At 37.7% G+C, this 72,089-nt stretch overlaps 1 protein-coding gene across 1 annotated transcript; it reads right to left on the minus strand.

Annotated features, from left to right (window-relative positions):
- Positions 1 to 482: 482 nt before the first annotated feature.
- On the minus strand, positions 483 to 21,205 carry SLC10A2 (solute carrier family 10 member 2). The gene is given in 8 exon segments (XM_033105031.1): positions 483 to 607; positions 5,040 to 5,197; positions 7,196 to 7,371; positions 8,482 to 8,570; positions 12,283 to 12,401; positions 19,002 to 19,170; positions 19,173 to 19,525; positions 21,152 to 21,205. Coding segments are annotated over 7 exon segments (1,041 nt in total). The 5' UTR covers positions 19,378 to 19,525; positions 21,152 to 21,205.
- Between the last annotated feature and the right edge of the window lie 50,884 nt (positions 21,206 to 72,089).

A 72,089-nucleotide genomic window follows, 5' to 3' on the forward strand; every position in this document is an offset into this window, starting at 1 on the left:
GCAAAGTTATATAAATAAGTTGCAACATTTTCAAAATAATAATATGTCAGCAAAAGACATTCATTTCAATCTTTTTACAATCATAAATACTGGAAAAAATCTTGATCACTTTATATAATAATTCATTGGATCTATTTTAACATACAAAAAGTCAGGTGCTCTTCTCTGGGTTATGAGATTCTGGGTAAGAATTCACTTCAGGAGTTACGAGGTTCTCGGTGTTACGTATGTCAGGTTTAGTTTGAGGATATTTTGGGGGGATATTTCAAAGACATAAAAATATTTATATACATATAAATATTTGTCACATTAAAGATTTGGACCATCAGTCACTTGGTACTAAAACCAATATATGGATTCAATTGGAATTTAAGTTTTCACTTTAACTTTTTCCTGCCAAATATCCCATCGAAACAAACAATTAAATATTGTTACAGCTGAAGCTTGTTCTTTAGAATTCTTCCTTTTTGTCCACTTGGTGTCTACTTTTCCTGTGGTTGAAATCCTTCATTCATCTTATAGAGTGATTACTCGGAGACTGTTCATTGTCTTTGATCTGGAAATTCTTCTTTGTTTTTTCCATAACATTTCTTATATGCCACATAAACTAGAAAACAATACATGGGAGGTTAAGCAAATTTTGTAACTATTAGCTGCAAACATACTTTGGACAGTGATTATAAGCTATGGCTCAAAAAGCAGCCTGCACATTCTGTAGGCAGGAGACTACTTAGAACAATCACCATTCCTAATTGCATGAGTACTCCTGATAAGAGGAATGACTGCACTTCAGGAAGACCTACCATACAGCTGTACAGAATACTTGCTCCCATGATTTCTGCAGGTGGTACTCGCCAACAGCCACAGCAGCAAGCATTTATTCTGTACCTGTCTCCCAGTGAATGTGCTAGTCCTCAATGAATATGGTGCCTGTGAAGGGGCAATGTTTAGGACCTTGGTCTAATGGCCTATGTGGGAGGACTTGAGCTGGAATAACACTCCATTTCTCCCAGCCTTCATTCATTCCTTCCCACCAGGAGGGGGCCTGGTTGGTGATCAGCCTTCCTCTCTTCCAAGGAGCTGCTAGTCTCTAGTAGCAGCCATTTCTCAGTATATTTTCTGAGGTTAGCTCACCTGGACAGACGGCCCTGCAAGGGGAGACCTGCAGGTCATGTAAATATATGTGAATTATGTGCACAAGTGTGAGCAGTATTAACAAGCCCGTTTGGTTGCAGTTTCGAGCTATATTTTCTTTTTATCTGTAATAAAAGTGCTTTTTTGTTATCTATATATTTGATTTTTTTTCTTCTACCTCTTAATTCCAAAGTCCACAGGGAAAGAGAAGGTATTATTTACCCTCAAATTGCAATAACTCACACTTCAAATTGGTATAATAATATTGACTACCTCATAGGGCAATTATAATCATTAAATGGCATAAAATAGTAAAGTGCCCACCGTGGGAAAATAGTAAGTGCTCAGTAAATGTTAACTATCATTATGATACGCAGCTGAGAGAACTAATCTCCTGCTTCCAAGATCTTACTAAGTCAACATCAATATCTCCTTGGATTGGTCTCGGCACTTTTTGAAGCCACTGCGCTATTGGATTGCACTTATGATTAATTAAAATATCCCAACACTTTTATTATAAACTCTTTTCAGCTGGGATTACCTCAATTTATACTTAGACCACTGATTTTGTTTAATCAAACTGTTTATTCCTTTTCTTTCTCCCCTTCCTCCCTCTTTTCCTTCCTTCCTCCCTTCCTTTTTTCCTTCTTTCTTCCCTCTCCACTTTCTCTTGTTCCAAAAAATAGATTTCTAATCCTTTTACCAAAACATATTTCCAAGCATTGCATATACTTAGTAAAAATCCTTTCCTTGTTTTCAAAGCCAATATATGGATTCAATTGGCATTTAAATTTTACTGCTAAAACTGCGGGAAAGTATAAGATCAATACTACTGCCCACTTTTCCATCATTCCTTTAGCTTATCTATTAATTCCTTTTGAGTTATTCAACTAGTAAAGGTATTTAATTGCTCTATCAACCAGTCTACTTTCTCAGGCTTGTCTACTGGACATCACTAGCTAATTGTTTGGAAAAATCTCAAGGTGCACCAAATTGGGTATATCTGTATCATACAGGAAAACAAGGTAATTAGGCCATGAGTGCCTGTCACCTGCATTAGTGATATATCAGTGGAAGGTTTCCAATGGTTTCAGAGAGTCCTATAATAGAAAGCAAAACTCTGCTTCGAGAATGACATTCAAGACAGTAATACAGAAAATGATTCGCACCCACAGGCAAGTTGAATACCTAATGGAACTAAGTAAAAAAGGGGGATAGCCAAAATGAGGAGACAAAGAAGCATGTTCCAAATAAAAGAACAGAAACAAATTCCAGAGAAAGAACTAACTAAAGTGGAGACAAGCAATCTACCTGATGCAGAGTTCAAAACACTGGTTATAAAGGATGCTCAATGATCTCAGAGAGAACTTCAAAAAAGAGATAGGAAAATAAAAATGTAGATAGAAACATAAAAAAGAATCAGTCAGAAATAAAGAATACAATAACTGAAATGAAGAATACATTAGAGAGAATCAACAGTAGATTAGACAAAGCAGAGAATTGAATTAGCCATTTAGAAGATAAGGTTGCAGAACATTCAATCAGAACAGCAAAAAGAGAAAAGAATCAAAAAAAAAAATGAGGATAATTTAAGGGGCCTCTGGGACAACATCAAGTGTACCAATATTCACACCATAAGGGACCCAGAAGAAGGGAGAGAACAGGAATTGAAAACCTACTTGAAGAAAAAATGACAGAAAACTTCCCTAACTTGGTGAAGGAAATAAAAATACAAGCCGAGGAAGTGCAGAGTCCCAAACAAAATGAACCCAAAGAGGCCCACACCAAGTCACATCTTAATTAAACTGCCAAAGGTTAAAGACAAAGAGAAAGTCTTAAAAGCAGCAAGAGGCAAGTTACCTACAAGGGAGCTCCCATAACACTGTCATCTGATTTCTCAATAGAAACTTTTCGGATCAGAAGGGATTGGCATGGAATATTCAAAGTGATGAAAAGCAAGCATCTATAACCAAGAATACTTTACCCAACAAAGCTAGCATTTAGAATGGAAGGACATTCTAGATAAAAAGCTTCCCAGACAAGAAAAAGCTAAAGGAGTTGATCACCGCTAAACCAGAATTACAAGAAATGTTAGAAGAACAAGAAGAGGAAGGAGAAGAAAGAGAAGAAGGAGGAGAAGGAGGAGGAGGAGGAGGAGGAGGAGAAGGAGGAGGAGGAGGAGGAGGCGGAGGAGGAGAAGAAGAAGAAGAAAAGACAAAAAATATGAATAATAAGATGACAATAGCTACATATCTATCAACAATCACTTTAAATGTAAATGGATTAAATGCTCCAATCAAAATACATAGGGTGACTGAATGGATAAGAAAACAAAACCTTTACATATACTGCATACAAGAGACTCACTTCAGATGGAAAGACATACACAGGCTAAAAGTAAAGAGATGGAAAAATATATTCATGAAAATGGAAATGAAAAATAAAAAACTTGGGTAACAATACTTATACCAGACAAAATAGACTTTAAAACAAAGTCTGTAACAAGAGACAAAGAAGGACTCATTAATTCTGCTTCTGGGTATTTATCCACAGAAACTCAGAAACACTAATTCAAAAAGACATATGCATCCAGAAGCTGATTGCAGCGTTATTTGCAATAGTCAAGATAATGGAAGCAACTTTAGTGTCCATCAATAGATCAATGAATAAAGAAGTGGTACATATATACAATAGAATGTTATTCAGCCATAAAAAAGAGTGAAATGTTGCCATCTCCAACAACAAAAATGGACCTAGAGGGTATTGTGGTGAGTGGAGTAAGTCAGATAGAGAAAGCCAAACACCCTATGATTTCACTTATATGTAGAATCTAAAAAACAAAATAAATTAACAAACAAAACAGAACAAACTCACAGATATAGAAACCACTTTGATAGCTGCCAGATGGGAGGGGTGTTGGGGGACAGGGTGAAAAGGGGAAGGAATTAAGAAGTGCAAATTTGTAGTTACAAAATAGTCATGGGAATGTAAAGTACAGCATAGGGAATGTGGTCAATAATATTGTAATAACTATGTATGGTGTCAGGAGGGTACTAGATTTATCAGGGTGATCACTTTGTAAGTTATATAAATGTGTAATCACTGTTGTACACCTGAAATTAATATAATATTGTATTTCAACTGTAATTGAAAAATAAAAAATATATATATTAAAAAAAATAGCGGTCAAATATCATCAGTCCTTGGAAAACAAAATTTACAGAAAAGTTTCAACTAAGTGAAGGCCAGCAGATGGCAGGGGTTAAAGGATCAAAGAGACATGATACATCAGAGTAAAATTAAAAATCAGCTTAACTATCCCTAGTACTTATAATATAAAGAACCCGTTTGCATCAACTGTTTCAATTATATGAGTATTGAAAAAAAAATGTATGTATATATGCATACAAACACACACACACGTATATCTGTCTTCCAATATAACTTAGCTTGATAAATAGTCTTAGTATACATTTTTTTTCCTGATAAATATCCTATATTTACAAAGCATATCAAAACGATGTTTTGGAAAAAAAATGACCAGTTCCTGGAAGCAGGTAGGAAAGCATACAATAAAATGGTTCTAGCAGGTTAATGTGCCTCCCTAATTACTGAGGAAAAGAAAGTCAGTGGAATGAATCGATCTCCATTACTTTTCACTTAAAAGTAATCTTTACTAGAATGTTTTGGTAAAATTGCAATCTTTTCATCAGTAGTTGGGAAGTCATGATAATATTATGGATGACTTTTTCCACCCATTTATTTCACTTTTAGAAAAACGGCACTTAACCTAATTTATATAATTCATTGCCAGAAAAATGTATTTTAAAAAGCACCATATTAGCAACTCCAGGATTTCTCAAAGAAGAACATTATAATGAAATGTGATTAGCATTATTGCTTACTTCCTAAGAATATTGCTGCGAAGGCGAGCTGGAAAATGCTGTAGATGAGTGGGAAGGTAAACACCTGATTAAGTTGCTCTTGGGTGAAGGAGAGCTGGACTACGGTGGAACACAGTTGTGTGTTCTGCATCCCTGTTTCCAAAGCAACTGTTCGGCACCTAAAAGAAATGTTAAGAGAATATATGTTTTTATTGTTTGTTTTGCTTTGTGATTGTATAAAATTCAAAGCTGATATGAGAACAAGTACATAAAAAGTGAATATATAAGTATATATGTTATATATATACTATATAGTTTGCTTTATATATATATATATTCAATGTATAATTTTATTTATATTGAATAAGTATATAACTTATTTATATGTTATAATATAGTATAAATAAATATTATCTCTTTATATATACACGTAAATAAAATCTTACCCTTGTCATCTTTTATGATTGTTATGATAATGAGAAAATGAATATAAAACTCTATAAGAGTTGAAAAGACATATGCAAACAAAAGACACTGTTATTGTTTTTTTTTTCTTTTCACATCAAAAAAATAGATTAGAACATCTTTTTGTCCAGAGAAACAAAGAACACCAATTAGTTCATTTTGCCCCCTGAACAGTGGAATATATCTACATCTACATGTGTAAATATATATATACATAAAATATTTATATTTAATATATTATGTAATGTTTACTAATAAGTTATACATTTATTAAATATAAATAAAAGTTTTAGGTTGGTGCAAAAGTAATTGTGGTTTAAAAGTTAAAAACAATTGAAAAAACTGCAATTACTTTTGCATCAACCTAATACATATTGAATAAATATATATACATAAAAACAGATATAGATACATATAAATAAAAATATGTATCTATATAAAAGGAGTAAGCTCATTTATGTTATTGGTCCATACATGGCAAAGGGGTTCATTTCAGAAACTCTTTTCAATTATGTCCATGGGAACTGTACAGAGCACAGAGGAAAGGCTGAGAAAACACTCAAGATGGAGTATTTGTTATAGTTGTTTTATTATTAAATTGGTTTTGTTTTTCTGATTAAATCTCAATCAAAAATCTGCAAGGTAGGTGTTACCGCCTCCAATCTATCGATAAGAAATGTCAGAGCAAAAGTACCTGGTGACAGGTCCCACAGCCAGTAAGTGGCAGGTCAGAGTGCAAGTCCAGGCCAGCCTGACTCACACGTCCAACGCTTTCCACTGTCTAGGGCTGTTTATCTCTTTCCCAACTTCATTCATGCGGCAGCTTCTACACCTGCTTTTCCCACTGTCTATTGATTCAGTTGGGCTAGTAGGAGAGGAAATGTTTTTACTCAGTACCAAACCCATAAATGCTAACCCTGGTTCTAATATTTAGCAACCTTGAATGATGAGTTCATCCTGTTGCTGGCTGGAGGAATCCTTGTATATTACAAGGCCAGCGTAAGTGTTTTTTTTTTTTTTTCCTCAACCTAAGTGCTTTTGTAAGTTACTCTATTTGGAGACTAAGGATGCAAAACAATGGAAGAGCTCACTCTGCATTGTATAGAGAATGGTCCGGAAGAATTTGAGTAAAAGAGGGGCTGTCAGTATTTTCTTTCTGGAGAACTTGCATAATTTAGGAATGAATAAGTCTATTTAGAGTGACATATTCAGAAATAGTTATCACAGCTGAAATATTTTGAATTTATTACCGGTATCTACAGCTGTTATGGGATTGATTGTATCCTCCCAATAACATATGCTGATGTCCTAATTCCCAGGACCTCAGAAGGTGACCTTATTTGGAAATAGGGTCATTGCAGGTGTAATTAGTGAAGGTGCTTAGGGTGTGTCCTAAACTACTATAACTGGTGTCCTTACAACAAAGGGAAATTTGGACAGAGAGACACAGAAGAGGAAGACAACGTGTAGAAAAATAGGGAGAAGACGGCCATCTACAAGCCAAGAGGAGGGGCCTGGGACAGATTCCCCTTCACATCCCTCAGAAGGAACCAATCCAGCCACACACTGATTTTGGACTTCCAGCCTCTAGAACTGTAAGACAATACATGTCCGTTGTTTAAGCCATCCCGTTTGTGAAAGCAGCCCTAGTAAACGAATACAGTAGCTATTACAGGAGAAAATTCCCAGTCTAATTTACCAAAACACCATACCTGTGCCAGGGTTGACCAGCTATTCTAGCCAGAAAAAACCCTAGAGAGTAACCGGCCACAGGAAATATTGTTCCTACAATCCACAGTTTAGGAGCGATGATCCAGGCACTTTGGTACAGAATTCCTCCAACCACAGCTATGAGCACGATAAGGATTGCACCTGTGATGGACCCAATCTGGAAAAAGACACAAGCAGACCCAATCGTTGTCATAATGATGTTACATCTCTGTATTCCTTGTCTGATGGCTGTGGTCAGACTACCAGAAATACTGTTGCTTGTCCCATGTTTTAATTTTTAAGAAAATAACAGAACATACAGTATGCACACTCAATTAGCCTGAAGAATGTTCTAGCTTGCAAAGTATCCTTGACAGAAAGAAAATCCACTCAAGAAAAACTAGAAGACCTGGCCTCCAGATTCCACTCCTGCTGCTCTCCTTCCTTTTGTAAATCACTTCTCTGTCTTAGTTTCTTCATCTGTAATTAGAAATAAAATCTGCCCTAGTCACCTTTTATGATTGTTATGATAAGGCGAAAATGGATAAAACTCTACAAAAGTCAAAAAAGACATATATAAACAAATGCCACTGTTCTTGTTTTCTCCCTTTCACATAAAAAAAAAAAAGTTTGGATTTTATAACTTCTTTTTTTCATTCAGAGAAACAAAGAATACCAACTTGCTTATTTTGCTCCCTGATCAGTGGTTTGTCTCTATCTCTATCTCATCATCTATCTCTATGTCTGTGTCTATATATCTGTATGATCCATATCTAATATCTATATCATTTTTATCCATATCATCTAGCTGGAATATAGTTGGTGAAAGGAAATGAATGGTTTCTAATTTTAAATAAATATATCATATATCATACATATTATATATCTAAATATATCTTTTACCAATTGCCAGGCACTGAACTGGCCATATGGATACAGAGATAAGAAAGATCTGATCTATTTTCTAAGGCAGCTGTGTAGATACATTTTATAATACAAACCCATATAACAGAGGTAAGAGCAAAGTGCTGTGGGAGTAAAGAGTAGAGCAAAACCAAGAGGTGATGTTTGAATTGGATATCCCAAAGGGTGAATAGAAATTTGCCCAGTGGATGGACAACGAAAGGCATTCTAGAAGAGTGAACTGCATGCATGTCTAATAACTATAGACCTCCTAGAATGAGGTTTATACTATAATGAGAAAAATCAGTATAGCAGCTAGAAAGATCTATCATTTTAACTCTCACTGTGGAGCATTTGTCTGTAGCCTATAGCCTGGGACACTTACCTTAAGTATGATCTTGGCTTTCTGGGGCCATTTGTGATTAACAAACATTCCAATGGAAACAGGAACAACAAGAGCAACCAAAGATGTACCTAAAGATGACAGAAAAGTAATTTGATCAACAGAACACATAGTACAAGGAAAGGGGAAAACAAAAGAGTAAGCAACCTGAAAAAGACTTAGGTAATACATCAGTTTCCCTTCTTGAATACACAAAACAATAACAAAAAACAAACAAACAAAAAAACTGTCCTTCTTTACCCACTTCAGTAAGTAATTTAATATTACTGGTGATAATTCATAATATTGATGATATAAATCCTTTCCCTAAATTCTGGGTAAATTTTTTAGAGCTCCTTATACTGCTAACCCATATCTTTTAGTTTTAATTTGTCAGAATCTTGCCTTATTTGGTGTTTGGACTTCTATATCCTAGGAAAAATTCTTTTTCAAAGTGTGTGTGTATGTGTGTGTGTGTTCTTAGGGAGTACATAGATGATATTTTATATCTGTCTGTTACTTCCTGGTAGTAGAAATAAAAGAAAAAGTTCAAACTTCTGCAGACTTTCTGTGGGCTAATGACTTCTGGTTAAGACTGATTTTGGTTATTCAAATCTACAGCAGAGAGGTGAGAGAATAGGTTGAAAAGCATGCTTTACATTTTCTATGAGATGATATATTTGGCGTCTTCTCAAGTAATTATAATTCGTTGCAGGAACGTGCTCACACAGTCAGATAAAAAAGTCATACTTCAATTTCACCGTGTTAAATTCACTGCTGTTCTTGTGACATGTGGTTTGTTTCTCCAAATTGTTTAACACTAATTTTTCCAATAGCTGCTTTTATGTAATACAGCACCCACAACTTCTTGATATGAATTGATTGTACTCTGGTAGCTTAAATCTAGGAGCAAATACTGCGCTTGGAATGTATGTGGTTAGGTTTTGGTAATATATTTTTAATGTGTTGGATTTGTGAGAAGGCAACTCACTCCCATGTTTGACCCCTCTTGCCTTATAAGAGGCTTTATGTTTGGGGGAGCAGCCCAAGGCTACTGAATATACAAGCAAGAAAGACCTCCTGCCAAAATCCATGGCAGATTTACATTTCCTCTCCTGACAAGATGTGGCCAGATAAAGATTTTCCAGGACTTGAAGTTGACTGGAAAAGACACACCTTTGACCTTCTTCACACTCAGAGTATGTGGTTCCCACCTGGGGAGGTGGGTTACGCTATCTCTTTACTCTGCAGTGGGCTAGAGATCCCGCTCTTCCCTTCTCCCAGGCTCTGCTTGTTTTCCTTATTTCCCATATTGCTGTGCCTTCTGTCCAACGCTTGACTATTTAGATGAGGCAGCATCTGCTTATAGTTACACTATTGGAACCATATCTTGGTCTTTAATCAAGTTTACACAGCAGGTGTAGGAGGAAAGAAAGGGAGAAAGGAAAAAAAGAGAATGGAAGAGAATGGTGAATAGAGTCATGTGTTGGAACTAGGAGCCAGATAGTCTCGGAGCTGAACCTTATTTGCAAACTGGGAACTGTGCAAGTCATTTAACCCCTCTCAGTCTTGATTTCTGTTTGTGAAATGAGAAAAATTGTGTATAAATTTTATATCTCACAGTGTTGTTGTGAGAATTCAGTGGTGAAGTAGGTGTACAGTTCGTGGTACTGGATGCTTCCAAGTGTAGGGTAGAGAGGAGTAGGAATAACAACTTGCTGCACTGTGTTTCTAGTGGTAGCAGCTGTATGAGCTGCCTCCTCCTCCATCCAGATGCCATCATCTGAAGGGGCTCAGCGGGTGTTTATTGAGTAAGCACTATGTGGAACCTGTGCCTAACAGCCCTGTGCACAGAACAGAGTGGGAGCAGACCAGGTCATGCCGACAGATGCAACAGTGACCCTGGCCCTTAATCTCCTCATCTAAATAGCAGCAATAACACTTTCTGAAGTAATTAGGTTGAAATAGCAATAACATTTTCTAAAGCATTAGGAAAACCAGTAGCAAGAAGGTTAAGTTGGAAATAAGCCTGGGCTGAATGGTGAGTAAGCATAATTAATATCTTTGTTTTTCAAACTCTTATTTAAAAATTTGAAAATCTTTCCCTCTTCTTTTTCTTCTATTTTCTTTTCTTCTTCTTCTTCTTCTTTTTTTTTTTGGCCTATTACTTTTTCTTTGATGACCGTTACCTCCATTCTTAATTACTCTTTCTCACTTTCTCTTCCTTTCTAAATTCACTCACGTTGAAGGATGTGATATAAGTCATTCACACCATAGTTAGAATTATTCATATAGCTATAGAGCATTTTCCAGAAGGGAATGTGAATCAAGAGACTATTTTAAGGCTTAAATTCTTTTCTTAAATAATGAGCAATACATAATTAAATCTCCTTATTCCACAGACATTCCTTGAGAGGCCTACAATGTATACTACTCAAGCAAACTGCATTCTATAACTCTAAGTAGGGTGCTCTCCGAGAGAACAGACTGAGAGCTCAGCAGCATGAGCATGGGCAGGGGGTTGTGGAGGGTATCCTAAAACCTGTTTGCAGCAGGAGACTATGTCTGATATGGAGGAGTTCCCCAGGGGTCAGTAGAAGAGCAGGTGTGTCAAGGGAGACCACGTTGTTTATTATTATTTGTCTAACGGTCATGGTAGGAGTGGTGAGAGAGAAAGGCTATCTGAAAATATTGCACTACAGATCATCCCTAATTAGGGTTCCCAAATTTTGTTCTGAACAAGTTGTGTAGACCGTAAATCATGTTTTATCACAGAAAACAATCTTTCTTAGAAATGGAGGGACTTTAGGTGCTGTCCAGTCCAGCTTCCCATGCCAGCAGGAATCCCTTCGACAGACATCCTGCTGAGTGACCATTTAGCCTTTGCTTGCATGCTCACTTCAATGGAACACCCACACCTCTTTGAGGGAGCCCATTGGAGAGACGTTTGTCTCCAAGATCAGCTGAAAATAGACTATTTAGCACGTAATGTACCTGGTGACTGGTAAGATGTGCTATCTCTCCTACATCTTGTCGCTCATGGCGATAGTTCTGTGGAAAATGCGCGACTTGGGTAGACCAGCAGCCATCTTATCCTTCCCTTGAGCCCATGTTACACCAACGGCTTAGCCTTCTACCATCGTTTACTTTTCCAGAAACAGGAAAAAAGCTCCGTTGTGATGGTGGTGACTATCTGGGAGTTGAAATGAGTGAAGATAGACCATAACTAGCAAATTTGACCTCTGGGCCATGACACACAGACCATGTCTGTAAAGCAGCTTCTGAAACAAAATGTGGCTGCCCGTCGAGTGTTACAAGAATACGTTTTATCGCGTAGTTTCCTATTGCCACACTCTGCATTGCCTCCTGGGTGCCCTATTTTTAAATCGTTAGAGGAATGTTTTTGTATTTCTTCAAGTTGAGTGTTTGGGAGCAAAGTCGTGTTGCCATGAACTAGTTGCCCTGTGGGTTAAGGAAAGGATGGAACCTCTGGTGCCCCAGAAACCTCAGGCTCTGCAGGTCCAGACGGCTTTGCAGGGGAACCCCTTAAGTTGGGTCCACTCCCTGGTAATTTCAGTGGAGGAAAGAACAGGTTCTCCCATGGTGTCAAGGTTTGGAATTTAAATTCTGCCAACTCTAATTCAGACGCAGGGGTGACTTGTAATGAAAACCTAATTAGGCACAAACTGCTGCTGGTGCAAGAGGCAAATACTAGCTAGGTCTGAGCCTGGCCGGAGAACCTAGCTGGGGATAAGCAGAGAGTAGGAGAATAATATTCAGAAATCTTGCAGAGGAATGACTTACCTATGTTATCATAGGGAATTATGATCGTCCCAGAGTCGACCCACGTTTTGGTATAGATTAAGAGGCACAGCGGCATCATCCCCAGGGCCATCAGCGTGGAGCATGTGGTCATGCTGACGCTGAAAGGAAACAGGCAGGTGATACGTCCACCTGGGTTTTCTAGGGGAGAGGTTGTTTCATTTTTCAATTCATTAGACAGTCCTACAAAAGACTGTTTCAACCAGCAGTACCCATCCGGTCTGATGGACAGAAATATATGTGAACCTCAGTTTGTGCGGGGTCCAGCCTCGGGTAAAATGGTGAGATGTGTATTTGGTGTCTTCCTACTTTGTTTTGTGCCACCCCTCCCTCCCCATTGGTTCTCAAGAATCAAAGAAGATATTTGCTGACCATTTACACTCATTACTAAACAAGGTTCGAGGTGCTTGGACATGCTAGCCTTTGAACCTCCAATCAAAGAACGAGAAACACATTTATATCAGGAAAGATATCGAGGGCTTCACTATGTCTGTCTGTGCTGGGACGAGATGGGCTTCCCTGGGCCCTTGAAGGAGAATGCATGACCAAGAGAGGAAACTTCAGTGTTTTTCCTTAAAGCATTTGCCCCAAATGCTCACAGCTTGAGAAAAGAAGAAGAAGCTGACTTAAAAAACAAACAAACAAATAAAGAAAAGATGCAAGCAGGCAGGGTAGGCCCGGGATCTATTTCTGCTGAAATTTACCAAATGTGTATTCAGAAGAACAAGGTCTGGTACATTCCTCCTGAGAGTATTTGAGTTTTAGCAGTGGATGTGGCTAAGGAAGTGGACTTTGGCTTTCAACATGGAGACATTGATATGGAATGATACTATTTTCAGCACTGTGACAGTAGATGGAAGGAGGTTTTGGGTAGTGGGTCTTCCTGTTCCTGTTAAGTGTCCTGTATACAGGAGCACATTCTCTGCCCAGGGAGCAGAGCCTTAAATGCCTGGGCCAGACAATAAAGCCAGACACTGGCTGGATGGAAATCAAGCATGTCCACTTACTATGTGACTTTGGGTCATTTACTTGTCTTTTCTTTGCCCGTTTCCTTATCTGTAAGATGAAATCATAACCATTACTACCTCACAGGCTGTGAGGACAGACTGAGCCAGTGAGTCCAGGACTTAGAATAATGCAAGGTGCTTATTAAAAGGTAGTTACTGTTATTAAATATTCAGCCATAGTGTGTGCTGTATTCTAGCATAATTCCAAATCAGGAAACTAGAGAAATTTTTCTGAAAGACTTTTTCTCCAATAGCTGTAGCACTGAGATTATCAGAGTAGTAATTTCTTAAAGGTATTGTACGGCGAGGAAGGTGCTAAATTATTTATACCACCTGTCTCCTCCCTCCCTCTCCGCCCTCCCCCCAAGAACAACAGATGCAACCAGTCTATATAATGCTAAGGAAAACAGCTGTACGGGAGGAATTTCATTTCAATGCATCTAACTTAGCATAGTTTTGGCAAAGTGAAGGGTGGGGACAATGTTTATCAGGGGACTTAACTTCCCTAAAAATCATTTTAAAACAAAACAAAACAAAACAGGAATGACCTCACTTTAAAAGTATTTAAAGGATTTAGAAAAAAATACTTGTCTTTGTAGAGCTAAAATACTGGAACAATAATCAATGCTAGAGTTGTATGTAAACCATTTTTAAGAAGTTCAATCGATTATGGTGACAGGCTAACTTAATTTAGGTACAAAATAGGATGCTAAGGCAGAGTCCTACAGCACAGTAAGTTAATTTGTTATAAATTGTGCTTTGTCCTACCTAAAATTGAAGTACTCGGGAGTGTCCATGATATCCCCCCTCCCTACCGACCTCCTGTTCTATGCCATTCTTTTTTATATTTTTAAAAATAAATTAGAATGGATTTAAAGTTATCCCATCATTAAATTACTTTTATTCCAGTGCATCCTGTATGCTTCCTAGAGTGGAGAGGGTGAAAAGGTGGTGGTGGAGGGGGCCAATATTCATTACCTGGATCATAGTGAAGAGAAGCCTGAGATTTTTGTGTTTAAAACGATGAGAACAACTTTTAGAAGGAAGTCTGTTTCTCTCCTTGTTTTTCTTTCAAATTTCCTTGTGAAAGGAAATTCTGAGCTATTGCTAAGACAATTTCTGAAGTTGTATCATGGTAGTGAGATTCTCAAGAGCAATTTCTTAAGGGCCGCAGGAGGGACAAGATAGAGGTTGGAGAAAGAAAAGGTTTAGCTTTAGTGGGACATCGTGAGAGTGAAGTGCTGCCAAAAGACAAGAGGAGAGGTGGTTGGAAGTCAGTGCCATTTGAACTAACACGAGAACAACATCAAACCACTCAAAATGAGGTGAAAAACAGCTCACAGATAAATAATTTTAAGAAGCAATGTAGAGCAATAAATTAGTAAAAGAAACAGTCATTTTGCATGAAAGAAATTTGAAGACCTATAACAAGCACAGTTGTCAACAGTAGGAACACTACCATAAATGAATATTGGAGTGAGAGAAAATGTAGAAAGAAAGAAATCTCTTGTCTTTAATTCTTGGCTTTGGCTCTCTTCGCCACCTGGGAGAATTATTTTTCTTTCTGGAAATAAAAGCAATAACTGAGAATTCAGTGAATGTTGATGAATTTGGTAAAGTCAGTGATAAGACATGCAAAAGATTGTAATCATATTAGAAGTGAAATACCAAGTTTGAAAGATCAAAGAGAATGTATATAGGGTGGTGCTAGAAAGTGGAGATGTGACCAATGATAGAAATAATGTTAAGCAAAGGATAAGTCTGGACAGGGATAAGGGGATAGGTCTGGATTCAAATGCCTGCTCTGTGACCTTGCTTAAGGTTGTGAGCCTGAATTTTATCATCTGTCACATGTAGAAGATATTAGTACTGACCTCAGAGGACTATTGGAGATCCAATACACCAGTGTATGTAGAGTACTTATATTGTGCATGGCTCATAATAGTGCCTAACAAATATGAGCTAGTAAAGTAAAAATAAATGCTACATGAGACAAACAAAGCTTGGTTACTCTGAGGAAAAATAAAGGAAAAGTCAAATAGTGTTGGGTTAGTTCTTAGGAGCTTGACATTTATGTGGTTGAAATGGGAGGGATTGCTTTGGATTTATGATACACCTGAGGGCCAGGGATCTCAAACAACTTAAACAGTGAACACTGAGCTGGAAGATGAACAATGTAATAATATTTGGCTACAGAACAAAGAATGTGATAGGAAAATCTAGAAAACGATTAATCTAGAAAATAATAAAAGGGAGTATAGAAAGTGCACGGCAATGAATAAATTGGAGAAACTGAGGAAAGGATGTGAAAGGAAAGTGGGAAAATCCTGAGTAGTATGGCTGTGGCTATTGCTATGAGGAGAGATTTGAAAATGAGGAATCTCTGGGGATAGAGCAGACACAAGAAGGTGGGATGTCTCTGTCCCTGAACTACAAGCCTGGGCCCCAGCAGATATACCTGAAAATGTCACTTTTATTTCTCCCTGAAACATTTTGTGCATATTGTGTCCACAGTACAACTAGAACACGTGAACATACCTGTGCACTGATCAGATTCCCACGACAGCTTTATAGGCTAGAGTGGTCAGAGCAGAAAGTGAAATATCATTGTATTTCAGTGAGCAAGGATTCAATGAGCAAGATCTGTTGTTTTGTGTGTGTGAATTATTTTGTTGTGCTTTTTTTGGTTTTGTTTTGTCACTAGGGATTTCAAAATGCAATGGTTTCCCAGGTTGGGAAGAGATAATAGAGTGAAAAGAAGATGTTTTGGTTTCTTCTCTCAGGAACCATACCCAATGAAGTTAAGGCCAGGTGGGGTTGTTTTTCTGGCATTGTGTGGTATCCATTCAACCAGTACGGATACCTATTGGTGTAAACAATCACATCTTCACTGCCATTGCTAGAGTTCAAGTAGAAATGGAGAAAGTAAAGTTCCAAGAGGACAGAATTGGAAATATAAATGGTAGATAGGATCGTATCTAAACAAATTATCAGGAGACTTTAGCGCTTCAGTGCTCACTTCAGAAGAATGGAAAGTGTTGGAAAACTGTTTCCCAAAGCTGAGGTATTACTCTCTTAATTTGCTTTCAAGAAATATTTGAACAATTTTTCCCCTAACATATGCAATGCATGTCATCATCTTACATAGTGACGTAGTTTAACCTCCTTGCAATGATTTTGGATCTCTGTGACAAACATTATTATTTGCTCTGCTAAAATACAGCAGGGGTTTCTGGGTGATTGTATTGTTCCTCAGATAAGCAATACAGAGGCTGCTGTGCTTCGTGAGCATTCTCTTTGCTCTGGAGGCATTTTGGTCTTCTCTTCTGAGGTCAGGCTTTTGGGGCCACTTGCTGCTGTGGGACGCAGGCATGCCTCTCTAGCATCCCTGCCCACTTCTTATTTCTCATCCTCTGGGCTGGGAAATAGCACAACAGAGCTTTAGAATTAGGAGAGTAAGTAGGTCCTGTGAAATTAAGTGGGATTTATTTTGGGTGTGCAAAGTCTTTTATTGGGTCTTGTTTGAGTTCTGAATAGGTGACATTGACAGAGAGGTGACTATTACACTGGAGAGGTGTTGGTGCTATTTTCAAGACAAGGGGGATCTGTGGAATGCACACTTGCTAGAATGAAAATTAAACTTTTCAGTGCCACTCCTCCCATTATAAGACTTATTCTGACTCGCTAAAGGATTCTTATAGACTGATTCAGCTGGATTTTTCCACCAAGGTTTCAAATTTTGACTTTGGTTCTTAATAGTATTATTTCCTACAGGAATTGTTAAAAATGTAGACAAGATTACATAATCATCTCCTGTTTCAAGAGAAATAAGATTTCTCTTTCTAAAACCACAGAAAAGTGTAACTTGGAGCTTTAAAATTAGGGTTTTTACAGTTTTAGTCCATAGAAAGGAATCTCTTTCAACAGCCAAACAAATCAACATCACACATACTTTTCTCTCTTACAAAATGATTACACGTGTGTGGCATTGCGTTGACGTACAAGACCTTTCCATTTTGTTAAAAAGTTACAAATACAGTTTACGCTTGAAAAACTCTTAGGGTTAGGGGCACTGACCCTCCGGCACCGCAGAAAATCCACAAATAACTTTTGACTCCTGCAAAACTTTACTGACAGACTATTATGGACCAGAAACCTTACTGATAACATAAACAGTCGATTAACACATATGTTTATGTTATATATGTAATATACTGTTTTCTTACAATAAATTAAGTTAATGAAAAGAAAGTATTATTAAGAAAATCATAAAGAAGAGAAATATATTTGCAGTATTTATTGAAAAAAATCCACATATAAGTGAACCTGCATAGTTCAAACCGGTGTTGTTCAAGGATCAACTGCATTATGTAAAAACTGTTTAGCCAAAGCCCCATACTCCATTTAGTTCACTCTCGTCAACTAGCTTTTAGAATTCTCACCTTTGTGTGCCTATGTCCAGATCAAACTAAGTTGAAATCTAAAAAGACCTTATTGCTATGTGGTGGTTCACAGATTAACTAAACCTGAACAATGCTTGTCATCCTTTCTTCTTTACAAGACTTTCCTTAGGGGGGAAATCTATTGCAAGTAAGATATAGTATTTCCTTCTGTGAAAAATATGTACTTGGAAGGTATATAGTTTGTATGGTTTTTCTAAAGCTCCTGGAGAAATCAGCACCAGCTGAGACATGGTGGCTGCCTCCCAGTTGCTCACTAAGCACTGGGTCAGCCTGGGATAGTTTTACATTTTACAGTGGTTACATTTCTATACTTGAGCTTCTCTCTTCTGAGTATAGTAGCTGGTGATTAACAGAGCTGATTGCCTAGTGTACAGTGTTTAATAAGCACACATTACATTAACACCTGGCTGGTTTGCAGAAATGCATACCTTTCACAGGAAATGAGGAATTGTGAGGTAAGGAAAAAGACATTTGTCTATTTGACTTGTAGCATTAAAATTCTCGGTCTCGTCATGTAATGCTTTGTCTTATTTCTATTGGTTTTTCTTTTCGTTTTCTGGTGCTAGTTCAGACTGGTACAGGATGAACTGGGAAAACATTGCAATTTAGATTATTCTGTGGGAAGCAGAAAAACTATTTTCTGTTTATTTTACAGTAAGGTAAGCTTAATTTTAAAAAAGAAACTGCTGTAGTGTTTATTTTCTTTTACCTGGAAACAAATGTACAAATTCTTTCTTAGACATTATACCAAGAAAAAGCTTGTCCAAAGAACTAGCTGTGTTTGGTGGAGTTGACTATTGTTTCATTGAAAGTTCTAATGTTTAATGAGCAATTTGATGTCATGATTGCAGACAGAGCTCCATATCACCACAAAGAGAGGTTTTTGTTTTTGTTTTCTGATACCAACAAGGAAAAACTTTCTCAACTGCAGCCTGTGGGACTTGGAAAAGATTTCTTTTTTTGAAAACCTTTGAATCTCTTCCAAAGATAAACTGCAATTATCCAATGCCCTGTTAACTGTGTTATATTAAAAAATACTAACACAAAATATACCCCCAAATTCCAGTAGCTAAGCAGCTGTGCAGGAAGGCCAGTGCATGCATTTATTCTCTTCTGTTTACTTCCTCCGCCGTACCCTCCTTTAGGGGCAGAACGGGTTGGTACTCACACGCCACAGGCTTCGGAGACTAATTTAATGTGACAGCAGTATGTGCAGGTTGAGATAACTTACCTCAGGTCCATGTCGCCATCGACCCAGTAGGCCAGGATATTGGAGGCAGTTCCTCCAGGACAGCAGCCCATGATCAGCACCACTACGGCCTGGATGGGGAGGATTTCAAAGGCCACAGACAGGATGTATCCCACGAGAGGCATGATTCCAAACTGACAGAGGAAGCCATGCATATGCCCCATGGCCGCTTTATGTGTCCCAGGAATTTCTCGATTTCCACATTGCATCCCATGGAGAACATCACCATAGCCAACAGGATGGTCAAGACGGTACTCAGGACCACGCTTAAAATGTCATTGAAATTGCTGGCAGTTACCACACAGGATGCACCCTCGCAAATGGTCGCATTGGCCAAACAGCCCGTTGAATTATTCATTGCTGGGGTTCAGGCTCGAATGGTCACAGAAATCCACAGAAGCACCAATCCTCTACTCCTCGCTGGGTAGATGATACCTGCTCCAACCGCGTCAAACTTTTAAACCCTTCTTAAACATGTGTCACTTGGTGTCTCTTTCAAAAGCCACCTCAGAGGCAATAAAAAACAATAAATGCTAGTATGTCAGTTTCAAGAGGTAACATTCCAACACAGCACAAATTATGAATCATAAAAATCCTGCCAAATTATTGGCCCAGACGGAGGAATTATAATTAATCATTTATCGGCATGGTAATGAACCGTGCCATATAAAAAGAGCTGTGTTAATGTTTAATGCTGGGAAAGTTTGTTAATTTCAGTTAAGTGACACTCAGAATATTACAGAACACTGGAGGGGTTAAGTTGTAGGAAAGCATGTTGTGCACTTATCTCCTTTAAATAAGGAGGGTTGGCTCCTGAAAAGTCGAGAACCCTGTCCCAAATTAAGTGGCAAAATGGTGTCAGACTCTGCATTGAAACCAAGACCTCCAATTTCCTCCCCCAGTAGTTTTTCTACTGTATCAATCTGTCTGCTCCTATCAGTCTACCGTGTTCATAAAGTATATGTAACTTTGAGAAACTTGTAGGGTCTCGATGCAAACCCACGGGAAGGTAAAATGCAGCCGCCTAGAATGCTTTCTGTATTGTCTGGGGGACGGGCGGTTGTCCATGAGAGCCACCTCAATTACTCACACACCCAATTATGTATGCGTCGTCATAGTAACAAAGTGCTTTATAGATAGTGACAATACAATTATTTAGAGGGATGAATCTCAGAGGAGTAGGTCAAAGTGACAGGGGCAATTTGTGCTCGGAGTCAGAAATTGAAATTAGAATTTTTTGGCGTGGGGGAGGCAGTCAGATGTTCCAAAGGAGCTTCATTTTTGTAAATGTCAAATGTTCGACCTCATTACGGGCAGAACACTGCACTCAGTGTATAGGGAAGATAAACAAGAGGGAGAGAAGAAATTGTTCCTGTTTTCAGGAGTTTATGATATAATCATTTAGTCAGGAGGCAACATAAGGATAAAATTGAATATTTTGATCATAATTCACAATTTATAAAAAAATTGTAATTATTCAATTTTATCATCTTAAATTAAGTAGGATTAGCATCCCCATTTTACAGATGAGGGCCAAGGACATGAAGTGCTTTATTCAAGGTTTCCAGCTGATAACTAGAGATACTGAAACTCAGTTGGCTTGGCAGCGATTTAGAGAAATGCTTTAGAAAAGAGTTTCTCAAAACTCAGTATGCCCACAAATCCCCTGGGGCTCTTGTTAAAATGCAGATTCTGATTCTGGAAGTCTGGAGTGGGCCCCAGATGTTTGCATTTCTGACAGACTCAGAGTTGAGGTTGATAATGCTAACCCAGGGGCTACACTTTGAGTACCAAGGCCTTAGAGTCCATGTCAGGGTGATGACAACTACCCAAGCTGCTAAATATTGAATTTACTGGTCACAAGTGAACGCATTTACAGAACAATTCAATATGGAAAATTAACCTTTGGCATAACTTAAGCAAACACGAGCTGTGGGTAGGGGAGTGGGCCACCAAACAGAGGTGTGAATGGAGTCAAAATCCCAGCTGCTGGGGGCCTAGGGATGATGTCCCTTTAATGAGGGATTGAGCCGCTGAGATAGTAGATGTGACAGTGAGTTCCACTCACTGTTGGTGCAACTCCTGTCCCAGGAGCACGCCTCCCCAGCTGTCAGGCACCACTGCCACCTTACCTTGTGAGGGTGGGCGCCCATTAGCTCTGCCTGGTTGCCGGCAGTTCCTGAAACATCCTCCTGTCTTTCCCATCATGCTTTCCACTCCCACAGCTATATGATTAGCTAGGTAATAATTCCCAGAAGGGCTCCCCTCCCACTCCTGGGGGTGGAATGACTTGGCCCTGCCCTGCTGGCCCCCTCTGAGCATCTCCGGGATTGACCTCTGGCCTACTTCTTGGCACTGGTGCCAGCCTGCCTTGGGTTGATGAGCTGAATGCGCCCCCTGCTGCTGCACCTTGGCACCTGTCAGTGCTGGCTCTTCTCCCAGAAGCCCAGGTGAGGCCCGGTGCAGATGTGTAGAATTCTGAGCCTGATACATCTGCAGTGTTGATCAGCTTTCAAAGCAGCTGCCCTACTTTAATCTCAGACATGACTGAGAGTCTGAAAGTTAGTCCAAGACCTACTCACAAACAGACCAGGTCCTGTCTGCAAAGGGAAATAGGAGTGCTGTTGGTAGGAGGGAGTGATTTGGAATTTTCCCAGGGTGGGCGTCAGGTTCTGGCCAGGCTTGGGATTGCCAGGTGAAATCTGTACTTAGCCTTTTGTCCACACTGCTGGAAGCAGAGAGGAGAAAGTGAAGAGAGTGGAAAACACGTTGAGAACAAAGCTCTTCTCAAATTTCAGACGACTTGCTAAGGAGATTTGAGGCTCCCAAGGGCAGAATGCTTTGCATATAGACAACTTGCAAATGAGCAGTCTGTTTGACTAGACAGAGTGCTACAGTTCTGTTAAAAAAATGTGCCAATGCATTTCTAATTTTCACATTGTTTTTACATAAATTTGCACATTAGGCTCGAGAGGCCTTATATTCAAGTATTTGAGTGATTCACAATTAATTAGTACTTTTAACTTGAACTGCATTTAAATTCAGGCATCAGACCAGGATAAATGGAAAATATCTCAATATGTAAAAAAAAATCCTCTTTAATTACAACACAGAATTGGGGAACAGATGCACACCTGAGTGGGCCATCAGGAGATTAGGGCTTGATTTCCACTGTAATCTTTCTCAATCTTTTCTGCTCAGTTTCTTCATGCACTGGGCTCAGGTACACGCTGTCTTCAAGCAAATTCCCGCTCTTGATATCCTGGGTGGAGAATATGGCTGGTTGTGGGTCCATTTAACCTCTCTGCTCGACCTCTCAGGCTTCACTTTCTCTCCTATTTTATCACTTTGGCGAATAAGGATTTAATAGCTTTCCAAAGTGTTTGCCCTGAAGTTACATGATAAAAATGGAGCTTTCTATTTCCTATTGTGTTTCCTTGGGGATGGCTCTATTCAGATCAATAGTCATTTGGGATTTGAGTGATTCTGTTGAACAGTTCTCTGAAAATCTCCCTCTCTCTTCTTCCCCATTCCCTCCTATGTACTGAACTTTTATGGAACCTGAAAGCCTCATAATTAGGGTTATTATCTGAAGTCTCAACTGGTCCTCTTTGAGGCAAAAATACTCTGGGGAGAAGAGCCAAGGAACGGCTAGCTGTCCATTCATTTGAGTGGCATTAAAGGAAGAAGGAAGCTAAGTACTGGGGAGAGGAAAGTAGTGTGGAAAGGTTTAAAATTTATTGAATGTAAGAAGCACTGGACTAGGAATCACAAGACATGAGTTCTAGGTCTGCCCATTTTGGAAATACTGTGCTATTTTTCTTGGAAATACTTAAGGCTCTTATGCATGAATGTGAAGCCTGGAAATCTGGAGGATGGTACAACCACTTTCATAAACTATTAAAGCTAAGTATACACATACCCTCTGAACCAGTCATTCTAGTCATGAATCTGGAGGGCAACTGAGACTGGGGCTCAGGCTGCCTGCGCCACTCAGCCAATACACCGACACAGGAGTTGAGTTATAGGATAAGCATTATTGTCAGAGCACCAGTGATCTGGTACGGCAGCAGATTAACACCTTCACAAACAGACTTAACATTTTCAGACCTGCTTAGGGTGTTTAAGGGAAAATCTGGACATTCCTCCAGATGCTACGTGATGGTTACCGGGGTCTGCATGGAGCCTTCCCTCTGGCAACATAGTTCTCTGGTGGCATCAGCAACCCAGGAACAATGATGGGAATAGCCCGGAAACAATGCTAGACCACAGAGATTGTGATCAATAAGCCTAAGGGTATTAATCATAAGTTTCAGGGAAATTTTCTAAAACAGGGAACTGGGATAGGGGACATTTCAAGCTCAAGTCGCAAGGGGATGATCTATTGTTAAGCTATGGGTAGGTCAAGGACAGGTGAGGCCTGAGGACGATGCGCGGCCCCAACCCTGAGGTCCCAACCGGGCCCTGCTTCAGTCATAGGTAAAGGTCTACACAAATCCTTAGATGGAGTTTCCTGCAAGTCATGAACTAGAATGTGCATAGTAGCCCTACTCATAGTAGCGCTAAACTGGAAACTATCCAAATGTCCTTCAAGAGTAGAATGGGTAAATATATTGTGATCTATTCACACAATATAATTCTATACATCAGTTAGGATAATGATCTGCCATGACAAAGCTAATGCTGAGTGAAAGAAGCCAGACACACAACAGTACATACAAAAGGCCAAGCTAATCAATCTGTGGTATTGGAAGTCAGGATGGTCTTTATCCTTGGAGTGAGGGAGAGCAGAGACTGAAAGGGTCACAAGTATGCCATACTTCAACATAAAGCTGAAACAAACAAACAAACAAACAAAAACATCCCCACCACTTCTGCTCTAGTAAGAACAGGCTGGGGGAAGATATATGTCCTGGCCTAGAGAAGGCAAGAGACAGAAAGATAACACTAGACCTGAGAAGACATCGTGGGAGAATAAAGCAGCGGGTAGAACTGGGGGTGTGGAGGAGAAGCTCTAGAAAGGAGGGTGGGAGATGGATATTTCACCTTTATCGTTTTAACAGGGGTTGGCTCCGTTAATCATTCTGTGGTTTAGTAATTGACATTCTGTGGTTTAGTGATACTTTTAAAATGTCTAAAGATGTTAATCTCTGTGAACCTTTGTGGGAACAGAGTCCCAGGGAGCAGTTTCCAGACTCTCGGCCTCACATGGAAAGGTGCTGGCTTGGTTATTAGATGGCCATCAGCTGTAATCAGATGGCCATCCACTGTGGCTGGGTGGCCATCACCTGTTACTGGTTAGCCATTAGCCACTAATATAACTTCTGTGGCTATGCTGGCAGGTTGGTTGATTGGCAAAGAAGCAGACGGCAGATTGCAGATTGTGTAGCTCCGGCTTCCTGTGTCTCCAACCCAGCCGCCAGCAAGAGTATAGTGGTATGAACTCCCTATCCATGGCTCCATTGGTGTTCCTATTTGGCCTCACCGTATCCTGCATTCTGGTGTGGGGAGCGGGACCAGAGACCCTGCATTACAACCTTTAATAAGGTACTTTTTGGTTAATTGATTCTAGATAAACCTTCAAGAAAATCCTCCTAATAGAAGGCGATGTTTGTGTCCGTTTGGTTCCATAGTTACCCATAAACTTAAAGTGGAAAATTGATTCATGTATTTTGCGAGCATCTCTGCCTGTCTGCTGTGAACTTGATAAAGTTTTTGTTATTTTTGAGTTTACACTTAGAATCTTGATGAATAGTAAATTTCTAGGAATCCTTGACATACCTTGTGGTAGATGGCATTATCGTTCTCAATTTAATTGCTTCCTAATCCCCTGTGAAAGGATTATATAGCCACAGCTGCTGAAATTGACTTGGAGTATTTCCCTGTTGAAGGAGCATGCCTTCAGCTTGGGTGTCAAAGCCATGTGGATTGCTTTGGCCAAGTCAGTGTTGATGATGGTGATGATATGACACTTCTAAGCAGAAAGTCTTAGGAGTCATTGTGTGTTTGCAGCACATTTTCCCCCGGTTTTCCCTTTGCTATGGGAATGGCTAGTCCTGGGAAAGAGCTCATCAGTCATCTTTCCTTGGAATGAGAAGACACATTGAGCCGAGTGACAGCTGACCACAGCCAGTATGAGCAAGAAGTAAACCTTTGTGTCATAAGCCACTGATACTGGGGTGGTGGTGGGGGAGGGGCTTTTGTTACATAATACAACCTTGTAAAACCTGTAACTTATCTGCTATAGTTTTCAAGCCCATCAGATAAGTGTTTCCTATGAATTTATAAGAATTATCCCTGTTACGGGCTGAATCATGTCCCCCTCCAATTAATATGTTGGAATCTTAACTCCCATTACCTCAGAATGTAACCATATCTGAAGAGGTCTTTAAAGAGGTGATTAAATTAACATGAAGTCATTTGGGTGGGTGTAAATCCAATTTCACTGATGCCCTTACAAGAAGGGGAAATTTAGACACAATGAGAGATACCAGGGGTTCCTACACATAAAGAAAAGCCATCTAAGAACACAGAAAGAGGACAACCGTCTACAGAACAAGGAGAGAAGCCTCAGAAGAAACCAAACCTACCAACACCTTGGACTTACTACCTCTAGAACTGTGAGAAAATAAGTTTCTGCTTTTTAAGCCACTCAGTCTGTGACACTTTGTTATGGCAGTTCTAGCAAACTAATACAACCCTTATTGAATCAAATGTTCTCAATATGGTACTAAATTTGAAAAATGGCATTTCCTTTAAAAAAATTGGAGAGCTTGGGTTCCCACCTGAGTCTTTCCACTGTTCCTCAAATTCTCACTTTGAATCTTTAACCATGTGGTCACATCATCAAGAACTGGCTAAAACACAGATAAATCATTTCAAAGAATGGAATCAAGACTTCAGCTCTTTATTTATTTACATAGATCATTATTCCATTGATAGAATAAGAAAAATTTGGCTGAAAGAGAGTGTCACTGGGATCTTAAATTATTAAATTATCATCTGCCAAGCTTTAGTAAGTAAAATTAGTAGAATAGTAAGATTATGACTTTGTAAGATAGAATAATAGTCTGTGACATTGTGAGAAAGGAATATCACCCCCATTTTACAGGTGAAGTAACTGAGGCTTGGAGGAATTGAAGCATATGCCCCAGATCACACAAGCAGTATGTGGAAGACCTGGGGATATCATCTCCATTTGGGGGGTGGTTTTTCTTTAGAGCCTTGGATCAATTTGGACACAATGTCGGTATTAAATAAACACTAAGCGACTCATATCACACTGCCTTGTCATTTCCTATTGTCAGTGAGAAGAAGGGTGTTGTGGACATTTATTCTCATTCAGTGTGTGAACTGTCCCCACCCTGGTGCCCATACATACACAGACCATGTCCCCTCACAAAATTCTCATGACTTGGCAGCCAGAAAAACCCTGAGACTTTGATAGCTATATCACAGAAAACCTAGTATTGCCCTATGGCTTCAGGCTGATTGTGTGTTAGCTCAGTAGCACCTCTACCATTCACCCTGACCGGCCCGTTTAGCAGGAACTTTCTAAGAAACTCAACTCCCCTTCCTCACATCTGAAGTTTCGGCCAACATCTCAGCCAGATTGAGCACATGTTACTGCTAACTCTTCCCTCTTGCTGATTACTTCTCAAGACACACTACTACATGCCTTCACCTATTCCATCACCATGTATCCCCAATGTGTCCTATCACTGCCTCACGACTGCCCCATTGCAGCCACCATTAGCACATATCACCTGAAACCCATCCTCCTGACTTCCAGCCTTCCTCCCCATTGTCTGTCTTTAAAATAAAACAAAAGAAAGAAAACAACCCAAACTAAAATCATTAGATTATACCAATCCCAACTCAAATTCTCCAATATGTTTCCATTGAATTTAGGGGTGTGAATTTTCTTACTTCATTTAAGTCTTCCTCAAATATAATTCTTCAGAGAAGCTTTTCCTGATGACTTTGTTTAAGAAAGTACCCCATGTCCCTGTATTGAATCCTATTAGTCTGCTCTTTTTTAAAGCCCTTACTATTACTGGGAATCCATTGTATATTTATTTGTTTACTTATTTATTATAAGTTTCCACCTATATTATTTTGCACCTGCTACTATAGCAGAGTACCACAAACTGTTCCACACAGTTCTGGAGGTTGGAAGTCCAAGATCAAGGTGTCAGCAGGGCTGCTTCCTTCCAAAGGCTGTGAAGAAGAATCTGTTCCAGGCCTTTCCCGTAGCTTTTGGTGGTTTTCTGGGAATCTTTGGCATTTGTTGGCTTGTAGAAGCATCACTCTAATTTCTTCCTTTAAGCTTACAAAACATTCTCCCTGTGTGCATGTCTGTCTCTGGGTCCATTTCCTCCTTTTATGAGGACACAGCCTTGTTGGATTAGAGCTCACCCTAAAGACCTCACTTTAATTTGATCATCTGCAAAGATCCGTAAGGCCACATTCTGAGGTGCTAGGGGTTATAACTTAAACATATAAATTGGAGGAGGGGGGATACAATTCAGTTTATAGCACCACCCCTGTGAGTTTCTTCTGGGCAGGGTTCTCCCTTACTCATTACTAGGAAAGTGTCAGGTAAGGAGAACATTCTTTTCCTACACACATTCAATTAGACTTTTGCTTAGTCCTCTGTATCAAGGTGTGAAAACACGTCATGGAGGTTTCCATGGCTGACACCCATAGGCAGTTTTCCTCCATCCTGATTGTAAATCATCCTCGTCCGCCCTTCCTGCCAGCCTATCAGTGTTACTTTGTGATTGGGATTTACTGTCCTTGATTAGCACCTCTCCCTACTGCTCTTTGGCCTCAACTTTATGGCCAACCCAACCTCATAAGTGCTTGAGTATGGTTTTGCTTTGACTTCTGACTCCTCTCTACAACTGCCTGGATTCTTCTTGTCTCTCGTGGCCCTCAAGGAACTGGTTATGCCCACTATAGCCTGACATCTCACACATGGAGAGATGCCCCAAAAGGTGGTTTTATGGCTGACTGGCCTTTGGGGAGATCAAGGGCGTGGCCATTGCACCAATTTTATGTCAATCATGTCACAAGACACATGTTCACGGTACTATGGAAAACAAAGTTCATTGTAATAACCTCTTTAATAAAACACATACCCTCCAACACTGAAACAGTTGGATTCTGGTAATAGACCTTTTCAAGTGGCAGGGACAGCTGATTAAGTGGATGAAGGCTACACTGGAATGTGCCCTTTGGTTGTGTCTTCTTTTTCATATTTTCTTCCTTTGGTTCCCTTCCAAATACCATCATCTCTTTACCATCTCCAGGTACTCTAGCCCCTTTCAAACTTCCAGTTTGGGAAAAAACTAAGACAAAAAAAGTGGACAATCTTTCCTTGTTTTCTTCTGCACTTCTGAGACAGGTTTGGCTTTTCAAAAGAAACTTTATTAAATACAAGGAGAGAAAAAAAAACAAATGAAATACAGGAAACCCTAAAAATAGGCAAGTTGTCCAGGCTTTTAAGGATGTAAGATGGGTGCCAAGGATGGGAAGAGATAGTGCCTGAGATAGGAAGGGAGGATGAGGACAGATTCTCAGATATTTGACTGATGTGTGAAAGAATTTGGACTTCTTCCTACAGAGGGTTTTGATCACGGCAATGGAATTGAGGAGCATCAATGGATTTGAGACACTACTTAAGATTAGAAACAAAGAACAATTGATAACTAGTTGCCTTGTTAAGGCAGAAGGAGTTTGATAAGCATCAAGTTGCAGTTTGATAAGCATGACTCATCTTTGATGGAGCACAAGAAAACAAAAGTTATTGGAATAAAAAGTAATTTTTTTTCTTTTTTGGAGGGTGCATGTTGAATATGATTTTTGGGACATTGAAGCAAAGATAACTTATTAAGCAGTAATTTATATTTTAAATTTAACTTCATAATTTTTACAACTGATAAATATTTATTATAAAGGGTTCAATTAATGTAAGCAGGTTAAAAGGAAGGAAGTAAAAAAAAAAAATCCAAATACCAGACCCCAGAAATAACCTTTGTTAATATTGAGTGTCGCTCTGCGTGTGTTTCTATGCAGATAAACAGAGTGAAGGGTAAGGTCTTTCTGTCTGCGTAGAAAGAGATAAGCTTACAAAAATGGGATCTTGTATGCATGCTCTTGTAAAAATTAGATGTATTAAAATTATTTCATATGAGTTTAATAGAAAAATATCAAATAAAGGAATTATAGAACTTCATATAAATATTGAGGGAGTATTTTGAAAGCATGAGATGTTGAATGCATTTAAAAACACATTGAATTTTATGCAATGTTGACTCCCTAGTATAAAAGATAGGAAAATCAGCATTCTCAGGGAAGCATTTCTTCCCTGCCTGACTTCCAGCTTCCTAATTATATTAATTCATATATATAGAGTACCAACTATGAGCCAGGAACGATTGTAGATGTTTGGGATACCTCAGTGAATAAAATGACCACTAAACTGGATTTTTGCCCCTGTGGAACTTATAGTATATTCAGGGGGAGGTAGAAAATAAATAATGAAAGTAAACATGATAATAATTTAGTAAATAAAAAATAAAATAGAGAAACAAAGGATAAGAAACAGCAGGAGTGCCATGTGTGGGATGAGAAAAGAAGGTTGTATTCTTAAATGATTCGTTGAGAAGGCAAGATTGCAGAAAAGAGGTGAGTGGAGTGAGATAACTATTTTAGGCCCTGGAAAACTAGATTAACTCCCTAAGGACATGCCTGGCAGTTTTAGGACCAGTGAGGAAGGCAGCACTGCTAGAAGGGAGTGAGTGAAGAGGAGAGTAATAGAAGAGGTCAGAAGTTTACAGGATGGAAGAGTTGAGCAAGGAGAGCTCTATAAGCCATTTTAAGGACTTTGCCTTATACTGGAAGTGAAATATTAGTTATAATATTCTTCTTCTCATTTCAGTCATTGTAATATTTACATTCTGTTTCATAATTATAATTTTCACAGATGTTTATCTTCTAAAATGGATTTAGTGCCTATTATCAATCATTCTAGATTAGTGTTTTAGTTTTCTAATGCTGTGTAACAAAATACCTCAAAGCTTAGTGATTTAAAATCATAACCATGACATTATCTCTCATGATTCCATGGATTGACCAGAACATCTAAGATGACGCATTCACGTGCTGGCCATTGATGCTGGCTGTTGGCTGGAAGCTCAGCTGGGGCTACCAACTGGAGCAGCTACACATTTCCTCTCTATGTGGCTAGCACCCCTTACAGAATGGCATTTAGAGCATCCCAAAACTTGCCAGCCCCCTTAAAGTCTATGTCTAGAACTGGCACAGTGCCATTTCTACTGTATATACTGGGAGGAGGGAAAGGATTGGTGAAAATGACAAAAAAATTGTAGCCAATTTTAATTCACCACAGGTAACTTCTCTATATTGTAGCCAATTTTAATTCACCACAGGTAACTTCTCTATTTTTGAGTTTTCCTTTCATTTTTTAATTTTTTGATTTTCTTTTTAATTGTATGTATTCCATTGACTAGTTTTATCTAGAAGAGCTCATGATGCTTACATTATCTCCTCTTTCCTGTTTGAGAATGTATATCTTTATTGCCTTTCTATTGGAATAACAGCTTGTCTATGTAAAATATTCTTGTTTTGCATTATTTCCTCAGACTTTTCTGGACATTACTGTATTCTCTTCTGGCACGGACTATTGCTGTGGAGAAGTCAGACTGGCTTATTTTTTTCCTACTTATAAATAATATATTTTTTTCCTGCCTGAATACTTTAAGAATTTCTTCTTTGCCTTTGAAGTTCAGAAATCTAATCAGAACATCTGGGTTGATCATATTGTATCAACATATCTTAGAACACTATATAATGTTCATGTGTAGATTCAAATATTCCTTTTTCATCACTTTCTCTGTTTCATATTTTAGCTTTTATATTTAAGGAAAACCAAATTATTTAATTTGGATTAACTATGTTAGTACTCCATTTCTGGCATCTATTCTCTAATTAAACAAATATTTCCCCCTTCCTTTTAATTTATAGTGATTATTGCAACACCTGTTTGATTCCTTGTCCTTTCCAAATTATTTTTTACTGTGAAAATGATATATTTTTGTCCTCAAATTATTTACTTAATTCTCCAATATCCATTTTCATCCAATTCTTTATTTTTAACATTTAATCTGTTAAATTTTGTTTTATTGAATTTATTTTTAGTTATTCTAAAGTAGGAAGTACTTACAAGCAATTTCTTTCTGTTCCTTGAGTTAGGTTTTCTTCCAGATTTGGTTCTTTATTATGTCTTGCTTGCATGGTTCTTTTCCTTTCCTTCCCTTTCTTTTTCCCCTATACTTGCCTTTCTGTTCTTTCTTCCTTCCTTCAGCCCTCTCACATTTGTATATTTAATATGCAATTTCTTATTATTTTACTCATGTTTGAGTAGTCTATATCTTGTATTTCCTCTTACATAATTTTGATGATTTTTCTTTTATCTTGTGATACTTTATGTGGCATATTTTTCTTTAATTCTATGAGAGATAGTTTTACAGTCAATATTGCATTCTGTTAAATTTTTTTGTGTGTGTTTGTGAACTTAATGTGCACGAGAGCTTGGCTAAAGTTGAGTCTCAAAATATTTGGGTTCTATTTGCTTTTTAGATATTGCTAATTATCCTTGGAAGACTTCATTCTACCTAAAGGAGAAGGTGTATTCTATCCTAGAACTTTGGATTATTTTCCAGTTCAGTATATACTGTAAAATATACACAGTGACACAGCCCCAATTAGTTCACATCCTCATTTACCTTTTTCCTTAATTAAAAAAAAAAAAGAAGATAAAAAATATGAGGATATCATTTCAGCTTGCTCGGTTCCATATTTTGGAATATTAGTGACTAATTTTAGGGTATTGCTTCCTTGTTATGGGAGAATGGATGGTGTTTGCAGAATAGTTCTAGAAGCTCTGCTACAATAGAGTCTAGAATCTTCTTTTCCTTACCTTAGATACTACCTATTGAAATTCTTAGCTTTATGCTGTGTATCTCAACTTGTTTGTTTCTAGATGATTTTTTTTTTTTTTTTTTTTTTTTTGGGAGTAAGCGTGCTGGACTTGACTATTTTTTTTGAGGCAAAATATTACATCTTGAAATCTGTTTCCAGACCTCATTACTTTTGGGTCACATTTTTGTGTTTCTTCACATGTCTAGATTTTGTTTTCTTAAGAGTGTACTGGGCATTGTGCACTATGTGTTCCAGAGACACTAGTTATGGAATCTTCCTCTGAAGAGTGTTGTTTACTGACCCAGTGGGCAGTTAAAGTACAGGTTTATTGCATTGAATTTGTATGGGCTTTTCACTTTGCAAGGATGAGTATCTTGGCTTTACACTGAGTCTAGTCTTAAGGCTAGATCCTTAGTCCTGAGACATAGACTTCATTCCTGAGACATGGCCCTTCTTTGATTTTAATGGAAAGCTTGAGGTATTTACAAAACCCGTTTAATTTTGAGTAACTAAAATCCAAAAAGTTGTTTCATCTGTGATGGGCAGGCGCTGACATTTATCATCAGCTCTTTCAGATTTCTAACTTTCTTTCTGCTTTGCTCCTTAGAAGCCAAAGATTTGAGGGGGAATTATAAACAGAGTTGGGGGAATCTTCCTGGGATTTCTCCCTTAATTTTCAGTTTCTTTGGCAATCTGAAACCCTTTTCTCTGAGGTCACAAATTTGTGTGGCTTTCTGCTTTAATTCCATCATACCATGCAGAATGGACTGATGGCTGCCTTCAGGGGAAAAGCTTTGTAATCGTAGATCTTACCCAGGGTGGCTCTCTTTTATCAAGGGTCAAATCTCTTTAGATTTTTCCTGCCTTTGGTGACTATTCATTACCTTCTAATAGTTTTTTTGTTAATGCATTCCCTAGAATTTATAATTGATATTTTCAGGAGGATGAGTTTACCATGAGCCACTCTATTATGGGAACCAGAGACTTTTAACAATATCCAGGGACATCTGGGGACATTCTTCCTCTGGATCCTCCTATACAGTTTAGTGCCACTGCTGCAAACAAAACAAGCCTTTCTGCACTATTTTACACAGTCCTCCAAAGATCAAACTCAGTCCAGTTATCTTCACTTACTACCTATGGATAGGGCATGTGCTGGTCCCCTCCAATAATTGTTTCTTGTTTTTATTTCAAGACTTCATTCAAGGAAGCCTGCCAATGATACAAACACAATTTATATTTCAAAAGAATGATCTTTTTTCTTGTCTTCTTTGGAGAAAGGAATATAGATACTTTAAGAAAAAGAGTACTCTTTGGGGATATTTGATATGAAATGTGCATAAATATGTTTATGTGTATGTTAACTTTTTAATGTGATTTATAGAATTAGAAAAATGCCCACCCCAAATCTAAAATTAAGGTATCCCCTGTGAATTAAATTAGTGAATAAACATGTCAAAGAAAGGGCAGGTTTTGATGTTTTCTAGGTAAAACTGAAAAACCAAGGCCTAGAGGCCCACTAAAAACCTGACTGATGTATAAGTTAGGATTCTCCAAAGAAACAGAACCAGGAGAGAGATATAGAGACAGAGACAGAGACAGAGATAGAGATAGAGATGATAAATTATGAGAATTTGGCTGCTGTGATTATGGGAGCTGAGAAGTCCCAAGATCTGTCATCTGTAAACTGGAGACTCAGGAAGGCAAGAAGTGTAATTTAGTCTGAGTGCAAAGGCCTGAAAACCAGGGGATTCTATGGTATAAATACCAGTTTGATGGCAGAAGAAGATGAGATGACTCAGCTCAATTACTGAGACAGAAAAAAGGATGAACTCCTTCCTCTGCCTTTTGTTCTATTCAGGCCCTCAACCAATTGAATGATGCCCACACATTTTGGGGAGGACTGTCTATTGAATCCACTGATTCAAATGCTAATTTCATCCAGAAACACCCAAAAGCAATGTTTAATCTGGATACCTGTGGCCCAGTTGTCCTCTGGGTTTTTGTTAATTGGCAGTTTTTTGTTTGTTCAGCATCTTGGTTGTCAAGGGTAGGGAGTGGGGTGGGGAAGGGAAGGGTGCGTGGGCCCACTTATGTGGATTTCTTTTCAATAAACATACAGTTGGCCCTCCATATCCCTGAGTTTGTTGGGATTCCTCAGATATGGAGGACTGAGTATGTATACACATTGTTCTATACCATTTTATAAAAGGAACTTGAGCATTTGTGGATTTTCGTATCCAAAAGGGTCCTGGAACCAAATTGCTCATGGATACTATAACCACACATGAACTTCATTTCTTTAGTATACAATTTGCTTTATCCAAGTTAGCTTTCATTTAGCCTGATAGAAATATAACTCACTTCCGTTCTTTCCCTACCTGTGCATATACTGTATGGCACTCCTTTTAATCATTAAGCCCTTAGGACATTAGGTTCTGGTCAGCGTCAAACTCACTTAAGAATAAAGCTTCAGATCTGTCAACCATGGCCAGGATACAATAACCAAACCTCGAAATAGAATAAGGTTTTAGTAAAACAAAGAGAACACCTTGACCTCAGTTATGTTTCAGCTCCGGACTCCCGAAAGTGGAACAGCCCCACAGATCGCATCCGCTGGAAGCTGGACAGAACAATGCCATGACTGACACCAGGACCTGATGCCATGATCAACTGCTCCCTGACTAGCCCCGACCAATCAATAGAGGCAATGTGCCCAGCTCCCATAATAACCACGATTAATGATTGTTCCCGTATATAATCCATCCACTAGAGGCCATCTGGGAACAAGGTTTTGAGAGCACTGGCTCACCACCTTGGCCCCAATTGTGTCTCCCACCTTGGCCCCAATTTCTTTAAATAAAACTTTGCTTTCTTTGCCACAATCTCCTGTTTGTGTCTGTTTTTGGCTTGCATGTGTTCAGGCAAGTGGACCCTTTAAGTCTGTGGTAACAATACCAAGGGACAACTGTAGTTAAGTTTTGGAGGAGTCAAAAGTTTTATGTGGATTTTTTACTGCACAGAGGTGGCTGTCTCTAACCCCTACATTGTTCAATGGTCAACTGTATTTACTGCCACCTCCAAAAATTCCTTGAGGAGTCATGAATACAAAACATAAGGATGTACAAAATTATATTGCATTTCTTTAACATTTTGTTCCACACCCTTAATCTAAAACAACTCTGTGTGTCTCTTCAGACTTGTTCCTAGATGCACCTAATTTAATCTTTGTTCTCTGTTTCTTTAAAAAGCCACAGAAGGAAGAGCCCAATGGAAAAGCACACAGAGATCCCATCTTGCAGGACGTCATAAAAATGGCAACATGAGGTGAGCCTCTTGAAATCTCCCCTGGAATTTACAACAAATTGAACAAATAACTCCACAAAGGACTCCCTGTACAGCAGACAGGCAAGACTAAGAGGCACACTACTGAAATCATCTAAAGGTGGGCAAATTGTACGAGAGGGGGAGTAGGGAAGGGAGAAGTGTGGAGACTGGGCTGCACAGGCCCAGGATGCAGACCTAACTTGGTGCTCTGAGTTTACTGCATCCCGGAACTACCGCAGCTGTGGGAGGGGGAAGAACTCGGACTTCTAGGGCTCTGTTTATGGCCCACTGGGCTGAGGGGACAGCGTATAACCCAGTTGAAACCAACGGTCACGGCAGAGACCTCGGAGCAAAGACTGAAGGAAGAAGGCTGAAAATGGTGGTTTAAGCCCTCACTGCCGCAGAGAACGAAAGACTTGGGCACTGAGACTAGCCGCTCCCTTCCTACCCTCCCAGAGCTCGCCCCACCCCCACCCTTACAGTGCTAGAAACAGAACAGTAGCAGTGTCAGATCAAAAGAACAAAATATTTGCAGTTCTGAGAAGTGTAGTACGCAGACACTGACTCACAGCCCAACTCGTTCGGGCAAAGGGGAGGGAGCCTTGGAAGCAGGACTGGCTGTGGTGGTGGTCACCGCCATTGCTCTGGGCCACCTCTCACAACCCCACCCGCCCTTGTGTCCACCTATCTGGGGAGTTCCCTGCAGGAGTAAACAAAGCTGCTGAAAAACATGGACTCTGAATCTGGTTCAAGAAGAGCTTTGGAACTTGAGAAGCTCTCCATATCCCCCCACAGAGGCGGCATCCTATGATGCTGGTGAACTGTTCACAAAGGAGAAACTCGCCTTCCAGGGAATTCCCCCATTGTGTAAGAAGCTAGAATAGTGCACAGAAAATAGAACACTACAGTGCTAGAGAGAATAAAAGGCTGCAGTCAGAGAGAAAATAAAACATTCTCCCCAACACCTATTGGAAAACAAAAGAAAGACCTCTTTCTATCAACGTGTTGCAGAACCCACTCCTGTATATGTATAGGAAGAGAAATAATAAATCATTAATAGCCATGAATAACCAATGTAATAAGACAGCTCATAAAGAAAATGAAAAGTCTCCAGAAAATGAACTTAAAGACATGGAAATATGTGACTTAAATGACAGAGAATTCAAGCTTGCATTCTTAAAAAACTCAGTGAGATGCAAGAAAACACAGAAAGGCAGTTTATTGAACTCAGAAATACAATTAAAGAACAAAGTGAACATTTTACCAAAGAAATTGAAATTTTAAAAAAGAACCAAATAGAAATTTGGAGACTAAGAACTCAATAAAAGTTCTTAGTCATGAACTTAGAAATGAAAAATGAAATAGCAAGCTTAGGTAGTAAAGATGACCAGATGGAGGAAAGAATCAGTGACATTGAAGATAGAAATCTGGAAATGACACGGATGGACGAAGAAAGAGACTTGAGACTTAAAAGAAATGAAAAAACTCTACAATAACTTTCTGACTTCATCAGAAAGAGCAATATAAGAATAATGGTCATACCAGAAAGGAGAAGAGAGAAGAGAACAGAGAATATATTCAAACAAATAGTCGACGAGTACTTTCCAAACTTGTGGAAAGAACTGGATCCTCAAATCCAAGAAGCAAATAGAACGCCTAATTACCTCAACCCCAACAGACCTTCTCCAAGGCACATTGTATTGAAGTTGTCAAAAATTAATGACAAAGAAAGAATCCTCAGGCAGTCAGGGAAAAGAAGATGATAATCTACAAAGAAAAGCCCATTAGATTATCATCAGATTTTTAAGCAGAAACTCTACAAGCCAGGAGGGAGTGGAATCAAATATTCAAACTATTGAAAGAGAGAAATTATGAGCCAAGAATAATATATCCAGCAAAGATATCCTTTAGATATGAAGGAGGAATAAAGACCTTTTCAGACATAAAGAAGCTGAGGGAATTTTCTAACACACGACCTGTACTGCAAGAAATACTGAAGGAAGCTTTTCAACCAGCATAAATAGGGATAATTTGTGACAACCAAAACATAAAAGGGGGGAGAGTAAAGGCCTGAACCAGCATATGGGAATGGAGAAAGTAAGCAGGCTGAAGAAAATGGAATACTCTAAATATGAAACTTTCTTTTACATAAACTTAATGGTAACCACTCAAAAAAAAAAAAAAACAACAACAACAAAACTAGATCTGTAATATATAATGTAATAAAAGAAGAAACATCGGGAAAAATCATAGAATACCACCACACAGAAAGAGTGGACAACAACAGAAAGGCAAAGAAAAAATGGAGACACAGTCCTACCAGAAAACCAAAGATAGAATGATAGGAAATCCTCACATATCAATAATCACCCTAAGTATAAATGGACTGAACTCACCAATAAAAAGGCACAGAGTAGCAGATTGGATAAAAAAAAAAAAAACCCAAAAAGCCCCAAAACAAAACTAAACCCAATCATATGCTGCCTCCAGGAGACACATCTCCGCTACAAGGACAAACATAGACTCAAAGTGAAAGGGTGGAAATTGACACTCCAAGCAAATGTAATCCAGATAAAATCCGGCATCGCCATACTGATATCAGATGAAACAGACTTCAGGATAAAAAAGGTAACAAGAAACAATGATGGACATTTCATAATGATAAAAGTGACTATATAACAAGAAGACATATCAGTCATCAATATTTATGCCCCCAATCAGGGAGCACCAAAATATACCAAGCAACTACTAACAGAACTAAAGGGAGCAATTGACCAAAACACAATTATAGCAGGGGACCTAAATACATCATTGACAGCTATGGATAGATCATCCAAACAGAAAATAAATAAGGAAAAAGCAGCCCTAAATGACACATTAGATGAAATGGACATAATTGACATTCACAGAACACTTCATTATAGAACATCAGACTACACATTTTTTTCTAGTGTACATGGAACATTCTCAAGGATAGACCATATATTGAGACATAAAAGCTAGATTCAACAAATTTAAGAAGATTGAAATCACACCAAGCATATTCTCTGATCACAAGGCTTTGAAATTGGATATCAACTGCAAAAAGAAAGCTGGAAAAACCACAAATATGTGGAGATTAAACAATACACTTTTAAAGAATGACCAGGTCAAAGAAGAAATAAGAGGAGAGATCAAAAGATACATAGAAACAAATGACAATGAAAATACATCCTACCAAAATTTTTGGGATGCAGCGAAAGCAGTTTTAAGAGGGAAATTTATATCATTACAGGCCTATCTCAAGAAACAAGAAAAATCCCAGATAAATAACCTCATGTTACACCTTAAAAAACTAAGAAAAGAAGAACAAATGAAACCCAAGGTCAGCAGAAGAAAGGAAATAATAAAAATCAGAGCAGAACTAAATGAAATAGAGAACAAAAAGACAATAGAAAAAAATTAATGTGACAAAGAGCTGGTTCTTTGAAAAGATTAATAAAATTGACAAACCCTTAGCTAGACTTACTAAAATAAAAAGAGAAGACACTAATAAACAAAATCAGAAATGAAAGAGGAGAAGTTATCACAGATGCCACAGAAATTCAAAGGATCATCCAAGAACACTATGAAGGACTATATGCCACCAAATTCAATAACCTAGAAGAAATGGACAAGTTCTTAGAAACATATAGCTTTCCTTGGCTGAATCACAAAGAATTGGAAAATCTAAATAGACTGATCACTGGTACAGAAATTGAATCAGTCATCCGAAACCTTCCCAAAAGCAAAAGTCCAGGACCAGATGGCTTCACTAGTGAATTCTACCAAACCTTCAAAGAAGATCTAATACATGTTCTACTCAAACTCTTCCAAAAAATTGAAGAGACAATACTCCCTAACTCATTTTATGAGGCCAACATTATCCTGATACCAAAACCTGGTAAGGATAACACAAAAAGAGAAAATTACAGACCAATATCTCTGATGAATACAGATGCAAATATCCTAAACAAAATTCTAGCAAATCGAATGCAGCAATGCATTAAAAAGATTATTCATCACAACCAAGTGGGGTTCATCCCAGGGGTACAAGGATGGTTGAACATACTCAAATCCATCAATGTGATACACCACATAAACAAAACAAAGGGCAAAAATCATATGATTATATCAATTGATGCGGAAAAAGCATTTGACAAGATACAACATCCATTTATGATTAAAACACTTAATGAAATAGGTGTAGAAGAAAAATACCTTAACATAATAAAGGCCATATATGACAAGCCCTCAGCTAATCTTATAATTAATGGTGAAAAACTGAAGCCCTTTGCTCTATGTTCAGAAACACGACAGGGCTGTCCCCTATCACCTCTGCTTTTCAACACAGTGTTGGAAGTCCTCACCAGAGCATTCAGGCAAGAGAAAGAAATAAAAGGCATCCAAATTGGGAATGAAGAAGTTAAATTGTCACTCTTTGCAAAAGACATGATGCTGTATATAGAAAATCCTAAAGACTCCACCAAAAAGCTATTAGAAACAATAAACGAATACAGTAAAGTTGCTGGCTACAAAATCAACATACAAAACTCCATTGCATTTCTATATACTAACAATGAAATTTCAGAAAAAGAAACAAAAAAGAACAATTCCTTTTGCAATTGCAACAAAAAGAATAAAATACCTAGGAATAAACTTAACCACGGATATGAAAGACCTATATGATGAAAATTATAAGACATTTTTAAAAGAAATTGAAGAAGACACAAAGAAATGAAAAGACATACTGTGCTCATGGATTGGAAAAATCAACATATTACCCGAAGCAATATACAGATTTAATGTAATCCTCGTCAAAATCCCAATGGCATTTAAAAAAAGAAATAGAACAAAAAATCATCAGATTTGTATGGAACCACAAAAGACCCCAAATAGCCACAGCAATCCTAAGAAAAAAGAATAATGCTGACGGTATCACACTCTCTGATTTTAGCTTGTACTACAGGGCAACAATAATCAAAACACCATGGTATTGGCAGAAAAACAGACACACAGACCAATGGAATAGAATTGAGAACCCAGAAATAAACCCATAGAAATATGGACAGATAATTTTTGACAAAGAGGCAAAAAACATACAATGGAGAAAAGACAGCCTCTTCAATAAATGGTGCTGGGAGAATTGGAAAACCATGTGTAAAAGAATGAAACTGGACTGCTATCTGTCACCATGTACCAAAATTAATTCGAAATGGATCAAAGATCTAAGCATAAGACCTGAAACAACAAACTGCATAGAAGAAAACATAGGCAGTAAACTTATGGACCTTGGGTTCAAAGAGCATTTTATGAATTTGACTCCAAAGGCAAGGGAAGTAAAAGCTAAAATAAATGAATGGGACTATATCAAACTTAAAATCTTCTGCACAGCAGAAGAAACCATCAACAAAATAAAGAGGCAACCAACTGAATGGGAGAAGATTTTTGCAAACAACGCCTCCGATAAGGGGCTAATATCCAAAATATACAAGGAACTCATACAACTCAATAACAACAACAAAAAGAACACAGTTGAAAAATGGGCAGAGGACTGAAGAGACATGTCTCCAAAGAGGACATACGAATGGCAAATAGACATGAAAAAAAGCTGAACATCACTAATCATCAGAGAAATGCAAATAAAAACCACAATGAGATATCATTTCACCCCAGTCAGAATGGCTATCATCAACATGACAAATAGTAGCAAGTGTTGGAGAGGCTGTGGGGAAAAAGGAACCCTCATACACTATTGGTGGGAATGCAGATTGGTGCAGCCGCTATGGAAGGCAGTGTGGAAGTTCCTCAAAAAATTAAGAATAGAATTACCATATGACCCAGCAATCCCAGTGGTATATATATACAATGGAATACTATTCAGCGGTAAGAAAAGATGAAATAGTACCATTTATGACAACATGGATGGATCTTGAGATTATAAAGCTAAGCGAAATAAGTCAGACAGAAAAAGTAGAGAACCGTATGATTTCACTGATATGTGGTATATAAAACTGAAAACAACAAAAGGACAAGACAAACAAATGAAGAAACAAAAACTCATAGGCATAGATAATAGTTTAGGGGTTACCAGAGGGTAAGGGGGGAGGGGGGCTCTAGAAGAGGGTAAACGGGGTCTAATAGATGGTGATGGAAAGAGAACTGAGTCTGGGTGGTGAACACACAATGTGAGATATTGATAATGTATTACAGAATTGTACACCTGAAATCTATGCAACTTTACTAACAATTGTCACCCCAATAAACTTTAATTTAAAGGAAAAAAAGAAAGCACACAGAAAGAAAGAATGTATTTCTACGACTAGCTTTGAAAAAACAAGGAAAAAGCCAGAGCCATAGACAAAAATTGGCCCAGGCCATGAATTCTACTTTCCCTCCCCATGGCCATCACCTTGGTTCCTGCTAAGCAATGCAATCCCTCTATAACTACTTTATGTGTTATAGAAATCCAAATAGTGGCCAACTGCTGGAAATAAAGATGGAACTCTTATAGTAAAACCAAAAAAATTAATATCTCAAAAAATATTCTGCCACACATGCACCAAATATTCAAAAAATGCTTTCCTCAATAATTGTCAAATTTTAAGGTAATCCTCAGTGAAACAGATTGAATAAGTTATAGTTCAGTATTTAAACATTTATTGGGGTGCAGCAATTTTCCAGACAGTCCAAAATCCAAAGTACTATTCCTCAAGATGTTGCAGAGAAATTGGGAGTTCTTACCATATCTGAGATATTCTGCTCTTTCTGTTGTTAGGTTCTCAGTAACAGGGAAGCGTGTTCTGATTGATGACTTCCAAATCAATGAGAATTTCTGTTTGTGGAAACAAGATATGCCATAGGAAAATCAAGCCCAGGTGTGAGTAAGTTGTGGTGCCTCCACATCGTTTTATGGGAATTGACATCCATTGATTTTTGAAAGTATACATTTTACCAGAACTCAAGAATGTTTTTAAACAAGGCTTTATCACACCGTAACTTCAGCTTCAATCACTCTGTAATTAGACTCAATTAACATGTCCCAAATGCCAGAGGGTTTGGCAATAGTGACAACATTTAGTGAAGTTAATGCATAAAAGTTAAAATGCTTGCTCTCTGTAGTATTAAATTGTACATCGTATTCTTCTTTATCAAATCCTTTAATGTCTCTTCTCAGGAACCTGAGAATTAAGGTTTCTTGTGGTGGGGCAGACACATCAACATATTTTAAAGACAAATTTACTAATAAATCATATAGAATGAAGGCAGGACAATCAACACAATAAAAGTGAAAAGTTTCATAGTAAAAGTGAGCAGTGGAAACAGACTACAAACTCCTGGGTGATACTCTACAGTCACCCACACTTAAGCCAGAACTGCTTAGATTTGGGAGAAGATACTAAAAAGAGTCTATTAAAATTTGGGATGAGTAAACTAGATAACCTTTAACGTTCTTTCAACCTCGGAGATTCTATTATTCCTCAAAATCTGTTTATCTTTTATTGTTATGAACAAAGGCTTTTGTGACATGTTTCCTCAAAATATTCTCTGTTGATATTTTATAGTTTTCTAAATGTTATACTATTATCAATTATATAGGAAATTCATATTAATTTATATATTGGACAATGTATCCAAAGTAAGAGAATTTTGTATATTTTTGAGATTTTGAAACTTGATTTATATAAGTATTAAAATTTGCTATGATAACTTCCCATTCTGCACTATCTTTTGACTCTGAAAGTGAAAGAGGCCAGTGGCTATGTTTTACAGTGAACAGACTTAAAAAATAAAGCATTAATGGAGTCTGAGCTTTGATATCAGTATGCCATCTAGGGACAAATAGCTCAGTCCAACAATTTTACTTATTTAACATTGTAATTTATTAGCCAAGATTATACCAAACTGATCTTCTGATATTCTGCATTATGCTAAATACTGGGACCAGATCACAAGAGCCTGTTATTCATCGAGAGAGATGATTTCCTGAAGATGAAAATCTCTTCATGGGCACTGTCAGTTCTCCATCTCTTTCTACAGTAAAAAATATATATATATATATGTGTGTGTGTGTGTGTGTGTGTGTGTGTGTGTGTGTTTGTGTGTGTGTGTGTTTCATGTAGTTCCTATTGTTATTCCAGGTAGCTGAAACTTAAATCATGACAAAGTCGCTAGAAATCCAGCCATCAAGTAGTGGGAATAGACAGTACCCTCTTTAGAGAATGAGGGTTTGTAGTGCCTCCAAATTAATCTCTTATGTTTTAAGTATCCTCATTCTATGTGAATGGGAAAATGGATGTTTTTAACATTTATCAAGTAGCCTTTCACAGGTCACATTTTGGAAGTCACTCAGACTTGAGAGTATTCAGTATACTTAAGTTCGTATTTTTAAAAGACAGGTAAAAAGTTACAACACTCAGTACTAAGTACATCTCTCTGTGTCATATTTGGTTTTCTCTAAATTTTCTACCAAATGCTTTAAGGATGTTTTTACTTATTTTCACTATATGATAACTAACCTTAAGTTAATCAGTTACTTGAAAAAGATGTCATTCTGCTTTCTCAGAATAATCAGATCTGCTGTTGTCCAGGGATGTACAAAATGTTTGCCCTTGGATCCAGACTCTAGACTGTAGCACAGACCAGAAGGATTTGAGCAGACAGTAATGTAGGGAAAGGTAATGAAAACATATACTTTCATTATGTGCAGTGGCGCAGTTTTAGCTCTCGTTTTCTCAAAGTTTCTTCCTTTGAGTTGTATTTGAGCCAACATGGTTCATCTGTGGATCATTAAAAACATAAAAATGATTGCTCTTAAAAAAAGAACATATGAAGTGTCTGCAGAAAATTTCCGAAGCTTATTTAATTTTAATTTTTAAAATCTCCACATCATAGAGTGGCAACATAGCACTCTGGAGCCAGACTATTGGGTTTGAATCTCAGCTCCACCTTTACAATTCATGTGATTTGGGGAAAGTTACTGAACCATTTTGTGTCTAGGTTTCATCTCTCATAAAAGGGGATATAAACAGTATTTAGTTCATTGAGACAGTGTGAGGATCAAATGACAATGTAAAGCACACAGAGCCATGTCTGTCACACGGAGTACAATTGGAAAAGGCCCAATTTCCTACTTTGGTTAAAGGGAAACAAACCAAACCCAATTCTGTGGTTATCTTTCTAAAAACTCTGATAAAATTTTAGAAAGAGTGGAATGGAAAAAAAGGGCTTCCTTACACTAAAACGAATATAAACACCCGCTACATGCAAAGTACTATACCAGGGAGAAGCCAAGAAGTAAAACATACAGCTCCAAATGTTGATATAAAATACAGCTAGGTAGGAAATAAGAGGGATAGATACCCAACAGTTCTACAAGGAGGCTTATCTGGGAATTTCCCATGGTGCATTGTACACATCTCATGGCACTTATTCCCCTGTATCATTATTGCCTGCTTTTAAGGCCATCTTCTGTCTTTCAGCTGGAGACTCTTATTTTATCCCCAGTGCCTAACATAGTTCCTGGAGGAAAATAGGTGTTCCATTCATATTTGTTGATTGAGGGGTGATGAATAAATGCATAAATCTTCTCAAAATAAGGTAGATATGGAAGTCTTCACTGAAGAAATGGGATTTGATCTGGGCTTGAATGATGGGATAATTTACATAAGAGCAGAGTTGCCAGATAAAATACAGGAGGTCCAGTTTAATTTGAACAAATAATTTTTCAGTGTAAATATATCCCATGCAATATTTGGGACATACTTATACTAAAAAATGATCCTTTGATTAAATTTGAATTTCAGATAAATAATGAATCTTCTTTTACTATACAATTTCCCAATATTGCATGGAATATACTTACACTAAAAAATTATTTGTTATTTATCTGAAATTCAAACTTAACTGATGCTTTGTATTTTTTTATTTGCTAAATCTGGCAATCCTAATAACAGGAATAGAGAATAGAAGGAATTTTAAGATAAGGAAATGGTAAGAAAAAAAATATGGAGGCATTCAGCTTTTAAGAAAATTTGAGTCTTTGAAAGGAATGTCTGCATGGAGAATTGTGATAGAGGATAACGCCTAAAATTGTCCTGCTTTTTCCTTGCTGATTTTGTTTAAAAATGTATATGTTAGTTTCCAAACACACTTCAACCCATTCTGTTCTCTTCCCTCCAACATAGACATGCTGTATAAGATGAAGGACAAACAGTTTACAAGATGCTTTGCCTTTTGGTCACTGAGCCTGCAAAGATACCTTAAATGTCACTGACTATACAATAGGTAGGTACATGACTGTGTGTTCAGGAAAAAACGTGAGTCACAGTAAACATACATGTAAACTTTTCAAATAGCTTTATTGGAGCTCTTTAATGTAGAAACTGACCATATAGTTTTCTTTAAATAGACTGAATCCTGGACTTTGACAGGTGCTGTGTAAGTTAGTTGAAAGTCTTCCCTTTGCTCTTTTAATTTACTCATAAAAGACAGCTCGTGCTAACTCTCCCAATGTCAGCATTTTTCTTTTTCTATTCCTTTCCTTTGATCTCTCTTTCTTTCTCTCTTTCTTTTGGTGGTTCAGTGATTCAATGCCTGTTAAAGAATCTGGAAACAAAAAATATTGACAGTTTTTACCAATTTTTCATATTGTCTCTATTAAATGTCTTGTGTACATCGTGATATTCTGGGCTGTGATGGGCCTGATAAAAATATATTTAAACAAAAATAGTATATTCTTCCCAGTGCTCCTATTGAAAAATGAGATGAAACATTTGAGGTAGCTCTTGAATTAACATTCTTTTGCTTTGTGCTTAAAATATAGACCTACAAAGTCACTGTACCCAATTGTCCTCATTAACAGTTATTCTTCTCATCTTTTCTACCTTTCAACTTTTAGACCTTAAGGCATTTAAGAGGCATAGATTCAGAAAGAAGAAACCACAGAGACCAAGGAGCAAGACACAGGAAGGATAAAGAGATATGATTTATTTTCTATTAGCATTCACAACTTTATATTATTAAGCCTAATTTCATTTTTCTGCATTTATGAAGTGAAGTGTTTGCAAAGAAAAAAAGGGAGAGAATGCTAAATTTCCTGGGAATGAAAGGCTATTTAGAGATAAACCAGAGGATAATTGAAAATATGTTTTCAAAGCATAATAATATAACCTTCCTTTTTAAATTTCATTTTATTTCAGTGGAGCCATAGCCTGTGTGCTATACAGGTTACCTGAGAACATGAGGTGCTGCCGGACTTTCATCTGGAAATGAAAGAAATGAAGATTAAATGTAAGACTTCATTCTCCATGTTCTCTTTCTCTCTTTCTTCTTTTTTGGCTTTCAGTATACACACAGTCTATTGAGAATATTGTTCATTGCCGGTAATAGGAGCAAAGGGAAAACATAAATATTAAGTTGACATAATCAATAATATTTGCAAAACATAACAAAATAAATATAAATACATATAAAGTAAATCAAAAGATATTTATCCACAACTCAATCTTCAGTTCAACTTGCAAAATATTTGCTCAGTGCTTTCAGCATGCCAAAGTCTGTTATGAGCCTGGCAGCGGATAAAATGATACAGTCTTTACCTTTAGGTGGCTATGGTTTGATGGTAACAAGGGAAAAAAATTCAATATGTGAATGATTATAATATAGAGCAGAATAGAATAAGGGCTCAAGGAGAGGTATGTCTGGGTTTGATGGAGAAGAGATTATATCTTGTTGTGAGAGTGAGAGGACACGGTCAGGGAGGAAGTAAAACTTGGTATGATAAAATTTGATATGGAAGTAAAATTTGAACAAGACTCCGGGAGAAAAGGGAAAAAAAAAGCTTTGTGGTGGAAATAATATTGCAAGTCATTGAGAAAGATCACTTGGAAACATAAAGTATTCCAATCTTTCTGGAGTACATTCTGTGCATGTGCAATCCAAGGAGATAGGGCTGGGAAGGTAGACTGAGATAGACTGAACAAGCCCTGGAGGAGGCAATAATCCTGGAGCACTGAGAGAGCATAAATTGTACTGTAGCCTGCTGCTGGCTTTCAGGAAGCCTGGTTAGACTGAACAATTCAACTCTTTGTTCCTTCTGGTTTAGGTGTGTCTCATTTCCCTTTCAAACACTTCCTCCATTCTGGACTTTCTGGGAAGCAAGAAGGCAGCACTGGAGGAGAGCATGTGCCAAGGTTGCCATCTAGTTGATGGCAATTTTTTTCCACTTGAAAACAATGACAGCAGCATTTAAAAATATTATTTTTCACTCTTTAACCCACAAAGTGATGGAAGAATGACTGAGTTCAAACATGCACGAAAGGTGCATCTATGATGATTTACCTAGTGCCTGCTCAGGATGCCCTCCCAGAATGCACTTGAGCAGGTACCTCCTATTGCACAGGTTCCTGCTCATCACTGTTTAGTTACCTTGGGGAACGGTGTTATGAGGGAGGCACTGGAGAACAGGTATCACATGAAGTACCCAAGACAGAAGTGATTGGAGCCAGAGGACAAGCATAAAACTATGCTGACAGGGAGTTGGAAGAGTGGAAACATGGAAGTCAAATGTCATCAGGCTCAGGTACCAGAAAAGAGGGAAAGTCTAAAAGTTCAGGAGTTAACTAAGGATGGGAACATCATGACTAAAAATGATTTAATGAGATAAGAATATCTAGGATTGGGATACCTGGAACATGGTCCTACTGGGTGCTGGACCATTGTGTAGTAATAATAGCTAATACTCATATAACGTTCACTATATAATATTGAAGTTTCAAATGTTGCCAACTGCATGTTTTCTCTCTCCCTGAGTGGTGATATTCAATCTGAAAATGGCATGGGTCTATTCCTGCCTCATTCTGGGTGATTTTCAATGTATGAACACGTTCAGTCCTTTCACCAACCCTGTGAGTCTTTATATCCTCATATGACCCCATTCTATCCACTTTTAGGCAGAAGTAGTTAAGTGACTTGCTCAAGTTCACATAGCCTGGGAGTAGTGAAGCTAGAATTTAGCTTACAAAGAAAAATATTAAAAAAGGCAATTATGAAGGTATGCATGTACATGTTAAAATTGTTGTAGGGAGTCTTTGGTGTAAATTTGTTTGGCCTTATTACTTTGTTGGCCTTGTGACTTTGATTGAAATCTTACATAGGATATACAATATTAAGATTTTTTTTCTTCTTCCCATTTTCAAACTGCAAGACTTTGCCTGCAGCTCTGTAATGGGAAAAAATGCATTTGTCGCTACAACAAATGGGCTCTCAGCTTTTAGGCATTTGTTTAGAAGGACATTCAAGATGTAAGGCACATCAAGTGTGAGGGCCTTCCGCATCTGTCTCAGTCAGCTCTGTAAGGGCAAAGCACTACTTAAAGAAATGGATGCTGAAGAGACCCTGGTGAATAAATGCACTTTGGGAGCTACAGCTGAACCATGGGAGGGAAGCTGCTCTTCCAGGAATATAAAGTGATCCTTCTTGCTCTGTGAGAAGTAATTGTAGAATAGTTTTCCTGGTTCTTTGAGAGAAAGCATAGGATTCCTTCGTTGTAAGTCATATTGATACTTTGAGCTAACCTCCAGAGGGCCAGGATATCAAGGCAAAGTTCTCACCAGAGTGTAGTCTTTCATAAACTAGGCAGTGGACAAGCACGTTGAATGCATGCTCATTTAACATTGACCTTTTATAGAACAGCTACTATTTGGTACAAATAAATGTCTTCAGAAGTTGCCAGGTAGAGTCTAGCTCTATGCCCTCTGTAGAAGCCCATTTACCCTCTTTCCTAGTTTATGAGGAGTTCTAAAAGGCAAACTGAGTCAATCTTTATAATGGTGAATCATCAGGCAAAGTTTCCAGGAACAGCAAATTTGTGTTATTCTTTTACACCCTAAGAATTACAAACACCATTCAAAGCTGTGACAATCTCTGACTGTACCATAAAGCACTGCTGTCTTTTCTTCTTTGCTTTTGTCTCCCAGTTGAACTTTCCATATAACTTCTCTTATTGCTGCCATTTTCCTTTAGGAGTGAGCTCCATTTACTAGAATCCACAGTGGTACTTGCATTAGTGGAGGCAGGCTGCAGGAAGTGAATGGTAAATGGTAATCTACACCTACAAATGGAAGGATGTTTGGCTCAAAGTTGAGATTTATGTGAATTAAGTGAGCATGGTGGATTTGAAATGGTTCAAGAAATTTATTGTGAATAAAGCTGTTCTCAGAAGTCTAGACAGTGCAAGATGTGCTACCACTTTTTCTTCCCTTGTCCTTTGTTCTAAAATCCTTTTTAGTACAGTGCTTTAGCATCATGCACCTTAAATTTAAGTTGGTACATGAGTTGAAAACTATTGATCTAGTGCAAAACATTATTTTTTGATCTGATGGCATATCATTTATAATTAGAACTATGTAAAGTACCCTCCCCAACCCCACCCTTATAATAGGACGTACAATTGTTTCTTATTTATTTGGGGAATAAATATTTATTTCTGGGTATACCAATCTCTTTTCTTTAATTCTTCTGGTTGAACTATTTTGACTCTTGTCTGTTTATTAGCACTTCATCTATAAACATAGATAGTAGAAATGGAAGGAGATCAAACTTAAGTTATGTAAGTATGGTAGATGTTGTGGTAAAGAGAATGGGAAAGGTTTTAGGAAAATTGGATGGAGTTATTGGATCATTCATTTTAATTATGTTGTTACATATTAGCATAAATAATTAAAAGTTGACTGTACATAGGAACTTTACAGGAGACATAAACATCTTTAGTGAGTGATTACTCACAAGGCGTACTTTGCTTGTATGCAAAGTATTAATTTTAACTAATAATACATTTGTAGTTCTAGCTATGATCAACAATTAAAGTGTATTTTCAGTTAAAAGGTTAATTCTTTCAACATTTGAAGGAATATATCTTGAAGTAGAAAGTGTACGACATGAGCCACTATCTAAAGGTAATAACCTAACCTCATTAAACCTGTAGTAGTGTGAAAGGAGATTCACTTCATATTTCACCAAGGTCAAAGGCAATGGCATATTCAAAGTAAGAGAAGAAAGCAGTTAAGCAGAAATGCTCAGCCTGACATATTATTATTTTTATTATTTTATACCAATAAAACATCAGGTGAAAGAGACAAGTTACTTATCACCATTTAGGAACCAAAGGGAAAAAAAGCAGGTTATATGATCTAGAGACTACAAGATTATAGCTACAGTGATTCCAGAGCAAGGTCTAGATGTGTTTTTGTTTTGATTTACACGGGTACATTTTTTGAACATTTGCTGTGCCAGGCACTACACAATGGTGATTTTCACCTGCTAAATGATTTGATTCTTCTAATAATCTTGTGATTACTGACAAATGAGAACATTTATTTTTGTTAACATTCATTAGTAGATGCAGTCAATATTTATAGTAGATGCAGTTAGTATTGATTGAATATTGGGATATTGATAATAATATGCAGATATAGATCTGAAGAAACAAAGAACAAAGAAAGGATGGACTTCAAATAAAATGACTTCAGGGTGCTTTCCTTCACATCATTCTTAAATCTAAAAACACGTGTCAATCATGTTTAATAGTGTAATAAAGCAAGACGAATAGTTTGTGCTGCTCATTAATTTAATTCTCTTGTAGGATGATTAGAATCACTCTATTTCATCTATAGACTCTATCTCTAGCAATCTAGCTTATAAATATATATTTTCAGCAACTAAGGAAACCAGGTGTGGTGCTTTTAAAATCTGCCCACAAATTCTTTGAAACTCTACCCTTCAAAAGGTAGAGCATGATTTTGTTTTTGTTGAGTGTGGGCCAGACATACATAGTGAGGTGAAAATGACGCTGTGTGACTTCAAAGAGTAGGCTATAAAAAGCATTTCATCTTCCTCATGCTCTTTCCTTGATTACTCACACTAGAGGAAGCCAATGCCATATTGCGAGGACACTTAAGCTGCCCTATGGAGAGATCCACATCATGAGGAAGTAAGGCCTTCTGCCAAGAGTCAATGAGAAACCGAGGCCTCTTGCCAACAGCCATGTGAGGGAGCCATCTTGAAAGCAGATCCTCCAGCCCCAGTGCAGCCTTCAGATGACTGCAGTGCTGGCTCATAGATTGACTGCCACCCCAGGAGAGACCTTGAAACAAAACCACCTAGCTAAGCCACTTCTGAATTCCTTACCCACAGTAACTGTGAAATTTAAAAAAAAGTTTATTGTTTTAAGCCACTAGGTATTTGTGTTACACAACAATAACTAATTAATATACCAAAAGAGATGGTATTTGTGTCAGCACAAATTAATCTGTGTTATTGGAAGGAAACAAGTTGTTTTTACCCAAGAAAACAGAGCCTGAAGTCAAAACTCCATGCTTTTGTTGTATCAGAGAATATAATATAAAGGAAGCAAGAGTGAGCGGAAAAGGAAAGAGAGGCAAGGAAGACAGGAAAACAATTCAAAGTGATGCTTAACAAACCTTGCTACAGCTTCTCAAGATGATTGCTCATTTGATTGCTCATTTACAAGGGATGTCTCCAGAGAGGTGGAGTGGTGGTATGGAACCACTCTGTCTTGGAGCAGTCAAGTGAGGACAAAGGAGGAATTTATCCACTGGCTTCTTCTTGTCTGTCTTAGGTCTAAGTGTTCCTAATAGGGCATGAACTCTTCACATTCCTTTGTAGTATTATTTTGTTACTCTGGACAGCTAGACCTTCAACCTGGGTCTTACCAGGTTGGATCTGGTTGCTGGGACAGTTGTAGTTCCTGCAGTGATGAATCAGATAGAAGTCATGACAAAGCCTGACTCTTACCCTCTGGAATGGCTGAGAAAATTGATGGTGTTAGGAGATGAGTATAAACGACTGCAGAAATGTGTGTCTTTACTGGAGCCACCTGGCCAGGAGATGATGGGGCTGAGTGGATCTGGGATGATGCATAAACTGGTCTGGTATCCTATTCAAGGTATATCATATTTGTGTATGAAGATTAGTACGTTGTCAGGGAACATAAGATTATCCTTGAAGGAGCAATATCTCATAGTGAGTAGGAGTTCAGGCTCTGAAGTTTGAATCCCAGCTCTTATACTTACTAGTTCTGTGACCTTGGGCATGTTACATAACCTTTATGACCTCAGTTTTCTTATCGTTACAGTAGAGATAATAGTAATACCTACTACCTAGGGAAGTTTAAATAAATAATGGATATGGGATACTTGCAACATATGGGATACTGATGCAAAGTAAGTGCTAGAAAACATTTATTGCCAATCTTACTGCCTAATAGGAGCTTATACATATGAAGAACAGACAGACAATAGCGTAAAACATGAAACTAATTAAGTGAGTGGACAAAAACACTTATAATGAATAAAGGTCAAAGCCAGACTAAGAATTTTGCACATAAAATGCAAGATAGATATGTAGCAGCAAAATACTACTGAGTGTTTGTGTTAATTTATATTTTGGAATGCAAAAGTGGTGAATTCTCATCATTATTTTTGTCTCCATTGATGGCTGATTAGTTGAGAGTATAGAAATAATAACAGATTTATTAACTACCATTCATGTGTCAATGGTTGCTTAAGTACTTTCATATATTATCTGATTTTTATAGACTGACCAAGAAAGTTCACATCTTTTCTGCTCTCTTACTAATTTGGTTGGGCTTGGGATATAGTGTAGTTCAAAATCTCAAAATAAAAAGTCAAGTAAAGAAATAAATGTGAATCATGGTAGATTTATCAGACTTAGACTTAGAGTACATGGCTCTACATCAGAAGGAGGCAGAGACAATGATGAGAAAACAAAGTTGGTAAAACAGAAATATAAGTCAGCCTGCCAGTCACATCTGGGAAACTGGAGTCTGGATCCAGGAGTGAAAAAGAAATCACATATATCAATTCAGCAAATACTTCATGCCAGTGCTCATTACATACCAGGTATATTGCTATATTCAGGTTCTACAATACGAAAGATGAAAGTTCTTGACCTCAATGTGGTCTAATAGAGTGTTGAAGATGAATTTTTAAAATGACTATTATTCAATGACAAATTGTATAATAAATGTGTATAGAAGTGCACAGGGACTTCCAACTGTGAGAGAATAACTTCTACGAGACTCACCTTGCTCTGTAGTCAACTAAAATGCTGGTCAATATGTAGGAAATGCTATTTTCAGATATTTGACGATACAATTGGCAGCACCGTCCTCTGATGTCTGAAGAAGGGAAACTACCAATGTGCGTCCTATAGCTGCCTCGTATTTCTGCCTGAAAGTGTTTTTTAGACTTTGGAGCAAGGAGAGGAAACACAAGCAGAGCATACTGGTTGCACTGAGCTGAGAAGACAGAAGAGGAGGAAGCTAGAATTTGCAAGGCAGAGTGCTGGAGAGAAGTGAATTAGCTGCAGAAATCTGCATAGTATGCCCTTGGTTTTTGGCTGATCACTAATCCTCATATGCACAGGATGAAACTCCACAAGGCTGGGCAAAGGATAACTACTCCCGGAGCTGACACAGCACTGGGAGACATCTAATTTTGGTAAGTCAGACAGAGAAACCTTGTTGAATACCTGCGGCAATTGGTTGAGACTCCAGAGGTCTAGCCCGAGCAGAGACTCCAAAAGTTCATGCCTCAGTAGTAAAGTTAAAATAGGCCCTGAATAAAGGCTACTCTAGACCTGCTGGAAAGAAGCCTAAACCAAGTTGATATCTAACTTCAATACCTGCCAGAACAAACACGACACTCTTTAAGGAACATTGAAAAAAAAGGATAACATAATATTTACACAACCCACCATCCAATGAAAAGTATTAGGCATAAACAGAAGTGGAAAAAATGTGACCCAAAATTAGGGTAGAATTAAGTCAATTAAAATAGATCCAGAAATGACAGCAATGACGGAATTAACAGACAAGGACTTTAAAACTACTAGTATAAATATGCTCAAAGATAAAAGAAAACATGACTATAATGAGAATAGAAATTAAAGATACAAAATGAACAAAAAGTAATTATGAAGCTGAAAAACACATTATCTGAAATAAAAAATTAACTAGATGGGTTTACCAGTTATTAAACACTGTAGAAATAAAGGTCAAAGAACTTGAAAACAGCACTATGAATTATTCAAACTAAAGCTCAGAAGACAGTGAATTCAGTAGTTATTTCTAGTATATGAAATACATATCAATATTATACACATTTTGTAGGTGAGGGAGCCAAGGTATGGAGAGGTGACAAACTTGCTGAAAGGTCACATAGTACTAAGTGTGGGGGGTGGAGTGTATTGGGACATAGGGGTGAAAGAGAGAGAATGTTGAGTCTTAGGCGAAATTACAGAGAAAAAAGAGAAAACATAAGTATTACATGCCCTGGGTCTTGATGGACTATTTTGCCCACTAGGGAAGGGAGGGATGGCCTTCAGGAATAAGGAGAGAGAGAGACAGACAGAGAGAGAGAGAGAGAGAGAGAGAGAGAGAGAGAGAGAGAGAGAGAACATTTTTCTCATATTTTACTTTCCCCACAGTTCATTGGTTGTTAGAAAACCACGTAGATTTAGCAGAGAACTACCCAAGTTTGTTTCAGTTCAGAATGTGCCATTCCTCATATGAATCTTAAAATATTCTCTTTGGCTCCCAAAGGCCTTCAATGACAACAGCCAGTGCAGAGTGAGCAGGAAGTGTAGGAGAGCCTACCCTCTTCTTCTGCGCTCTCTGCTACAGGTGGTGGAGTGGTCTTTGGGTCATACTTTTGGCTCCATAATCCAAACCTCAACCTGTACATTTTGCACAGCAGAAAAATATTGAAGAATTACCATGCTTAGCGTGGCTCCCCCTAATTCTGAAGAGGAGAAGTATATTTTATATGTATTTTTTTCTCAATTCAGAATTTTTATTTTTCTCAGTTCAAAAATTATAAAATTTATAAATCAGAGATAATATCATAGTTTTGATCACATTATTCCAAATTGTTCAGAATACATAAAATCTATTGTCATTTGTTATGGAATGAATTTTGTCCCCCTCCAAATTCATATGTTGAAGCCTAATGTGACTATATTTGTAGATGGACATATAAAGAGGTAATTAAGGTTAAATGAGGTCATGGGATGGGGCCCTGATCTGACCAGATTAGTGTCCTTTTAAGAGGAGACACTGGAGATTTCCCTTCCCTCCATTTTGTATAAGGGGAAAAGGAAGATCAGGGTGGTTCAGTAACCAGTTCTGAAGGACAGATACGTGGCAGGAGGAGGCCTGTTGGAATCCAAAGCCTGCACTTTGAGCCATCATACACTGAATGATAACTATGACTCCATATTTTGGAAGCAGCTTTTCACTGTCTGCAATGTACTTGCAGCTGCCACCTCAGGATATTTCTTCTATTATGCTCTGTGTTTGAATGTTTGGTGTAGAAGTTGGAGGCCTGCAGAGACTGATGCTGGTGATACATGTCATCTGCCCTGAGTGCCAGTTGGCCAAGCTTTTTCTTATGTGAACAATGCACAGGCAGCCTCTGACAGTCTCATGACAGAGTGCTGAGTGGCGTGAGACAGCCATTTGTTTTGAAGCTGATTTTGATGCCACAAATGCTGTGTCATCTGTCTGAAAATCAGTGCTGCTTTGCTAACCAGACTGTTTCTTTAAGGGTGAGACACAAACCTACCACAGTAGTTACCTGTTAATTTTAGTGGTGACTTACTCGTCCTTAACAAGTGTTCTCTGGTCAGCACCAAAGATGGTATAGACCAAAATGAAACAAAGAACCACCAACCTGGAGAGAAAAGGGAAGAATATGAAGAGATGAGGCAAGTGGCTTTTGAATGAAAGAATTTTCAAGAATAGTTAGGGCCTGTGACCTCCACGCTGCATGCAAACTTAGTGTGTGCTTACCTATATGTACCTTTTTGTTTTTGATTCTTCGAGCTGTCTGTAACTCATAAAAGAGAAAGAACTGCTTCAGCAAGAACAGCCAAGGGACCTTTGCTTGTCGCATCTGAATTCAGATTTTATTTGCCAAACTGAAGTGGGCTGGCAGCAGTTACTAGTTCCAATGACAGACATTTAAAGAGATGCAGGCTTGATTTCTATTGGAACCAGAGAGGGCTGAAATTTACGACTAGAATCAGTGACAAACGTGAGCCTGCATCGTTCCTGCCCTTGAATTGTTTATATTCTGTGGTGTCAGAGCTCTTATGGAACAAAATGTGAGACCTATTTCAAGACTCTACCTTTAATTTATACATATATTATATATATATATATATATATATATATATATATATATATATATATAGAGAGAGAGAGAGAGAGAGAGAGAGAGAGAGAGAGAGAGAGACAGAGAGATATGTACATATATACACACACACACACATATACTCATACACCTCACATATATGTATAACACACACATATACAGGTATATGTGTATACATATTTCCTAAGAATGTGCATGTGTGTGAGCATATATATACACACACACACTCAAACATACACTTAGGAAATTGCAATTTTATGGAGTCTATTTTTCTTCTTCAATAGATTTCAAAACTGTGCCAAACTTTTCTGGGAAGTCTACATCCCACCTTATGAAACTGATGGTTGGTTGAGTTGACTAGAGTGGCTTGGCAAAGGACAAAAATGTGAAACAACCAGTTCAAAGTCACCTCTCAGGTAAGTGAACTCTCAGGTTTGGGATAGAGCCTCAGCTGCCTCTGTCAGTGAAATTCTGTATTTACGAGTCAGGGTCAGCTCTCTTGGAGCTGAATGTTTCATGGGACAAAGGTAAAATGACACACGAAATGATGGCACTTCAGTTCTGCTGGCTCATGAGCATGTGTTGTGCATAGCATGAGAAGTTATTTCTCCTAAGGAGCATCTTTAACTTAAGCAATATGTCCTGAAGATGTCTTACAAGGGCAATGAAGATTTAGCCAGGGACTAAGTGGAAGGAAGTTATAATGTACAAGGTGAGTCTTTGGAGACTCTGAAAAACCCATTAACAGAGAAGTTATTAATGTCTTTTTTTTTAACGCAGCTATATGCAGAGGCAGACCCCAAAGAAACCAATCCACATTATAAAACATTTTACAGAAATCCAGTTTTAAAAATAGGTTTAAAAATGCTATAACTGAAGTCTTGACACAGGAACTGAATATGTGCCTGGCCTCTTGGGCCAACAACAGATTTTCTAAGAATAAAGGGAAATTTTCCTTAGCCTTTTCTTTGAGACAAAGAAATAGAATGAAATTTTCACTGTAAAATTTGATTACGTTTTTTATTTTTCTCATTCTCATATTTATTTTTCTTCTTTTCTCTCTTGCACTTCCCCTGCTCAACCCTAATATCTTTAGGCCTCTGTTAACTTGAATTTAATTTTAAAAACATCAAATTATTAAATCTTCATTAGGTGTGGATGTGATATATGGTTAAGTGAGTTCTAAGAATAGTAGAATATTCTTACACTGATAGAATATAATTATAGATTATTCATCCTAGAACATCATGCCTCTGAACTATTGTATTGTCAGAGGAAATAAACTTAGATATTTTTTCTCCCATAGAGGTGACAGATTCACATTCATTTTCATTAGACTAAGAGTTTCCTGAAACAGAAACTGTGACTTATTCTTTTTTATATCCATTCCTCAGAGCATAGACTTACTACACAGTAAATGATCAATAAATGCATGTCAGACGAATAAATTCTAAGTCCATTAAATTTTTAGTTCAACCATACACATAGGCTTCTTTCAATATGCCAAACCCTCTGCCAATTGCTGGGTCTTCAGAGATGGACGAGATGTGGTTCTTACCTTCAATGACCTTCAGGTCTGGTGGGGTCTTGAGGAAGAGGGGATCATTTCTGCCAGTGGTGCAGTCAGGGAGAAAGAAGAAATGCAAGCAGGTGCTCACCAGATAGATAAAGGAGGAAGGGCATTCTAGAGAGATGGAACAGCAGGATCAGTGATGGAGGGGAATGAGACTACAGCCCCGTGTTTAGATGCTTAACTGCCAACATTGCTCTTGACCGTGGCAACAAAGCTGACAAAGACGAATGTTGGAGACTGTGGGTGTGTGGGGCATCTGAGGATCCTCGAACCATGGCCCTGACACCCCAGTCTGTTCTGATGAGGTAATTTAATGCTCTCACAGAATAGCTTTTGTAAAACATAATATGCACACAGACACTGAAGAAGTACGTGGAACAACTGAATCAACATTAAACAAACATGAAGATGTTTTGAATCCAATTCTCTTAATTCCCAGGGCATAGTGATATGTAGAAAGCAAAGTGATAAAACCAAACAAAAATCACCAAAAACAGTTTTGAAAATCTTCACTTGAATTTGTTCAATGTTGGTCCAGCTGTGACTACATGCTTTTGTGCACCCATAACATCTCCAAAAGCAAACTCAGAGGGAAAGAGCTTCTGTAGGGGGTCCCTGAGCGAGCCTGCAGATGATACCTTTGTGTAACGACTCATTGCCCACTCACCCTGCACAGTTTTCTGGCTGCTGGTTTTAAGAGGGAGTGATCAGGCAAAAGTTGTGTTGTGCGGTCTTTGATAAATCACTAATTATTTTCACTTGTTAAACAGAGTATTGGAATAAGTGATCCTTTTAGCTCTGAAACTCTCAGTAGCAATTTCTTATCTGACTCTCATTTTTCATAAAAACATAACCTTTACCTTTTATCTTTATCTAGCTGATTAATTTACCTTACATTACAGATTTTGTTTTCTTGCTCTCTCCTTTTTAGACATAGGAAAAAAAAAAGAAACTTCCCTTTGGTTACAACTAGTTAAAACACAGATATGAGAGATTATTTTTAATAGTTTGAGCTGTGCTGGAGAGTTTAAAGAGAGTATTTCTAACTCAGTTGAATTTTAAACCTTGCTAAGATGGGTTTTAAACTTTCATTGAGAATCTGATGAAAGCTGTTTCCACCTCCGCTTACCCCCCATGATTTTGCATCTAATAACAGGAAACCATCTCCCAAGACCCACTTGGGGACCTCAGGTTAGGAACCCTTGGCGTGTCCAAGAGTCAAAGGTGGACCACAGATGGGAGATTGTCCATACATATGCTGAGTTCATTTTAGGTACAATCTGCCTTTCTTTTTTCTCTTTTGCTTTTTCTAACTTCCCTCCACAACCTCCAGCCCTCACATGGGTGCAATTCAGTTTTGTCAAGTGGCTAGTTGGAAACAGCACATGTGCCGTCTTGTGTGCTCCTTGGAAAAGGGCCATAGCCGCTGCCTCAGGCCACTCAGCTAGAAAAGGCCTCCTGCAGATTTCAAGCTGGAGGGGAAATGCAAACCAGGTTGCTGGGCTCCAAGAGAGAAAGGAATCATAATAAAATATGGCCAGGAGTGCAGCTGTGGGTAGGTTGCCCCATTTAAAATACTTTTATTTTATGAGATATCCTACATTGCCTGCTCTATGTTTTATGGGAGGATAAGCCAGAAATCTCAGATTCTACCTACTGTGTGGAAAAGATGGGACAACTAAGGTGGATGTGTGTGGGTTGTTTTTAGCACAGTAAGAATTCCGCATACAGTAGTGAGTGTTCTGAGTAGATGAAGTTTGAGACCTGTGGACTTAGATAGGGAGAGTTGAAAAGCAGTCTGTGTTGGAGCAATATGGCATGATGGAAATATGTGTGCCTGTTTGTAAGCGTACGTGTGTGTGACTTATTCACAAGCTGGGTTCTTCCTGCTGCTAAGGAAACTCAGCCTTTTTGCCTCTTCATTTTTAAATCTTCAAGTAAAAAAAAAAAAAGAACTTAGACCTTAAAATAGCACCCAAGATTACTCAAACATCTGGTTCATCAGGATGCCTTTTAGGAGATAAAGATTTCTTTCTTACAAACTAAAGGGTTTCATTTTATAACTTCGACATGTCAGCTATCAGCATTACTTACACTGTACCTCTTAATGCTCAAAATAATGCAAATAGGAAAACAAAGTCATTCCTATTGAAAGAACATCCTTGTAAATACTACATGGCATGATGGCTGGGGGTACTCATCAAAGGTTTCCCAATATTACGAGTGAGAGAAGATTCTTTTTCCACTCTTTCACCCTGATAGTTTGTATTTATTCTGCAAGTTTTACTTTTTGACTTTAAAATGAAACAAGAGTTCCCACATGCAGAAGTATTACTATATTAGAAGGGAGGCTCCTAAGAGGCCAAGTGCAATCTGATTGTTTGGGCTATCAAGAAGCCCCTGTAGTGATGGTCTGGGCTCTTGGCCACTGAGGAATTCAAGATGGTTCTTTGAGACTTCCTGCTGTGTCACCTGCAAGTTTGGATAGATGGATGATTGATTTGGTTGATCAAAGATTCTCATCTCAGTGACCGCGTTTCATCTCAAATTGTCACCACCTTTGCTATGAGTGTTGCCATACCAGCAATGGGATGGCAATTGCAGTTGAGTGGGACATGACGTTATTATCTCCTGCTCCTGTGTTGTTCATTCTCCCAAGATGACTTTAGATAATACACTGCTGTTAGCTGAGCTAAGCGGTGTATTAATTTATTATTGCTGCTGTAACAAATGACCACACTTAGTGGGGTCAAATAAAAAACAAATCTAGATTTAGGTAAGAAGACAGTTATTTGAAAGGATTATTGCAAGAGGAGTGTAGGGGCTATTGCAAGAGGAAAATCTCTGTCTGTGAGAGCTACAAACATCTCCAAGGTCAGGCAGAAAAAGACTTCTCTTTTATGTGAAGTGAACAAGGCTAGAAAGAATCATATGCAGGAAGTGGGGTGAGTGAGAAGGGTGGCACAGTAGATCCCAGAATATTTCACCGTAAGGTCAGCCTATTTTTAGGAGAGAACATTAAAGAGCGGCTATATGTCAGTTTTGGTTGAGGGTAGGTCAAAGTTTAGGGTCTTAGAGGAAGGAGAGAAACTTAACTGATGTTTGGTTAACATGACTTTGTTCCAATTGACAATGTGGACAAAACAGTTTATCAAGTCATTTATGAGGCAAAGAATGGGGATTTAAAAGGTCTGTGCCTGGCCCACGGGAGCATCCTTGAGTCTTATCTAAGTCATGTGAGGAAGAAGGATTCTTTGCAGTGAGCCATTTCCCAGAGAACAAAAAAAATGGAGCAATTTCATAACATCCTGCTTTTCAGGATCACAGGGCTCAGGTAAAATTAGAAGTTATCAGTGGCTTAAAATAACATAAATTTATTATTTTACGCTTCCGGAAGTCAGAAGCCTCACACGGGTATCATTGGGTAAAATCATGGTATTATTGTTCCTCCTGGAATCTCCAGGGGAGGATTTGTTTTCTTGCATTTTTCAACTTTTGGAGGCTGCTGCATTCGCTGGCTTGTGGCCCCTTCCAGTCTTCAAAACCAACAATGGCTGGTAGAGTTTTACTGACATCACATCACCCTGACACCGGCCTCCTGCCTCACTCTTTCATCTGGATGATCTAGGATAATTCCCCTATGTTAAAGTCAGCTGATTAGCCACCTAAATTCCATATGCAATCTAAATCCCCCTTTGCCACATGAAGCAACATATTCTTAGGTTCTGGGAAGTAAGACTTGGACATCTTTGGGGCTATTATTTTGCCTAGCATTTTACATCTCTTGAATAATTCATAGAAGATACAATAAAGTCTATCTTACCAAATACTACTTTTTTGAGTACTTATAATTTTTTGACTTAAGGCAGCAGCTCTTAAACTTTTTCATGTTGGGTCCTTTCTACACTCTTAATATTTCTTAAGGACCCCACAGAACTTTAGTTTATGTGGGTTGTATTTATTGATATTTACTGCATTAGGAATTAAAATTGAGAAAAGTAAACACATTTATTTATTAGTTCATTTTAGATGTCCATAATAAACACATTAAATGTTAATATGAATAACATTTTGAATAAAAAATAAACATATTTCATAAAACAAAATTTTAGTGAGAAAAGTGGCATTGCTTCACATGTTTGCAAATCTCTTTAACATCTAGTTGGATAGAAAACAGCTGAGTCTTATATTTGATTTTGCATGCAATCTGTTGCAATATGCTGTTTTGGTTGAAGTACGTGAAAAACATCCAGCCACATACAGATATGTAGGTGGAAACTGGGGAGAGTGTTTCAAAAGCCTTTATAGATAATTGTGGCTATAACTTCTTTGATATTACACCAAAATTTGACAAGTGGAACAAGTGGTAGTTTTGAAAAGGTTAATTACAATGTGGAATATGGAAATACACCAATGAGCTTTTTGTAGTCTATTACTGTAAAATCCAATGGTCTTATACTTTGAATAGATCTTTTACTCAGGCATGATTTTATGATACTGCTCTTTGATAATTTGGAAAATATGGATTCTCAGAGTTATGAATTCTAATTGTTGTCAACTTTTAAATACAGTCTCAAAAAATCATAGTTTCATCAGAAAAAAAATTAAGTTTTGGGGAGCTCACACTGGCAATAAAAGTTTTCTCAATTTCTATTTTTCTCTTGAAAGGTCAAATTTTTGTCACTGGCAACACATGTACCTTTTCCCCTGTGTTGACGTTTGTACTAATGGTACAAAAGCAGCAGCGAGTAAAACTGCAGGTGTCTGAGCATGAGTCATGGGAGTGACAACAAACTGGACTGACATGACATTTTTCACCACCACACACAGTAAAAGCAAAGAAATCAAAACCAGTTGCACTTGAATAGGTTCATGATGAAGCGATACAAATGCTTAATTGTATTAAATCTCAACCCTTTACTACCTGTTTTAAAAAATATTAGTAATGAAATGGCAAGTATGTATATTGATTTCTGCTCTATACCAAAATATTACGTCATCTCTAAGAAATGAACGTATGTTGTTGTTTGAGTTGTGAGATTTTCTTTGTGGAACAACATTTTTACTTGAAAGAATTGTGGAAAGAAACTACAATTTCTCAGACTTGGGTATTTGGCAGCTATTTTCTTAAAAATGAATCAAATGAGCCTGTCATTTCAAGGAAAATAACCAATAGTGAAAAAGGCAAATGATATCCGAGCATTATTATGAAAATGGTTTGGCTGTACGGACCGCTGAAAGTTTTTTGGACCTTCCAGGTTGTTGTGGAGTACTCTCTGAGAATCTTTATATTTTTATCTACAGAAGGAGATAAAGAATATTACTTTAAAGGCTTCCTGACATAATTTCTGACCAGAGACTCTCAATCAACTTTTTAGCGGGCAGGGAAAACCTCCTTCGTGCCCTGTTTCCCTCACAGTGTGATGTTCGTCCATGCACAGGCTACACGGCTTTGTTTGTCCAGTGGGTGCTTCCGGAGTTAGTGGTGGTTTGGAGGCACTGTTGTGGGTGACTCACGGCTGGGGTCCTGGCCCTCAGATACCAGAGTTGCCTTGCTGGTTTGTCCTGAGCCAATAGTGGTGAGGAGGCAGTCAGCTCTGGGGTCTGACTTGCTGACCAGTATTCATGACACCATGAATCTCTGTGGGGCCTAAGGGTCATCTCCCCGGATGGAAAGGAGGGCGTCGCTTAGCCACACTCCTTGGTGGAAGTGTGTTTGAAAACCTTGCTGACAGTGGTGTAGTGCTGAAATGCCTTTTAAAGTTTGGATTTTTCTTAATAAAAATAACTCTTGGGCTGAGGGGACCTTTGTTTTTTGCACTTTCACTGATGTCCACATAGCAGCCTGATAATGCCACAGTGCACTGCTGGACATCAGCAGGCTTAGCCACACCGTTGACCGGTCCGTACAGAATGACTTCTGTAGGACATTTGACATGCTGCCCACTTCAAGCATTAATACAATGCAGCCTCAAGGGAGTTTATTTATTCCAGCAGTCAGGTGTTTGTGCCTCAATACCTCTTCATGAACTGGAAAAATAGTATTTTCCTATTTGTCTCTCTTCAACTAATTTGAAATTCTTTAGGCATTATCTGTAACCACTGAGTCTTAATGCTTCCTTTCAAACTTCAATCAGCCACACAAGGCAGATGTGCTTGTCTCCTGTGAGTTTCTCATCATTTATAAGTGCCAGTTTGTAGTTTTAATATCATCTCAAATGTCAGGACTCTGGCATGATTCTAATTTTAGTCCCTTTCAATCTTTCCTCCATTGTTTCTGGAAATGGCAAAAACACCCCCTTACTCAGTAAGAATATGCTAAGCATTTCATCACATGTGGCTTAAAGTTCTGAGTTCATCTGGCTCCTGGAAGACTTTAATTTTTTTTCAACCTCAAGGGAAATTACATTATCAACAAGAGGTGTTGGGTTGTTTCTTATGAGCAGAAGTTGGAAGTACAGGATATACTCTACTGTACAGTTCTTCATGCTTTCCAATTCTTCAGCATTGTGGAGTCATGAAGTATTATTAAACTGTAATTAATGAGCTCTTCGGCTTATTGAATGTTGTCGTCTGCCTGTAATTTGGTTTAATCAAACAGTGCTTTGTTTCTTCCAATAGCACGAAGTCCAGGATGGGCTGGTGGTTCTGTAATGTCCCATGTCTCAGCCCCCTCCCATCATGTGTCTTCCCACCTTTACCTTGGAGCTTTTGTCTTTCCATGCATCAGCTCATGGTTACAAGGCTCCAGCTCCAGCTCTAGTTTCACATTCACGTTCCATGCTGGAGGAAGAGGAAGAGCCAGCAGCCTGCCTTCTTCAGAGGCTTCTGTCTGTTCTTATTTGGGAGAAGATGGCATCTCCAGGGGTTTCTGCCTGCATCACATGGGCCAGAACTATCTCGTGACCCTGTTCCCCGCTCCTGCACATGCTGCTGATGCAAGGGAGGCTGTGGTGCTGAATATTTCTAGCAGGATGTGTTGCTGCCCTGAATGCAACCGAAATTCTTCGGTAAGCAACAGGGGGAACAATTGGTGTACAATCTGGCTAAGATACCTATCTTAATTCTCTTCTGAAGATAATGACCAATCTTTCCTTCATCTGGTCCTGCCTTTGGGTAGTTTTGGTGTTCTAGTTTCTGATATGTGACTTCTGATAATGTGGCTCTCAAAGTTTTTCCAATTAACCTTATGCCATTCTTTACTCAGAATCCTTAATAGGTTGCATATAACTTGGTAAAGAAAAACAAAAACCTCACCAAGTATGTTGACTCCTTCTTCAAGGACGTGTGTTGCATTGCCCTGACTATATCTATGGGTCTTCATTCTGGGAAACGAGACACACTCCAGGTTTGTCTCATATCAATAAGTCTCCTAGTTTTCTAGTCTGTGTTTTGTTATTGATGCTCCATATCTGGATTTTTATGAGGTTTAACCCCTTAGAATCTCAGCATTTCTACCACCCATTCTGAAGTCAGCTTTGTTCTTTAGACCATTGGAAAGCTACATATCCCATAGCCCATAAGTACCTCTTAGAAAGTCTCAAAAGCTTTAAGCATTGATCCTCCCTAGATATGAAAAAGGGGGAATTTGTGTTTCATAATACAGCTGTTTTCTGTATTATGTATATAAACCCTGAGTACATTCTAACCACATTCCCTGAACTTAATGTATTTGAATTATCGGGGGACCAGGAGAGGCTCAAATTGACAATTTTCTCTCTTGTCATTGCTGCTTTTCTGGTATGATCTATGGCTAGGGGAGGACTCATGCAATTATTTGGACAGGAAACCTGAATTCATAATTTTCTTTCCAACTGGGATGCATGCTGGGTAGAAACTTAGGATTCTAGAGCTAGAAGGGGACCTGAACACTAGTGGTCAAATGCTTGTGTTTCCCATATGGGGACACCTTGCTTCAGGAAAAGTAAATTACTAAAAATCATATTGATAATCAGGAGCAGATCTAGGCTTAGAATCTCAGTTTTTTAATGCCTGGTCATAGGGCTTTGCCCCTACATTAATTTTTAGGGGAAATACTTTGTTCTTTTACTCTTGTCCTCTTCATTTAGGAAGGTTGGAACAACCAAAAAGCTTGACTGGCTGAAGGGACACCCGGCCACCTGTTACCAACAGATAGAACTGAAACAGTTTTTATGAAGATGTTAAAGGATCTCAACTGAATCTTCTTATATTTTCTATCATGTTGAGCACCTTGATCTCTCCTCCTTCTGCACTTAAAAATTATTTTGTTACCACACATTATATCATTGCACTTGGCTTATATAATTAACCTGGAAGAAAAAAAAAGGTGTTGGATTTCAAAGGAACATCAGAAATGTATTTAATTCACCTTGGTGACTTACTTTATTTAGTGCAAAAGTCTTTCATATATAGAAAGATCAATCACATCACATTTTCTTAATTGCACTTTACTCCTGAGGGCAATTAAAAGCATCAGCGCTGCACTGCTTACTGCTTATATTCTACGGCTTCATGAGCAGTGGCTGTGGATGTAATCCCATGCTTTAGAAGGTGCTTTTAAAAGATACAGAGACCTGGGTTCCACTTCCCTTTTCTATCCCTTCCAGATTCTAGATTAATTGGTCTCAGGTGTGTGCTTGGCATTGGAAGTATTAGCAGATAATAAAGCAAATAACGGCAATAATAAGACAAATTTCCCAGGTGATGTAAGGTGCAGTTAGAGAATAGATGAATATTTTTTATGTGTTTATCAAAACATTACTTAAATTTAAGTAATCAGTTTTAATGAACTTTAATGTACATCTTATTTTTATATGTGAAATGTTAAGCTTTGGTCTTTTAGTCTGATTTATCTGAATACATAGTACATACTTATGATATCCATGATAAATTTAGATACAGTGCTCACTGATATTTCTTCTACCATTATGATTTTATTATAGCCTTATAGCCACTTTTTAGGGCAAAGTGATCAATCAGACCCTATTGAGGGAAAGCTGGGCTGAGCATAAGAAGAGATGGTCAGATTTCATGTGTCATTAAATTATTGAAATTATTATTTAATGAAAATAATTAGTTTTCTGAGATAGTAATAATTTTTTCTCAATATCCATCCTCCCTTCTTCTTTAATCATAAACCTTCCAAAAGCTAACTGGGCATATAATTTCCCAGGATAAAAAGGAAATTCCTCAGTCTCTTTCACACCTGGTATGGCCATATAATTAAATTCTGGCCAAAGTGATGTGAGCAATATTGGTATTGGCATCTTTAAGGAAGGGTCATTAAAGGGAGGGAGCATGCACTTCTGCCCTTCTTCCCTTTTAGCTCTTTCCTCCTGGACATGTTTCCAGAGCTGGGGCAGTCATCTTGACTATGTGGTGGGAGTGGTCAAGATGCTAGTGATCGTGGACCTGTCCTACTTTGCCTACATAAGAGACAAAAAATATTATTTCTTGCTTCAGCCACTGTTATTTTGTGTTTTCTGTCCCCCTAAGCCAAACTGAATTCATCGCCCATTCGGAATTATAGTTGGATGTGTCAGTACTGATCAGAGGAGGGGCATACTGAACAGAAGGTATGTCTAAGTCCAGACATATATTCCTAAAATATCAGAGCCCTAAGGAAGCCTATTTGATGCTGTTGATGCTTTTTCAGAGTCCCTATGTTTTAACCATACTCCAGTCTGTTTTAATTATATTTTTGGCTTCTCTAGTTATCTTAATATTTCCTTTTTCCGTTTTGATGTTTTAGTCGAAGTTAGCAGAGCCAAGACACAGAAGAGGTGTGAGAAAACCTGCTGCCTCAAGTAAGTAAAATTACTTCTTGAAGGGCCTCAGATATCACTTCCTCAAGGCCCACACCTGTCACATGGGTTTTGAGCACATTATGTCTCAAGAATAAAGTTATTAATAGAATGGATTAAAATCGAAGAGCAACAGAAATTATTTTTGAAACTCTATCCAGCATGTGAGTCCCTAAATGGAAGTAAACCACTGAGATTTTGGTTTGTGATATCAGCAATTGCACAGCAGCTTCGATAAATTAAAAAAAAAAAAGAAGTGTATTGAAACTAAAAGTACATACATGGACTGATATCAAACCCAGTTAAAGGATGTTGAAATTATCCAAACAACTATGGTAGTAAAATAGTCAAATTACAGTGATCCTCAGATCAGAGTCAGTCACTACTATCATTGCACATATATCAAATGGCTGTGATTTGGGGATGGGTGTACTAACAGCAGGAGAGAGAAGCGATCTTTAGTACCATTATTCAACCTATTCACCTACTGTTCTCCACTGACCACAATGGAACTTGGTACATGTCTTATATTCAATTTGTATAGAATTACTGGATGCATTAATGTATTATAGAAAATGTTTCTCTTCAAATTTATGAAAAGCTTGAAATCAATAGAGAGTGTTCAACATGAACAAGAAATGTGTTAAGTGGTTAAAAGAATGGGTTATATAAAAAATCATAGAGATTTCACACTTGGTTTGAAGAAGAGATATTTAGGACAGTGGTTTCAAAGTGTTTGTTGACGTGAAGACCTGAACAAAACCAGATGAATTAAGGTGCATCACAGATTTCTTGATTTTTATGGAATAAGGTAAATAAGAAGAGTGCACATGGTGAAAGAAAAAAATAGGAAAAGAATTTTACTATGAATTGAATTTTAAAAGTTAAAGTGATTAATCAAATTATTTTGACAGTGAATGATTGACCATATTGTGATTGACTCAAACCTGTGTCTAAGGTTTATTAGAGATATTAGAAGAGGGCAGAAACTATTTTGTTGAATCAACGAGATATGTCTAGCTCAAGTTTTACAAATACATGGAAAAATTTTTATAATTTTTTGATACTGAAAGTCAGAGCAATAATTAATTAGATTGGGAATTTGTCTCTGTAGTAAAAGATGATCTTGACAGTAAAGGGAAATAATGGAGTTTCTATTCTAAGAAATGTTCTCCCCAAAGCAATCTTGCCTTTGCTGGGACTAGGTAAGCAAATTTTGAGGGTATTCCCTTTAGATTGCCAAATAATAGTGAACTCGTGAAAATGAAGAAATCTCAGTTTTAAACTTTCAAATAAGGAAGAGATAAGGATAATGGGCTTGATGAAATGTAAACCCATCAATTGCACCTTCAATTTTATTTTACTGAACTGAACAGAAAGATTTTCTTACCTATGTCTACGAAGGCACAGAGATCAAATAAATTGAATCAATCATTTAAGTCATATATACTTGAAAGCCTGTTTTGGGGACACAATTAAGCTTGACTGCCATTCAGATCCTTTGCATACTTTTTCTTTTTAAATTTTATTTCTCTGTATAATTGAAGACTATATATAATGACAACAAACTTATTTCTTTTTCAAAAGAGACAAAATCAATGATTACATTATGCATTAATAGATGTGACTTGATGAATAACTATCTGGCTAATTTGCTTCACCTGAATAATTGAATGAAAAACAACACCTTAGCACTTTCCTCTCCTTTTTAAAAACAAATGATATCTTTCTCAAATCTAAGCAAAGTCATAGACACTACTGCTCACCGCCCTTTTAACTCAAATAGTATGGGTCTCTCTCAACTCTTCATTATACATTGTCAATTTAGACAGGCTATATACAAAACTCAAGGTATTTCAAACTTGTTTGTCAAATACAATTTGTAAGGCTTGCTTTCCTAAGTGAAGAATATAAGTAATTTGTAGAATTTTCAAATATGTTCTAAGCGATGAGTTGTTTCCATTTTGTACATCTTAATACAATTTTAGAATAAACAGGAGAATTCTTTTTATAGTTCACTTTACTGAAACAAGAAAAGTAAAAATATGCCATCAAGCTGGACTAATGATATAGAGATTTAAAATTCATGGTAAAACATCAATAGTGGTAAAAAGCTTTAGATGCATATGCCCACCCTCCCCCCATACTTAGACGATAACTGGAAGTCACTTAGAGATTATTTATTTTGACCCTTCCGATTTTCAGATTAATTAAAATTAATGTGTATATGATTATATCTTCATTTATATTATATATAAACATAAGTGCTCATTATAGAAAAATTTAGAAGCACAAATATAAAAAACCATCATACACTCTCACCACCCTGAGATACTACAAGTGTTTTCTATATTTCTTCCTATCTCTTTCCCTCCTTTCCTCCTTTACTCACCTCCAAATTTCCAAGTCACAATCAAGAAAGTTCATTTCCAATGGTAATATAACATTTTATCACATCTATATCAATATTATTAATATTACATCTGAAAATGTGATGGATACGAGTAGTATTTCATAGTTGAAAAAAATGGGCAGAGGACCTTAATAGACATTTCTCCAAAGAGGACATACAAATGGCCAGTAGACATATGAAGAAATGCTCAACATCACTAATCATCAGAGAAATGCAAATAAAAACCACAATGAGATAGCACCTCACCCCAGTCAGAATGGCTATCATCAACAAGACAAATAGTAACAAGTGTTGGAGAGGCTGTGGAGAAAAAGGAACCCTCATGCACTGTTGGTGGAAATGCAGATTGGTGAAGCCACCATGGAAGGCAGTGTGGAGGTTCCTCAGAAAATTAAGAATAGAATTACCATATGACCCAGAAATCCCTCTCCTGGATATATACCCAAAAAATCTGAAAACATTTATCTGTAAAGATATATGTGCTCTGATGTTCATTGCAGCTTTTTTTATGGTGGCCAATACATGGAAACAACCAAAGTGTCCTTCGGTAGGTGATTGGATAAAGAAGATGTGGTATATATACACAATGGAATACTACTCTGCCATAAGAAAAGATGAAATACTGCCATTTGTGACAACATGGATGGATCTTGAGATTATTATACTAAGCGAAATAAGTCACAGAGAAAAAGTCGAGAACCATATAATTTCGCCTATATGTGTGATATAAAACTGAAAGCCACAAAGGAACAGTATAAACAAATAAAAAAGTGAAAACTCATAGACACAGACAGTAGTTTAGTGGTTACCAGAGGGTAAAGGGGGAAGGGAGATAGTAGAAGAGGGTAAAGGGGACCAAATATATGGTGATGGAAGGAGAACTGACTTTGGGTGGTGAACACACAATGTACTATATAGATGATGTATTACAGAATTGTACACTTGAAACCTATGTAATTTTACCAACTATTATCACCCCAATAAATTAAAAAGAAAAAAGAAAAAGCACTTCTTCAACTACTAGTCATGATGCATATTTTTTCAAATATTTAGCCACTTGAATATTTCATTAATTTTTGGTTATGTTTGTTCTTCAATTGCTTATTGGGATCTTAGTATTTTTGTAGTTAATTTTTTAATTTCTCATACATGTTGGATATATTTTGTTAAAATTGAAAACACTTAGTTGATAGTGTGTTTTATTGTCTTAGCAATCATGTCATCTTTCATTGTTTTTCATAAAATACTTCTTAGTAATTATCAATTTGTATTCCTTAAAGTTTTTGTATTCTTAAATTCATTTTAAGTTCCAAACTTGAGGTTTTAATTGGAATTATGTTTAACCTATACATTGAATTACAAGGAATCAATGACTTCTGTCTATACATCTAGAAACATGGTACTCCTGATGATTATTCAGATTTTTTTTTAAATTGTTTAGAACATACAGTAGAAAAAAAAAAGATAATTTTGCAATAAAATACCTAGGAAAAAATCAACAGTTTTCAATGCTTTTGTAAAATCTACACATTTTACTGCAAGGTCATTATTGGTATATTGAAAAACTATTGACTTTTGTGTATTTATCTTGTGTGTATCCCCTTTGCTAAACTTTCTTATGAATTGAAGGATATTTTTCAGCTTATTTATGTAGGTTTTCTAGATATTGGTTATTAATAATGGTAATAT

Source organism: Rhinolophus ferrumequinum, chromosome 4 (assembly GCF_004115265.2).
Source record: "Rhinolophus ferrumequinum isolate MPI-CBG mRhiFer1 chromosome 4, mRhiFer1_v1.p, whole genome shotgun sequence".
NCBI classification, from domain to species: Eukaryota; Metazoa; Chordata; class Mammalia; order Chiroptera; family Rhinolophidae; genus Rhinolophus; species Rhinolophus ferrumequinum.